Source organism: Cricetulus griseus, chromosome 8 (assembly GCF_003668045.3).
Source record: "Cricetulus griseus strain 17A/GY chromosome 8, alternate assembly CriGri-PICRH-1.0, whole genome shotgun sequence".
Lineage (NCBI taxonomy): Eukaryota > Metazoa > Chordata > Mammalia > Rodentia > Cricetidae > Cricetulus > Cricetulus griseus.
This window is the reverse complement of record NC_048601.1, coordinates 15,758,634-15,830,722: the sequence shown is the minus strand read 5'-3', so window position 1 is coordinate 15,830,722 and position 72,089 is coordinate 15,758,634. Positions and strand designations below refer to the sequence as shown.

At 38.9% G+C, this 72,089-nt stretch overlaps 5 protein-coding genes and 2 pseudogenes across 5 annotated transcripts; 2 read left to right on the top strand and 5 right to left on the bottom strand.

Annotated features, from left to right (window-relative positions):
- Positions 1-2,867: 2,867 nt before the first annotated feature.
- On the bottom strand, positions 2,868-3,770 carry LOC100771519 (taste receptor type 2 member 104-like). The gene has a single exon (XM_027430008.1). The coding sequence runs from the start codon at positions 3,768-3,770 to the stop codon at positions 2,868-2,870; it is 903 nt and encodes a 300-aa protein (XP_027285809.1).
- Positions 3,771-15,255: 11,485 nt separating this feature from the next.
- Positions 15,256-16,215, bottom strand: LOC100774123 (taste receptor type 2 member 105-like). The gene has a single exon (XM_027429970.1). It carries the CDS (start codon positions 16,213-16,215, stop codon positions 15,256-15,258), a length of 960 nt encoding a protein of 319 aa, XP_027285771.1.
- Positions 16,216-19,107: 2,892 nt separating this feature from the next.
- On the bottom strand, positions 19,108-20,028 carry LOC103162199 (taste receptor type 2 member 114-like). Its single transcript, XM_027429971.1, has one exon. It carries the CDS (start codon positions 20,026-20,028, stop codon positions 19,108-19,110), a length of 921 nt encoding a protein of 306 aa, XP_027285772.1.
- A 6,043-nt stretch (positions 20,029-26,071) lies between these two features.
- LOC100771227 (taste receptor type 2 member 114-like) lies at positions 26,072-26,992 on the bottom strand. The gene has a single exon (XM_027430010.1). The coding sequence runs from the start codon at positions 26,990-26,992 to the stop codon at positions 26,072-26,074; it is 921 nt and encodes a 306-aa protein (XP_027285811.1).
- An 859-nt stretch (positions 26,993-27,851) lies between these two features.
- Positions 27,852-29,054, top strand: LOC100773828 (annotated as a pseudogene).
- Positions 29,055-41,166: 12,112 nt separating this feature from the next.
- On the bottom strand, positions 41,167-42,093 carry LOC100773537 (taste receptor type 2 member 104-like). Its single transcript, XM_027429972.1, is given in 1 exon segment — positions 41,167-42,093. A coding segment is annotated over 1 exon segment (927 nt).
- Positions 42,094-45,986: 3,893 nt separating this feature from the next.
- On the top strand, positions 45,987-46,581 carry LOC100770941 (annotated as a pseudogene).
- Positions 46,582-72,089: the final 25,508 nt, after the last annotated feature.

Here is a 72,089-nt window from a genome sequence, read left to right as displayed (position 1 = left end):
TGGGTATATGCCTAGGAGTGGAATTGCTGGATCTTGTGGTAGACTCATTCCCATTTTCTTGAGGAGTCGCCATACTGATTTCCAAAGTGGCTGTACAAGTTGGCACTCCCACCAGCAGTGGAAGAGTGTTCCCCTTTCTCCACATCCTCTCTAGCATAAACTGTCATTGGTGTTTTTGATTTTATCCATTCTGACAGGAGTAAGATGGTATCTTAGAGTTGTTTTGATTTGCATTTCCCTGATGGCTAAGGATGTTGAACACTTTCTTATGGGTCTTTCAGCCATTTAAATTCCTCTATTGAGAATTGTCTATTTAGTCCTGTACCCCATTTTTTAATTGGATTGTTTGTGTTTTCGAGAATAGTTTCTTGAGTTCTTAGTATATTTTGGAGATCAGCCCTCTGTCAGATGTGGGGTTGGTGAATATCTTTTCCCAGTCTGTGGGCTGCAGTTTTGTCTTGCTGACTATGTCCTTTGCCTTACAGAAGCGTCTCAGTTTCAAGAGGTTCCATTTTTTAATTGTTGATCTCAGTGTCTGTGTTACTGGTGTTATGTTCAGGAAGCAGTCTCCTGTACCGATTAATTCAAGGGTATTTTCCACTTTATCTTCTAATTGGTTCAGTGTGGCTTGGTTTATGTTGAGGTCTTTGTTACATTTTTACTTAAGTTTTGTTCAGGGTAGGACAATGGAACAGAATAGAGGGCCTAGAAATAAGCAGATGAAGGTATGTCTGCCCCATTTTTAACAAAGGCTACAGTATATACACTGGAAAAAAGAAAAGGCTTGGGTCAATCTGTAGTCTTCTACATGTTTGCATCCAGTTATGCCAGCACCATTTGTTGAAGATGTTCTCTTTGTTCTAGCATATATATTTGGATTGTTTGTCAAAAACCAGGTGTTTGTAGGTGTGTGGGTTAATTTCAGGGTTTTCAACTCTATTCCATTGGTCTACCTGTCTATTTTTGGGCCAATACCAAGCTGTTTTCAGGACTATAGCTCTATAATAGAGCGTAAAGTTAGGGATGGTGATGCCTCCAGAAGTTCTTCTATTGTACAGGGTTGTTTTGGCTATCCTGGGTCTTTTGTTTTTCCATATAAAGTTGAGAATTGTTCTTTCAAGGTCAGTCAAGAAATGTGTTGGGATTTTGATGGGGATTGCATTGAATCTGTAGATTGCTTTTGGCAAGATGTTATTTTTAATATGTTGATCCTGCCTATCCAAGAGCATGGGAGATCTTTCCATTTTCGGGTATCTTCTTTAATTTCTTTCTTTAGAGACTCAAAATTCTTAGGGTACAGGTCTTTCACTTTTTTGATTAGTGTTATACCAAGGTATTTTATGTTTTTGTGGCAATTGTAAAGGTTGATATTTCTCTGATTTCTTTCTCCACCAATGTGTCATCCGTATATAGTAGGGCTACAGATTTTTTTGAGTTAATCTTGTATCCTGCCACTTTGCTGAAGGTGGGGTGCTACCAGATTCAGGGAGCAGGGAGCTCCTCCCTGCCTGGGTGTGTCTACCCCAAGCTGGCAGGTGCAGGCGGGGGTTGGGGGATGGTTGAGGTGAGTGATGTTTTGGATGGGAGTTGGGTAAGGGCAGAGACTCACTCACCTAGTTCCTGGGTCGGTCATCGGAAAGGCCATAAGTATGATTTCTAATGATCTGATTTGATGAATTTTGTTGAAACTGGTTGGTGAAATCAGATTCTTTTTGGAACTTTTATTATTTTTTCATATAATATATTTGGTCATATTCTTCCTCTCCTCCAACTCCTCCCCAATCCTTCCCACCTCTCTACCCACCCAACCATGTTATTTCTTTTTCTCTCAAAGACCAGATTTTATTAACATTTGTTTTTCTTGTTTTCCATTTACATATATAGATACACATTGCAAAGAAGATATTTAAAATATAAGACTATTACTTCAGAAATATCATGTAACAACTGAATTAATCTTCTAAGTATAGAAATATATAGGTTTCTGATCATAAGCATAAAATTAATGTATAAATTCCTAGATTATTTGGTTGGACATAAATTCTCTTTAAAAACAACAATATATATATATATATATATATATATCTGTTAGTATAAGTTTATATTCATGAGTGTGTGTGTGTGTGAGAGAGAGAAAGAGATAGATAGATAGATAGATAGATAGATAGATAGATAGATGAAACCCTAAGGCAGAATGCCATACTGCATAGATTCTATTCCTGGTTCATTCTCTTGTTCTCTGGTTGGAAGCAGATGGTGGCCTTTGGATCTGCTCTAGCAGAACCGTTTCCTCAGATCTCTTCACTTCACAAGGTGGCTTCATCTGAAATGACTGTTTTCCACACACATGAAGACCAGTTTCACCAGTGTTTTGGTCTCTTCTTCCTCAGGCAGCCTTGTTTCTTCAGCTATTTTCCAAAGACCTGTGTCCACTCTCATGGCCAATGCTACTGAACCAACCATCTACTGTAACTAGAACTTCCATTCTTAAATTGGGACAGTAAAAGTAACCATGTAAGAACTAACACTGCATACACACCAAAGCACTTCTTTGGCTCCTCAGTGCCATGTTCTAAGTGTCAAGGTTCATCATACATTTCTGCCTATTCCCTGCCCCTGTCACCCACCCCTTCCACCTTGGTTCTTCCAGAGAATGGGTGTTAATGCTTCAGGAAGTCAGATGAATCACACTGGGAAGTCTTGTCTTAGATATTTTTTCTCACTACAAAACTCACAACAGTTGTCAAAGGTTTCAAAGATTCAAAAAATTCAATGAAAAGGCAGTGTGAGAGCATAGTTAAGATGGAAAAGGGCTTCATGGATGCCCTTGCAGAATTGTGCCAGGCCATCCATTTCTCTGTTAAGTCTTAGCACTTTAACCCTTTCAGTACCCTCATTGAGGTTTGCTTCATCTGACTGCTTGTTAGAATTAGGATAAATGAATGACAGCAGGGATACATGGATGACACTGTAAAACCAAGAATAAATACAAGTTTCTTGTCTTTGAGAAACAAGTATAATGTTTCTAAGAAAATACCTGCAAAATGTAAGATAAAGAGGATGACAAATGAAATCAAAACTTTCATAGCTTTCACATGAGCTTCTGTGTTGAGGTCTCTGAATCCTGAGACATGTGATTGCATATGCTTGTTGTGTCTCCAAAGGGACACGATTAGCAGGAAACATGCAGTTAGTGCCACCACAAAGAGGCAAATGACTCCCATATTGGATAAAACATAGTTTATAAGTAAGTCACTTTTCTCCAGGTGGAGCAGCCAGGGTGTGTTGTTAAAATGATGCATTTTAACATCTTTAACCACCTTTGTAGTTTGTGGGAAAGAAGCTAGCCATGTTATAATCAAGCACCCTAATAGAAAGACAAAAACGTTATCAGCTCTCCTCTTCAACCAGAGAAAAATGTAGTGAGAAAAATTTGCTATCTTCAGGAAATAGAAGACACTGAGGCTGGTGGCAAACCAGACATTCAGGTGGTTAATAATCACCCATATGTAACTGATGCCTTCACTTAGATCAATAGATATAAGCATATCCTGACAGAAAACCTTTGCATATGCATCGAATGTTATTATCCATATGGTAAAGATCCTGGAAATCGCCAAGCCCATGAGAATGAAGCCAATCTTAGAGAGCTTCTTGTTTTTGATCCAGTCTGCACAGTTTACAAGTGCGATGAATGCGTTCCCTAAGACTCCCAGCACAGCCTCAGTAGTGGCAACAAAAAGGAGGATGCCTTCTGCTGCACTCAGCATCTCTGCCAATTTTCAAGACTTCTCCTGTACCCGGTATGGGTCAGCTGCTGTAGAATTGTTGCAAGTAGGGTCTACTTGATTGTAGAAGTGATTTTTATCCTCTCTCATTAAATAAAGACTCCAGAGTTATTCATGAATGTGTGATGAAAAAATGAGAACTATTATTATTGTGTTCACTCCTGTGCTTCTGTAAGATTTAACTAGTCTACAGAATGTGTGCAGACTAATTATCTTCTTGCAATTTGTTAATATGCAAATTGAAGCTTCTGTTTCATGGATTTTACTTGTCCTACTGAGACTATTTTGCATTTAGTAAGCTGAATTATAAAATGAGGGTGTCATTTATATTTGTATGTAAAAATAACACACAAAACACAACATTGTATCACATCTTTTAAGTATGAAAATGAGACAGGAGATAGCCCTCTGTCTGATATAAAGGAGGGTCTACTGTAAATTAGGAGATGTACCTTCAAAGGTGAACAAGAAAGGGTATTTAAATAGCCTACTAAATGAGCAGCACAGTTTGACCAAGAGATTGAACAAAAGTGACCACATCCTCTACTGGAAGAGCAATGCATGATCACCTCTCCAGTTTGACTGAGGAGGTTTGTAAAGGAAGTGTGGCGTGCACACGGATTTGACTCTCAAAGAATATATTCAAAGAATGATCAACCCTGTTACGATAAATCTTTCCACCATAAGCTGCCTGAGCCCCATGGCCACGTGTGTGCTTTACGCCAGCTGCCTGCCCGAGTTAGGCCCAAATGAATACACAGAAACTTGTATTAGGTTTAATGCTGCTTGGCCAATGACTAGGACTTCTCATCTGTTGGCTCAGTCTTAACTATCATAAATCTATATATTTTATAAGACTTATTTTATCGGACACCTTATTGGCGCCCCTCCTTGTCGGTAGATCATATTGTTTTGCTGGAGGAGGCGAACAGGAAAGAGGGACGCTTCCTGTTTCTCCTTCGCTTAAATATGAGTCTCCTTGCTATGTCACTTCCTGCTTGGATCACACTTCTCTACTACATTTCCCAGAATCCTCTTTGACTCCTAGTCCCGTCTACTTGCTGTCTCATTGCCAAACAGTATTTTATTTAACAATCAATAAGATAAACATACATAGAAGTACTTCCCCCATTATCTCCTCTTTTCTGTCTAAAAGGATAACTTATCTTTTATAATAACTGAGGAAAACTATAACCGTAACTATCTATCTTCAACTCTATCAAAGACCATAGAAGGATAATATATAAACTCTAGAATTGACAGAGACTTCTTGCTAGCTGGACAGTCATCCAAAGTTCCTCTTTAACGTTGGGGCATCCATCTTTAGCCTATAGGCCATGGTGTCTAGCATACTTCTCCATTTTAACAGGAACCCTTCAGTACTGTCTTGTTTTGTAAGTTCAGCAGTCACTTTCTTGTGGGTCCTGTATGTCCAGTTAATACAGCAACAAACAGTCCAGGCAAGAGCAGTTTCTTGCCCAAATGGCTAATCTTGCCATGTTGAAAGCAAACTCCATAACGAGTTTCTTCGATGCCCTTCCTCCTTTCTGACATAATTGGTGTGCCAGGAGCAGTTGTGTCTCATTGCCAAGAAAAGCCCTATGACATTTAAATGGCATATTTCTGTAGGTCTTTGAAAGGTTTGAAGAATACCTAACCATCTCAAATACATCTCTGTAAATATAGAAAACCTAACTAACCTAATTATAAGTTCTGACTATTATAGGTAAAGATCTGTATAAACACGATACCTACACAAGAGGAGAGATATACATATCACAAAATTGACCTTAAAGTTGTATCAATAAATGAAAATCTTTACCAATTTAAAGTATTCATTTCTATATCCTATTCTTCCTTTCTTTCTTTAAAAAGAGATTTACTGTGTTCATTATCATTTATAACTAATCCCATTTAAATGAAAACAAACATTTATAAACAATATTTGGGAATATGGGCATCGTTCTTTCTAAACTGCTTTCTGCTGATTGGGGACGATGTTCATTTACCATAGGGATCATGATAAAACATAGAAATCTGACCAAGTCCTTGTTTTTGTAGTCTGTAAGGCTGTATCATCTCAGCTTTAGGGGGTCTTGCTTGATCAAACCATATTAGTCTGGAAGGAATACATAGCTTTTTATTTTTTGTGGAAATACAAGTAAAACCTTTATTTCTAAGTAGCCTGTCTTTAAACTTAAATTTTGAAGTCAAAGCATTTTTAAAATGTAGAAGTTAGATTAATTTAGCAGCATTTATAATCAAATGTATTTTAGCAGTGGTAAATCTTTCCTTGACAATCAAACAATTTAAAGACAGCAGTATGGCATTTAATATCCAGATTCTCTGTGTATTTTTTTTTAATCTCTTGTGGTTTTTTTATTACTTTATTTTTACTTTCTTTTGTTTCTTTTTTTCGAGACAGGGTTTCTCTGGAAATCTGCCTGCCTCTGCTTCCTTTAGTAAATCCTACTGGCATTGGCCACCATAACCGGCTACTCTATTTTCTCCTGTTACCTTTTCTCTCACAAGCCCATATATATTTTTAAATGTAGTGTAAATCTTTAGAAGTTTTTTTTTTTTTTTTATCTGGTTCTGTCTTTATCATCTTGGGAGTGTCGAGTCTAAATCCCAGAAGCGCCGGGACGGCTCGAGTAATGGAAGTTGCTCGCATGCCGCTTAGTGGCCCGACAGGGCAAGCTGTGGCGGAATGTTTACCTCTTTTTTTGGGAACCTTGGGGCATGGAGTCATCCCATTTCTGACACCATTCTGTTATGATAAATCTTTTAGCCAAATGCTGCCTGAGCCCCACCGCCATGTGTGCGCTTTACGCCAGCAGCCTGTCCGAGTTAGGCCCAAATGAATACATAGAAACTTGTATTAGGTTCAAAGCTGTTTGGCCAATGACTAGGACTTCTCATCTGTTAGCTCAGTCTTAATTATCATAAATCTATATATGTTATATGACTTATCTTAACGGACGCCTTATTGGCGTCCCTCCTTGCTGTGGATCACATCATGCTACTGGAGCAGGAGCGGAGGGAAAAGAGGGACACTTCCTGCTTCCTCGCTTAGATATGAGTCTCCTTGCCATGTCATTTCCTGTCTGGATCATCATTTCTCTACTACATTTCCCAGAATCCTCTTTGACTCCTAGTCCTTGCTTGCCATTGGCCAAACAGTATTTAATTCAACAATCAATAAGATAAACATATACAGAAGTACTTCCTCCATCACAACCCAATAAAGATGACTTTACCCAGTTCCTTAGTGCCTTGCTTATGCCTTGTAGGAGGCCACTGGGTAGGACAGCAAGGTAGTATCTTTCTTTTGGGGCAACCTCTCCCACTCAAGAATAACGCTAATAAATATGACTTGTTCTGTTCAATCTTTGACCATATTTTCTTATTCTTGGTGTGAGACAAAGAATCCAGAAGTCAATGATTCGGGGATGGTTTGATGACCATGATCATTCAGCTACCTTAGATCTCTGGGTTAAGCTCACCAGGGTCAAGGAAAGCTCCACCACACACACACACATACACACACACACACACACACAAAAAAAAAAAAAAAAAAAAAAAAACAAACAAAAAATCATATAATTTGGAGGTATCAAAGAGATTTCAAGGGGACTGGAATGGACCAGGAAAGAAGTTAGCTGCCCTCTGTCACTATCTTTCTGCTATACTCCTCCCCTCTGGGCATTTCAGTAACAAACATTTAAAACTTCACATTTTTATATTCTTTATCAATGTAAATATTAAAAGTACTCTACCCATCCACTAAAGACACATGTTGTAAATATTGTCCTAGATACTACTCTCTTTGAAGCTTAAATCACCTTAGGCAACAGGAATTTTCCCTCCTCAATGCAGTTCTATCAATCTGCTTTACAGTTTCCTCAGTGTTGAATCACATTTCCTCACGGAAGACTCAAGTCTCCAGTCTTTGACTCCAAATACTCACTAGATAATATTTGAGATGGTCTTCCAGACTTTCAAAGCCCAGATAGATGAATGTACAGTCCATGTGTCGCAATTTAGGGGCAGTTAGAAAATCCAGTTCCAGTGTCTATATATTCAAACTGCACTAGATGGGATGACTTTTGATCCAGAGACACTTGAAGGAAAGAGAGACACCTACAACTTGATGACAACCAAAGACAGTGTTAATGGCCCTGAAGGAACTCCCCAAGGAAGGGAACTTCCTCCCAAAATGTCACTGGGCAGATAGATGATGATGACCTAGGAGTCTATGCTGACGTTATCTCTTTCCCTTCCCATTTTTTGAAACAAACATGGGAAATGTAGTTTAGCCCAAATATAAGTTAAAAAGAGAAAGCAGTGAGGGTGAGGATGGCACTTCCTTCAGTATGAATACTGTTCTATTATTTAGCTCTAAAGTGGAAAAGATAACTGATATTGCATGACTATTTACAATTTGCCCTTTCTCTTTAACTGAGCATTTACTTCAGTTATTAATGGTCAGTTTAGTCCCTATGTCTATAGCGCTTAAGATGCTCGTTTTGTAAGAAAAATCGAGCCTCTTACTGTTCAGATTTGGGATTGATAATTGGTTAGTGCTACAGGAGATTTTGAATTCCCTCAAGGATACACACACCTCTCTCACTCAAAGATGCACCCAGGGATCTGTTTTCCCTCCCTTGAGCATATTTATTTCACTTTTACTCTCTGCCTAGACATACAATGGAAAGAAGACAACTTTATTTTTTTAACCTGAGGTTTTAGAGGGGAATATGAGTTAGGGAGTGGTGGCAAAATGCAAATTAACTAAAATTAACCTTGCCACTTTTGTGTACTAGGGATCTAAAGTGTAGATAATGTTGAGTGAATCACCACCTTCTCTCATAATCTGGTTTTTCACAGTGAAGGACAAAATGTATGTATTACTGCCTATTCTCGAGGAAACACAGCTGGACATGGTCCTTAGAGTGCAGCTGTTCAGTTGAAAATTCCTCTCCCCTGCAGCTGGTGCATTTGTGTTAGCACTGAAAATTAGGAAGGATGATTTAGGTAGGGGTCTCTTTTATTTTGATGAGCCTGCAGACTCATCAAACCAGTATATTTCCTCGAAATGAAGTTTTAAAAACTGGAACAGAGCTTTAAAAAGAATCAATCGATCTTCTCTTCTAGAGATAGGCCACAGTATGAACTACAGGATGAGGACTTTTATCTTTAACAGAAAACAGATATTCATGCAGGATGGGCAGAAGCTGTGGTGGTCAATTGTTAAATGTCAACTTGCCATAATACAGAATTACCTTAGAAGAGAGCTTTGATGAAGCATTGTCTAGGTCTGTGGGCATGTCTATGGGAAAATGAATTTAACTGTTAGTTATATAGGAAGACCTAGCCATTGTAGTTGCCATCATTGTAGTTGCCAAGGTCCACCAAGGGGTGGACCTTGAACTGTGTGAGCTAAGAAAGCTAGCTTGGTAAAGGGAAGCAGACATCATGGATTCATTTACTTCCTTTTTGCTCTTGACTATGGATGTGCTGTGAATAGCTGTGATTCACTTCCTGCCTCTGTATTTCACTCTATCATGTACTATATAATTGGAATTGTAAGCCCTTTCTTCCTCTATGTTGCTTTTGGACAGGATAGGAAATGAAATTAGAATAGAGGTATTTTCATACAGAACAGAAAAGTTATAAGAGGTGGCAAGAATCTAACTTCATGAAATCATACCCCAATTGGGACTTTCTTCTCACTTATAGAGTGATAATGACTCTACATTCAAGGCACCTGTTAATTTGAAGATCTCAAATTGCTTGGGTATTGTCTTAGTTTCTTTTCTGGTGCTGTGATGAATTACTTTGCCAAAAGCAGCTTAAGGGAGAAAGAATTTATTTTAGCTCATGGTTCTAGTCCTTCATAGTGGGTGAAAGAAAGGGCTCAGGAGTCCCAAACAGCTTGTAACATTATTACCTCAGTCAGAAAAACAGCCTTGAATGCATGCATGGTTCCTAATGCTCAGTCCCTTGCCTGATGCCTAGGGAATGGTGCCACTCATAGTGGGCAGGTCTTCCAGCTTCAGTTAATATGATGAAGATAATCCCTCTGGAATCTGAGATTGGGTTTTACAGACTGAATTACACAGGACTACACTTGCCCAGGGTCAGTTTAGAGTAAGGAACTGCTGTGGTGGCATTCCTGGATCAAATAAACTTGTGTAGTTATGGCATGGACCTTTCATATATGGGCTATAGCCTTCAGGTGCCTTTCCTGTCATCGTGCTAAACAGGTGCTTTCTCTTTGATGAAACCAATCATGTGAATGTTTTCAGTTCCTTCTCCACACTTGCTTCATCTGCAATTTTAAATTCATACTAATTTCTTTAGCAAACTCTGTAGGGGAAGCTGTACTTAGGGGCTGGCTACAGGTGTGCCTGACCACGCCCTCGCAAGCTTGTAAGGGCGTGGTCAGGGGACGTAGGGTGACTGCGTTTTCGCTTTTGGGCTTGCGTACAGACTGCTGCCACGTTGGCTGGCTAGGTCGCTCTGTAAGTAAGGCTTTTCCCTATTAAATACCCTTATATTTCTACCTGACTCCATATTGGTAATTTCCCACTATAAAAGTCCATCATTTAAAAAATATATTCCAGCCCTTCTTTACTGTAAATCTAAGAGTAGTAAACAATAATGATGTCACAGTCTGGGTATTTTGCTATTTTAAAATTTCCTCTTTCAAATTAGAATGTCAGCCATTATTTCCAAATTCTGCCTCACTGATGTTTTCTGGACATGGCTACAAAACAGCCAGATCTTTGGCCTGTATGTTACATGAGCGGCCTATAGCCCTGTTCCAAGGAATTCTTGTTCCTTTCTGTATTCTTAACAACAGTCTTTCTGTCTTCCTATTGTCTTTCTTAATGCAACCATCATCAGAATGTTGTATTAAGCTGGCCATAGCTTCTGTAGCTCAGAGCACTGCTTTCCCACATTCATCCCACAAACCAGTCCCAAAGTTTTACAAAAGATATGGTCAGGTTTGCCATAGCAACAGCCCCTCCTTCTGGTACCAGTTTTTTTTTTCATTCATTATTTGTCTAGCTGTTACTAAAAACCATGTGATATCAATGAGAAGCAGATTATGGGAAAGAACATTTATTGGGCTTATGGTTAGCAGGTGAAGAGAAATCTTGGCGGTGGCTGAATGAAGCAGTTGCTTGCAATATATCCGCAGTCAGGAAGGAGAGAGAAATGGATACTGCGGTCCCATTCACTCCCACTCACTTTCTCCTTTTTTATGCATTCTAGGATGCTGCCACTCACACTCCCTGGAAGCAACCTCACAGACACACCTGGAGCTTTGTCATTTAGATGATTCTACATCCTGTCATCTTGGGAGACTACCACAGATATATACTTTCATGCAGTTACCTTTGTCAAGTTGTCTTCATCATTTTCAAAGGGTTTTTAGTAAGAGAAACACAAAGAAACAAAATGCAAAGAACCAACACCATACACAACTAGAAACAACATGTTATCCATAAGTATATCCAATGAGTCCAATTGTGATGGTATCTAAAATATGTAATTTGTAATTAGTAATCACTTTTTTGTTGCGTGTGAGTGTATGTGCATGCATAATGGGGTGGTGTGTGTATGTAGAGATCAAGGGAAAACTTGAAGAAGTTGGTTCTTTTTTTCTACCATGTGGCCCCTTAGGATTGAAATCATGTTGCCAGGTTTGGTGGCAAGTGTCCATATCCTCTAAGTTATCCCTGCTGCTTCAAATATATTTCAAAATAAGTGAAACAGCCCTTATTTGAGAAATTTTTGTAGTTATTTTTATTTCCTTTTCCATCCAGCATAGATACTATCCTACTGCTCTTCTAAAAAGACATTTTAAAAATGAATCCTCAATTATATTCCTCGATATTAATAATCATATACATTTAAATATATTTGTTTCTGTAAGGCTGTAGGTTAACTTTTTATAGTTATAATTATCATAAAGATTTTAATGATAACTTAGAACAGAAATAAAATTTTATGCAGTTTAATTGAAATGTGAAATAACCTTGAGCAGTCATTAAGACATAAAATCCTTGTACAAATTTTACAAAAGAATATTGGTTTAACTGGAAAAAGCTAATATTTACAGAGCTCAGAAAGTGAACACTATTGAATTTCATTGTAAAATAATTTGCTTTAAAGAATTCATAGAAATGATGTTACTATGATAAAGGCAAGTTTATAAGTAACTCAGAATGTCCATATACATAATAACCTAGAAAGAGTAAATATTTCCACAGAATTGTGAACTTATTCAGTGCCCTGGAGTTATACCCTTAAAATGGTTAAAATAAGAAGTTTTGTTGTATATATTTCATAACAGAAACTTTTTATGACTCTTTAAAAAGATCCTCAAAACCTTGGGCCATAAAGTATGCAAAATGCAGCAAGGAAGCTTTAGAAATAGCTAAGAGGTTTGAAATTCAATTTTAAAGAAGGTCAAGAAAGGAAGAACTCAGAGCCTCCCTTTATAAGCAAAGTTGGGAGAATACACTGTGAACATGAACTTGAAGACCTACCACACATAAAGTTCTAATGAAACCAGGTTCAAAGTGTAATCATACAGTAAGTAAGAGCCAAGGTAACAGAATCAAAGGCCAATGCAGAAAGCAAACTGAGTAGTCAGATGACTTACTGGTGAAAACACTGGGAATGTTTTTATTCTACTCATTAAGAAAAACCCATACATGTTTCCCCATATATCACAGATTTGATTTACTTATATTACTGCATAGAAATTTCAGGAATTTACAAAGGATTAAAATGGACAGCCGAGATCATCTATACTCATATAGAGATAAGGGACTTATTTATCCTGCTTTTCCATGAATGAAATGAGAAAAACATTCTAGGTATCAATTTTCTGTTTCCAATATCTAGCACTGATCATCTATGTATCCAACCTTACCTATCATGTGTCTATCTTAAGGTATACACAGAAACATTAAACATAGAGAGTTGAGTATTGCAAATGTTTGTAATCAACTTTTTTATTATTTATTTATTTATTTATTTATTTATTTATTTATTTATTTTTTGGTTTTTCGAGACAAGGTTTCTCTGTGTAGCTTTGGAGCCTATCTTGGTACTCGCTCTGGAGACCAGGCTGGCCTCGAACTCACAGAGATTCGCCTGCCTCTGCCTCCCTAGTGCTGGGATTAAAGGCGTGCGCCATCAACACTTGGCAGTAATTAACTTTTTTAAAAATTATGTTTCTAATCTTTGTCTAATGGAAGCTGTCTTATTTTATAGTAATGATGAAGCTATTGATATAAATGGAAAATCCACCAGTAAATCTCTTCTAATACTGTTAAAATAGAAGTACGAGAATTCATAGAGGAAAATATTAATAAATTTGAATTTAAACAAATTAAAAATATCACAAATCATTTTTGTAGACAGATAATTAAGAGAAAAATGTGGCAACATATAACATCATAGTGCTAATGCAAGCAGTTACCACAAGAGGATCATACGACCCGAAAGCTAAAAAGAAAACAAGCAGCCCCTAAAATGTATGTGTTGTTGACTAAGAAACTTATCAAAAATGTCAGTATCATTAGCAATACGTATGCACTTTAGAACAAAGTGTTTCTGGAACCAGAACAGGATTTAAAAAAAGAAAAACAGCTTCTAGTTATTTGTTTTTAGATTTGAATACAATAAATATTTATTCACTATTATAATATTGACTTCTCTTTGAAGGAAGAATTTATGAATTCTGAGATGAATTTACCAAGTTCCTTATTATTAGGATTTTTCTTAAGTCATCTAAAGTCTTCCCTGTGTGCCTGGGTCACACTGCATTGTGATCTTTCATTGTTCTCTGCTGTTTCCCAGCACAACTGTTCTCCCATCTTGAAACACCTTCACTATTTTCCACCTCACCCCAGCTTATTCAGTTTCAGTGTAAGCCATTGTCTCCCCAGTGACACGTCTTCTCCCTAATATCATTGTAGGTCATCTCATCTCCCAGAAGTTTTTGTTCCAAAATATAAATACAAATGTTTGTCACTAAGTAGTACTTGCTTCCTACTAGACTATAGGCATTAGATGATATGCATTCAGTATCTGTCAAAGTTGGTCTTCAAAAATAGTTACTGAAGTTTGAGTATTGGTTACTGAGAAATCAACCTTTCAAATACACCCATGGGCTTCTGAACGTGAGTATGAATATGTGCATATTTGTTTCAAGCTTTAACAGAGCATTGCTTATTTCACACAGGTCCTGGACTTGGTCCACTCTTCCCTTTGGTCAGACACTGCTCCTCTGAATGTGTTCCCAAGCAGAATCTCTCCTCCGCTCTGCGTGATCTGTGACTGCTTCATTTCAAATGCCTGGGGTTGAACAGTATCAAGATTCCTTTCATCATTGCTCTCATCCCTTCTTCCACCAGTGGGCTCTGAAATTCTAGGTATTTGTTACAGAGCCACATCCACTCTTGCAAATATTTTTGCCTCATCAAATATCCACTGGTAACAAGCACTTTGGGATGGAATAGATGAAACAACAGTAACTGTAAAACTGAACACAAAGGAAACCTTTCTCTGTTCTTCAGTTCCAGGCAGTAAATGTCAAGAGTGACCACAACTGTTCCTTTGTCTGTGAGTCCTCCTGGGGAAAGGGTATCAGTGCTCTAGGGAAGTCAGATTAATAAGAATGAAATCTTGTCTCAGACATTTATTCTAACTGTATAAGTTTATCTGAAGAAGTCTGCAGGTTGATGATTTTCATCTGCCAAGTGCATGGGAATAATTGGCAGAGTAGGAAGTTGGCTGAGAAATCAAATTTTCATATAGTATTAAAATCCCACCACAGAGTGAAGTTCCAAGATATATAGTCAGAAAAGTTGCAGAAGATTTCAATAAAGCTAAATACAAGAGTGAAAAACGTGTATGAAGGATCTGGCAAGATAGTTCAGTGGGTAAAAGTAATTGCTGTGTGACCTGAGTTCAATCCATGGAACCCTTATTAAAAGACTGGATGCAGTGGCATGCATCTGTAATCCCCGAACTGCTACCGTGAGAAAGGAGGTATAAAAGGGTGAACTGGCTGAAAGCTCTTAGCTCAGCTAGCCAGAAGCATCAAAGTGACACCAACAAAAGAGAGACTCGACCTCAAGGTAAAAAGAGATAGCCAACTCCGTGGCTTGTCCATGTTAGAAATACTACCAACACATTTATCCTATCTTACATCTCCTATAACACACACACACACACACACACACACACACACACACACACACACACACACACACACACAGAGAGAGAGAGAGAGAGAGAGAGAGAGAGAGAGAGAGAGAGAGAGAGAGAGACAGACAGACAGACAGACAGACAGACAGACAGGACAATAGATAAAAATGAAAAAGAAACCAAAACATCTCCCCAAACACAATGTAAGAACGTTCAAATGAAAAAAGATCTATAATTTCCTCCCTATCATTCCAGACGGCCACATGCTTCTGAGATCTTTTCCTTTCTCACAGCATTTTAACCCCCTCAGTACCCTCACAGAGGCTCGCTGCAGCTGACTGCTTGTTAGAATTAGAATAAATGAGTGACAGCACGGATAGATGGATGACACTGTGAAACCAAAAATAAAGAGCAATTTGTTTTCTGGGGTAAACAAGCAGAGGATTTCTATTAAAATACCTGAGAAATGAAGAATGAAAAGGATAAGAAAAGAAATCAAAACTTTCATGGCTTTCACATGCGCTTCTGTGTTGAGGTCTCGGAATCCCGAGACATTAGATCGCATCCTCCTGCTGTGTCTCCAAAGAGAAATGATTAAAAAGAAACATGCAGTCAGGGTCACCATGAAGAGAGAAATGATTCCAATGTTGACTGAGACATAGTTAATAATGGATTCCCTTTTCTCCAGGTAGATCTGCCTAGTTCTGTTTATATGCTTCCTTTTATTGTCCTTCATTATCTTCACAACGAGTGAGTAGGAGACTAGCAGTGAGGTTAGCAAATACCCCACTAGAACAAAAAACACTCTCTCAGTCCTCTTCTTCAACCAGAGAAATACGTGGTGTGAAAAGTTTGCTATTTTCAGGCAATAGAAGATGCTGAGGCTGGCGGCAAACCAGACATTCAGGTGGTTCACAGTCACCCATATGTAACTGATGCTTTCAGTGAGACGGCCAGACCAATGCATAGTAGGAAAGAATATCTTTGTACATGCATCTAAAGTTATTACCCATATGACAAAAATCCGGGAAGTGGCCAAGCCAGTGAGAAGGAAGCCAATCTTAGAGAGCTTCTTGCTCTTGACCCAGTCCATGCAGTTTGCAAGGGTAATGACTGAGTTTCCTAAAAGTCCCAGCATAACCTCAGCAGTTGCAATAGAAAGGAGGACACCTTCTGCTGCACTCAGCATGTCTGCAGACCCACACAGTTGCTACTGTTGCATCTGTTATAGATTATCTGTTGCTGATAATCTATATTGACTGATTGGTAGAAGACTTTTTTCTTTCTTTCTTAAGTAAAGGCTTCAAAATATACTAAGAATATGCTGTGGTAGAATCTGTGTGCTGACCAAATATCTTATTGTATTTTGCTTATAGGCAAATGACAGTTTCCATTTCATGTATTTTGCATTTTCCTCAGACTACTTTACATGTAATAAGTTTGGTCGTTGAGTAGGAGTGGCAAACATATAGCAGACACTAAACAACGGGAACAACACTGAATTTCATGCTTTAAATATGAAGTCACCATCATGAGTTGTGCAAGATAGAACATGCTTATAGTACCAGCTCTTTGAGAACTGTGAGTTTGGGACCAGCTAGCTAACCCACAGCTTTTGTATGAAGAAAAGAAAATTCCACAACTCTAAAACCAATAGGATTCAAAAAAAGTAAAACCAGAAAAGGAGAAAATTAATCATAATTTCATTGTTTATAGACATAATCTGAAAGCACAAATAAAAACTAATTAGATATATAAATATAGCCACTTTACTCTGAAATATTGATTTAATGTTTAATTAAAATGCAAGCTCCTTTGTTGGTATGGCAGGTTTCAGAGTAACAAAAAGTTGTATTTGTACTTAATAGTTGTATTTATTGATAGGTTTCATATTCTTACTCAACTACATCATGATTTTAGCATTTTAAACTCCAACTATGGTTCTCTTCTTTTTCTTTTCCATTTCCTGGACAATTTTCCATCTATTTTCATGTCAAGTGCCTGTGTGCCTGTGTGTTTGTGTGCGTGCATGTGTGTGTGTGTGTGTGTGTGTGTGTGTGTGTGTGTGTGTGTGTGTGTGTTTATATTCACTTATGCATTATATCTATGTAAAATCTAAGTTGTTTTGTTTGATAACATTTAGTATTTGAACTTATCATACGTTATAGATATCTTGGTAGATAATGAAAATTTCCCTTCATTCTGCAAGCTACCTATTTTCATTGCTGAATTACACAGAGATAAAATCCTCAAACTTGGTCTTTCTGAGTCTGATCTAGTTTTTCCCAGTTGCATCCATTTTTCTACAGATGACACACTTCACTAATATTTATGGCAGAATTGATTTCCATCTCCTTTATCTATTCTGTTCTACATGGACAGCATGACAGTTTCTTTAACATGAAAAATGTGAATAGTGTTACAGTAACACAAAGTCCAAGTGTCTTTGTGGTATGTTGACCTAGAATCCCTTGGATGTGTAGTCAGTATTACTGTAGGTAGGTCATATGGTAGTTCTATTTATGCTTTTGAAGACCATTCATACTGATTCCTGTAACAGTCAGACTTAGTTACATCCCCACCAGCAAAGTAGAAGAACCCCTTTCCCCATTGCCACTGTCAGCATTTGCCATAATTTGTTTTCTTGATGACAGCCATTCTGACTGGGGTGAGATGAGATTTCAGTTTCATTTTGTGTTTCCTGCATAGCCAAAGTTATTGAATAGTTTTGAAGTATTTACTGGCATTTGTAGTTTTTTTTTAAGAGCTGGGTTTTCATCTCATTAGTCTGTTTAATTATTAAGTTATTTAGTTTGGTGGTTTTTAGTATTTTGAACTCATTGTGTATTATAGTTATTAATCCTGCATTGGATATACGGCTAGACAATAAAGATATATTCCCATTTTGTAGGCTGTCTCATCACTTAACTAGCTGTTTCCTTTGCTGATTTACACAGTTGCTGACTTAATCACACACACACACACACACACACACACGCACACACACACACACACACACACACACACACATCTTTTCCATCCATGTCTGTAAAAGTTTCATTCTCAGTGTCCTATGACCTAAGATTGTCCTGTTTTCCTACATAAGATCGTATTATAAAGGTCTAGTGGATAAGCAAGACCTATGGTAACAGGCTGTTTTGTTTTCAATGTCTAAAGGACCCCCTCCCTGACAGACAACTTGAAGGACAATATCTTGTATTGAAAAATTTTTTGTTGGTGTCACTGTCTTTGAAGAATCATTTCATGGGTGCTCTGATCTATTTTCTATTACTATTTTTCTAACTATTTATCAGAGCTAAATCCACTATAATGACCATGCTACTATGTGAAATACCCAATATAATAAGAACTTTGTGGTTTAATGGGTAAAAATAAAGGTAACTTGCTGGGTGGTGGAGGTGCACACCTTTAATTCTGTTACTCAGGAGGCAGAGGCAGAGGCAAATCTGAGTTAGAGGCCAGCTTGGTCTATAGAGCAAGTTCCAGTACAGTCAGCGTGACACAGAGAAACACTGACTCAAAAAACGAAACCAAACGAAAATAAAATAGAAAAAGAAACCCTCAAACCAACCAACCAATCAACCAACTAAATAAAGGTAACTTTGTAAGAAGAAAAAATGTACACAAAAGTTTCATGTTCCAGGTGTCAAGATTGATTGTAGCTGTCTGTCTTAGTTTCCTTTTCTTTGGGTCTTATGGGAAAAGGTGTGAGTGGTCCAGGAAAGCCCAGGGAATCATAATGAAGTCATGTTTTGGATGTTAGGCACACCGTGGAGTCTTTCTTTACATGGGATGGTCTATGGTTAATGTCTTTCCTCTGGTAAATGTACAGGAAGAAGTTAAGGAGTCAGAAAACTGACTGAACAAATGAACCTGCAAATAGGATTAAAATCCCACCGGGGTGTGATTCCTTGAGAGGCAGTCACAAGAATTCAGAAGATTCCAGATGTTTGATAATAGCTGAAATCAATAAAAGAACACAGTACAAACGAAAAGTCTCTTCAGGGATTTTTTTTCCCCCACTGGACTATTGCAGATCGTTTATTTCTCTTCCAGAGTGTCACATAGCTCTGAGAGCTTTTCCTTTCTTTAATTGTTGTAATATCCTTACAGAGCCTTGCTTCAGCCGGCTGTTTGCTAGGATTAGGATGAATGAGTGACAGCAGGGATATATGAATGTAGTTGTCAAACCAAACATGAATAGCAGGTTGCTTTCTGGGATGAACAGACATATTACACTGATGGTAATACCCATGTAATGTAATATAAAAAGGATGATAAAAGATATTAACACTTTTATTGCTTTTACATGAACTTCTGTGTTGAGGTCTCTGAATCCTGATTCACTCAATTGCATCCTCTTGCTGTGTCTCCAAAGGGAAATGATTAACAGAAAACATACAATTAATGTTACCATAAAGAATAAAAATATTCCTGCATTGGTGAAAGCATAGTGAAGGATTAACTCACTTTTCTTTATGTGCATCTGCCAGGATGTGTTTATATACTGCAACTTATTATCTTTAACCATCTTCACAACTACAGGGAAAGAAAATAACCATGATACAAGCAAGCACCCTATCAGGAAGAGAAAAACCATATTAATTTTTCTTTTTAAACAGAGAAATACATAGTGGGAAAAATTTACTATCTTCACGAAATACAAGATACTGAGACTGGTTGCAAACCAGACACTCAACTGACTGATAATTACCCATAGATAACTGATGTATTCAATGATGTTTATAGGAGCCAGCAACTTTGGAGAGAATATCTTAATGTACGCCTCCGAGATTAACATCCACATGAGGCAAATCCTGGATATCGCCAAGCCAGTAAGAATGAATCCAATCTTGGAGAGCCTCTTGTTCCTGGCACAGTCTGTGCAGTTCACAAGTGCAATGAATCCATTCCCTAAAAGTCCCAGCACGGCCTCACTAGTTGCAACGGAAAGAAGGATGCCTTCCACTGCACTCAACATCTCTGCTGATGTTTAAGCTGGCTCCTGCTGCAGCTGTTTTAGATTACCCAGTGTAGAGTATCCCATCTATTGGCTGCCTGACAAAGGAGTGCCTTTATCTACCTCCCCTAAAGGCTTCAACACACCTCAAAAGTTCTTTGTGGTGGAATCTGAAATGTCTTCACTGACTTCCCTCCAGTTGTTCCCACAAGTCTGAGCTTTGTCTACAGGATGCGGCAGACTGAATGTCTCCCTCGCAATTTGTTAATAGGTAAATGAACGTTTCTGCTTTGTGGATTTTACCTGTCCCTGCCAGACTATTTTGCATTTGAAGAAGTATTGGGTTTTGAGGTTCATGGTCTGACAGAGGGAAAGGAGGAGGATCACAGGAGGCTGGGAGGTTGATGAGACAATGAGCAGCGGCAGACTGAACCAACATACTTCCTTCACTCTTGGTGAAGGCTTCAGGTCAGGCATGCCAGCAGGAACCCAAGCATGTTCTGATACTGAAGTGCCTGCCACACACAGGTGGGCAGCAAGCAGGCTGCACAGTGGTGGGCACGCAGGATCGAATCACACCTACTGGCAGGAAGGTGGAACAGGAATGAATACAAGGTTATCTAACTTCGGAATCATTCAAAAGTGGCACTCAGCCCAAAGTAGGTATAAAATAGATTGCTGTACTTTTTTGGCTTTCCCTTCACATTTGATGTCAGCTATTTTGTGCTGATTTACACTAAACACCCATATCAATGCTACATTATATAAATATAAACTGGCCTTAGATGTTCTATTTCATAGAGATATGTACAGAAAGGATACAAAATCTAACATTGGTTTTCATCTCTTAATTGTGGAAATCAGTATCACTAGATGGTCATAGGCACGTACTTAAGTCCATATGCTCTACTACTCTGGGACAGGAGTGTCACTTGTCTTCAGGGGTTTGAGGCCAGCTTGGGTAACACAGTGACAGCTCTCTTCTGGGGAAAAATACCTCATAATTCAAAATAAACAAAAAGAAAAGGAATACAAAAGGAGAGAAAAATCATCATAATTTGTAGTACGGATAATAAACACCCATGGACAGTTATTGGGGTTAAAGCTGAAGATCAGAAAAGCAAAGCAGCCAAGCTACCAGAGAGCTCTCTTACCTCTGTCAGGGCTGGGGCAATCCTGACCTCAACATGGCTGGAGACTAATTGTCAGAACACAAGACCCTGTTCCCATTTTATATACCTCTCTAGTGCTGGGATTAATGCTCTGTTTCTCTTCAGACTGATTCACTCTCATGTAGCCCTGGGTGGCCTTGAAGTCACAGAGATCCATCTGCCTCTGTCTCCTGAGTTCTGGGTTTAAAGGTGTGTGCCACCACTGCCTAACTTCTATGGCTGTGACTAGCTTTGTATTCTGATTTCCAGTGACTTTATTAGATAATAAACAATATATCACCACAATAATTTTCATTTACAAGCACAATTTAAATGCATAAATAAAATAGCATATTGATTTATCATGTATATGCAAGCAAAATGCTAATGATACAATGATAAATATAATTCATATTCTATATTATAAGAGCACATTTGTGCTTTATTCTGTAGAAAGGAATCTACATAACACACTATGCCTGTGGTTCCTTTGTTCTGAGATGAAGTTCAGTTTAGGCATCATCAGAAGACTGGCTGAGGAAGAATGGTGAGACTTCATAGCACATCCAGGCTATGGAGAGGAGAGGATAAGAAGAAAAACACTGAGGGCCAAAAGAAAACCTGCTCTTACACCAAAGGAGTAAAAGAGACAGTTTATTTTGGGACTGTAACAAAAATTTAGGTTCTCCTAAATACCATGTTCCTGTGATGAAGCAAATTCATGACTTATTATAGTAACGTAGCAAAGAAAGTCACAGAGCAACATACTTGTCAAGTGTATTGATGGAAACACCAAGTAGGCACGTTACAGATAAATGGGGAATGTTGATATATATATATTTCATATGGAGAAGGTGAAGAAACAATATAAACTTGCTAGGGTGTGGTCAGGCACATCTGTAACCAGCCCTGAGCAGGCGTGGTTAGGGTGTCCCCTACAGTGTCTGTCTATATAGAAAGCACTTTCATTAATTTTTGTTAGATTAAAGTCTTTGAGAATTTCATACTGTATTTGCATCATTTTCTCCCTTCAGCTACTCCCCTGAAACTTCTAAATTTACCTAGTATGAATCAGTTTGTGCATTTGCTGAGCACTTAATAAAACCTTAATATTTAATCATTCCTTTGATAAACTTAATAAAATAGTGCTTCTTTCTATTTATATAGAAACCATACCACAAATGATACTATTCATTGTTAACACATTTTATGATTCCATCATGAAAAGAAAATATGACATAAAGTTGCTGACAATTATATACAAACATATACTCATATACACATGTATATATACATATATATGCATATATATCACATCACAATCTTAATTAGCATCTCTCATTTATCAGTTGCATATATACATGGAATCCAGGATAAGAAACTCATAACAAAGCCTAATAAATGCATTTAATGTGCAATATTTAAAAGCACTTAGATGAACAAAAATTATTTTTATATCCTCTCATTTTTTATTATATTTGACCTTTTTTTTGGTTTTTCAAGACAGGGTTTCTCTGTGTAGCTTTGGAGCCTATCCTGGCACTCGCTCTGGAGACCAGGCTGGCCTCGAACTCACAGAGATCCGGCTGCCTCTGCCTCCTGAGTGCTGGGATTAAAGGCATGCACCACCAACACCTGGCTTCTTTCTGACTTTTTGATGTAGACACTTACACAGTTTCCTCTTAGGATTCTTTCATTGTAACCCACAGATTTCTTTTTTATGTTGCATTTTCATTTTTATTCAATTCTAGAAAATTTTAAAATTTCATTGTTATTTCTTCTGTGATACTTTAATCATTTAATAATGGGCTGTTTAATGTCCACAACTGTATAAACTTTTGTCCTTGCTATTACTGTTGATATCTAGCTTGATTCTGTTTTGGTCAGATAAAATACCAGGAGTTATTTTAATTTTCCTATATTGTTTAGGACTTACTTTTCCCACAATGCATGGTATATTTTAATGAAAGTGCTGTGAGATGTTGAGAAAAAAGTGTTCTTCCTACTGTTGAAACAGAATGTCCATTTTTTTTGGATGACTTGTGCACTAGATGACAGGACCATACTGAAGCTACTTACTAGGAAGGTCTTGGGGTTTGTAACAGTTGTTTTGTAAAATTGAGTGTGCCTGAATTTGTTGCACAAATACTTAGGATTGGAATATCTTCTTAATGAACTGTTCCATCGATCAGTTTTGATTTTATCTCTTTTGATTAGTTTTTATTTGAAGTCTTATAAGGGCTAAGAAACCTGCTCCAGCCCCTACCCAGTGTCCCAAAGGTGAAATGCTTCTAGGAGTTGAGGAGGGGATAAAAGATTTCTATAGTAACTTCACACAGAATCTGAGGGTCACACCTTTTATTTCCTGTGCCACTCCAATAATCATGTCTTACTTCTAAATTTTCTATGCTTCTTCTAGCTTCTTCTACTCTGAAAACTCTTCTACTTCAGGAGCCTTGAAGTGATAAAGAAATTTCTCTCACTGGTCAAAAGCACATTCCTACAGGAAGTGATAAGGAACTGAGTCATTTACCATGGCAACACAAGGGTCCAAGGCCATAGGAACAAAACCATGACCAGACAGAGAGGGCACAGTGCCCAGTGACAACTTTGAGACACAGCTCCATTATTGTTAGTAGACTGGCAAGTGAATAATAGGCATGCTTTAAGTTTAATGTGAGGTTAGCTTGGGACGGCACTTTCCTATCTGCTGGCAGAGAGAAGCCAGGACACTCCTGTTCTCTATCTCTCTGAGTGGTATGGCTCAACAATTTTTTAGACATGCCATAATTCTTGTCCTTGGGCATCTGTGAATGTCTCAAATGAGGTCTCTTTGCCTATACACTAACACAGACCAACTGTCTGCCAAGGAAGATAACGGCACTGGGGAGGGGGTGCAGACTTCTAAATTTATACAAAGACCTTATTGAGAAAGCAAAGGTATTGCCTGTGATTACTTTCTTGCTTGAACCAAGAATTGCTGGAGCGAGTCATCCAATATATCAATGCATAGGGGAAAATGTACCCAGTAATCGATTAATTCACTGCTGGGGTTTTTGGGACGAATCCCACCATAGAAAAGGGAGCACTATGGATTCACAAGGAATTTATAGTAAGGACAGTGACTATTCATAAAGCAAATACTCCCACCACTCTGTTGTGGGCCTCCTTCATCAGAAAACGGTCTTGGTGGGTTAGCTTCATGATTTTGTCAGCTGAGCTCCCACTGCATAATTCTGTGGTCCAAAGCAAAGTCTATTCTATCAGATGGTGGTAGTAGGTCCTGCTTGTCTCTTGGTTTCATTCCCTTAGAATACTTTTTCCCATCTTTTTGCGCAAAAGTTATATTTATTTTTGCTGTTGAGGTGTGTTTCTGGGAGGCAGCAACATGAGAAATCCTGTTTTTAAATCTAGCCTGCTAATCTGTGTCTTTTGATTGGAGAGTTGATACCATTACAATTTAAAGTTATTGCTGAAAGATACATAGTGATTTCTTTCATTTTGTTAATTTTATGGTGTTTGTTTGCTTAGATCTCATTGTTTAACCACTGAATGACCTATCAGTGTTGTTTTCTCCATGTCATTCCTTGGATGTAATTATTTTCCTCTTCTGTTCTAAGTTATTTCTGCAAGTATCCTTTGAAATGCCACTTGGTGGCTATGAGATTCCTTTATCCTGACTTTTTCTTTGTATTTTGCATTTTTGTCTGTACTTTCCAGACATACTATTAAAAAAACCACAAAAGTATTGATTTGGAAAATTCACATATAAGAGTTAAGCCTTTATATATAGAACTATCTAGGCATCAGATGATAAATACAATAATGATGAATTTCTGTAAGTTTTCAAAATAAAACACTCACCTACCACATGGAACATAAAATATTCAGCTTCAGAATGAACAGGTCAAATGTATTTGTGAATGTACATTTCCATAAATGGATATGTGTGTTTATGAGTGTGTGTGTGTGTGTGTGTGTGTGTGTGTGTGTGTGTGTGTGTGTGTGTGTTTTGAACCTCTGCATGATTATGAGCATATGAATGTGTGTATGTGTGTGGGAGAATGTCTTTGTGTCAGTGTTTATGTGTGTGAAACCCCAAGGCATTGCATACGTCCTACAGATTCTACCCCTTGTTCATTCTTTTGCCTGTTGGTCAGACACTGTGTTGGGGCTTTTGGCAGTGCTCTTCAGCAGAATCTGTCCTCAGTAAATCTACAACTACTTCATTTCAAGTCTCTGTATTCATAGACTATGAAGACACCTTTCATCGGTGATTGGATTCTTCCTTCCACAGATAGGATAGAGTCTTTCTTCCACCAGTTTCTTTAGTTAGTTTTCAAAGAGCTAGCAACCACTGCTACTGCGTCGATCATCCAGTACCAAGTACTTCCAGATTTAGTGGGTAAAAAATAATAGTAAGTTTGTAAGAAATAAACTTGCACACAAAAGACACATCTTTTCCTGCTCCTCAATTCCATGTTCTAAATGTCAAGGGCAATCAATCACAGCTGTCTGCCTTGATCTCCTTCAAGTTGGGTCTTGCTACAGAAGGGTGACAGTTATCCAGGGAAGCCAAGTAAATCACAACAAAGCTTTGTTTCACTAGTTAGGTTCACCTCATTTTTTTTTTTTTTTACCTGGACTAGTCTATGATCGATACTTTTGCTCTGGTGTGTGTGGAAAGTAGTTGCAGACTCTGGAGACTAAATGAGCAATGACTTTGCACACAGAGCTAAAATGTTTCAGAGAGTGGAGTCTTTGTGAGGCAGTCAGAACATTTCAGAAGATTCCAATAATGTTTAATAATAGTGTTAAAATCAGAACAAAAACACAGTGCAGATAAAAATGGTCTTTAAGGATTTCTTTACTGGATTGTTCTAGACCATTCACTCTTTTTTTCCATCAGACTATCATGTGGCTCTGAGATCTGTTCCTTTCTCACCACACCTTAATCTTTGTAATAAACCCACCGAGTATTGTTTAAGTTGGCTATTTGTTAGAATTAGGATTAAAGAGTGACAGCAGGGACACATGCATGCAATTGTCAAACCAAACAGAAATAGCAGTTTGTTTTCTGGAATAAACAAACAGAATATATATATGGCAATACCTATAAAATATAGCATATAAAGGATGATAAAAGAAATTAAAACTTTCATGGCTTTCACATGAGCTTCTGTGTTGAGGTCTCTGAATCCCAAGACATGTGATTTCATCCGTCTTCTGTGTCTCCAAAGCGAAATAATTAACAGGAAGCATGCAGTTAGTGCCACCATAAAGCAGAAAATGACTCCTACATTCACAAAAACATATTCAACAATGAACTCACTTTTCTTAATGGGGAACTGTTGAGATGTGTTTCTTTTGTTTTCTTGAATCAACTTCCCAACTAGTGGAAAAGAAAGTAACCATGTCACAAGCAAGCATCCTGTCAGGAAGATAAAGACCACCTTAATTCTCTTCTTCAACCAGAGAAACATGTGGTGGGAAAAATTTGCTATCTTCAGAAAATAGAAGACGCTGAGGCTGGTGGCAAACCAGACACTCAAGTTATTGGCTATGATCCATAGATAATTCATGTATTCAGTTATATTGAAAACAGAAATCAATTGTCCCGAGAATAACTTTGTATATGCATCTGTAATTAATAGCCATGCAAGAAAGATCCTAGAAATTACCAAGCCAGAGATAATGAGGCCAATCTTTGACAATTTCTTATTCTTGATGAAGTCATTGCAGTTCACAAATCCAATAACTGTGTCCCCTAAAATTCCCAGCACTGCCTCACTAGTTGAAATAAAAAGGAGGATGCCTTCTGCTGTACTCAGCATCTCTTGCCAGTTCCCTAGACTGTGTCTACTGCAGCTATTGCAGATGGCCTGTTGCAGAATGTCTCATAGATTTGTTGGTTAATGGAAGTTTTACGTTGATTTTATATTTCACCATAAATAAAGATTTCAAATTGTCTCAAGAATGTATTGTGGTAGACTCACAATTGTCTCTCCAGAGTTCCTTTGGATTGATTCTATAAAGCCTAGTCCATCTACATGAATGTGTGTGTTCTAAAGTGCCTCCTTGAAATTTGTTAATAAGCAAATGAAATATTCTGTTTCAAGAGTTTTGCTTCCCCTACTGAGCCTATTTTACATTAAAATTGTGGAGTAGGAGGAGTGTCAGATATACTGAGAGGATTCAAAACAACAAAAATCAAGTTTGCATTTCTTTCTGCGTATGAGCTGGGTATGGTGGCACAGTCCTGTAGTTCCAAGATCCTTTGACACTGAGGCAGGGGCATCACTTGACCCCAAGGGTTTGAGGCTAAGTTGCGTAACTCTAGATCTCTTTTGAACAAAAGATACCTCATCATCACAAAGTCAACAAAGGAAAACAAAAAGAAAAAGAATCACATTTTGTTTATAAACAGTTTAAAGATATTTATAAAAATAGTATATAAATTGTCATTACTATAAACACTGAAAAAACTGATTTAATTTTTGTTGTGTGTTGTGTCTTCACTTTAAAGAACATATTCTTGGAGAATTTCATACATGTTTACAATGAAATATGAAATCCACCCTCATTTCTCCCCCTAACTCCCATAGGCTCCCACTCAATGTACCCCCCTCTAACTTCATGTCTTGTTCTTTTATTTAATGACCCATTAAGTCCAATTAGTGCCCCCAAACACTCATGGGTGTGGGGCTATCCACTAGAGTATGTGTAAACTACCAGTGGCCCTCGTCCTAAAGAAGAGTGATGTTACCTCCCTCACCACAGACTTGAATTTTCACATAATTGCCATGCCAGCTGCCTTTAAGTGTACCTGGACTCCCTGACAACTGGAGCACACTGGATGCAATAACTTGTCTCCTTCCAGAAACTCAGGCTCACCAGCAACCACCTGGATCCATTTGGGCATATTATATTGTATGCCGTGCACAAATAGCAACCCAATTACACACAGTGAAAACAGATAAAAACAATGGATTTGTTTCAAAGAGTACTGTGTTCTGCACTCACATCTTTCTGGAGATTGCATTTGTTGCCGTGACTTTACACTAGCATTACAACAAGTTCACACCTGAAAATTGAGAACAACCCCTTTACCAAAGGCTTTCAGGTCAGGGAGGACATGGAATTTTCACAGGCTGTTTCGGACACAAAGCAAAGAGTGTCTTGTGGTTCCCAGGAGCACAGTGGCCTCCAACCAGAGTCCCTTCCTCAATGAGACTAGAGCTCTCTCCATCTTGTCCAATTAGGATCTCAGTACCAATGTGAAAATGGTTCCTCCAGCTTCTCCTGAGATTTTCTCTCCCTGTCTAATCTATACCCATTGGCCAAGGAGCTAAGCCAAATTTACCACTGCACCAAGAGGAAAGATGAAGTATGTTCCAGCACTGATCAACCCTATAAGAAGTGGTGCATAGAGTCCTCCAATGAGGAGGATATCTCCTACCATTCAAACTACCACCCCCAACTTGGACTGACTGCCTCTTACAGAACAGAGTCTGCCCAGGGGCAGACCTGCATTTTTGCCAGATCCTCAAAACTCATCCAGCCCATGCCCAGCCTTGAGGATGAGGTCATCAGCTATAACACATGACTAGCATGTCCTCCTCCAGCAGCTACACAGTTACCCCAGCACATTACATAGACAACTTACCCTATCAGCACTTCTCTGCCCATTTCACTTCAGGGTGCCTGGCTCCTCAGTTGGCTGGCATGGCCAATCCTGTGCTTCCATAGGTCACCAAGGGGGTGTTCCACTACCATACCCCAGTGGCCCATCAGTTTGTGGTCAGGTAATGCGGGCCTCAGATTGCCCTTCATTCTCTAGGTGGCTACAAACATGCCTATAAATTCTCAATTGGAAATCTTGCTTGGACAACCTGAAAGAGCTGTGGGTGACACAGGGAAAAGAACTGTGATACAATGTGGGGGGAGGGGGCCAAGTTCCCCACTTATAACTTGTAATGGAAAAAAAGCTAAAATAAATATAATTCATGATTAAAAAGAAAACAACAAGGAACTCAACCCCAGGCTTGCTCAATTTTGTAGTCAGAGTTTTCTCATTCCACCGGGTCCTGCAGCCTTTTAGCCCTAAACAAACACACAGAGACTTATATTAATTTGAAACTGTTTGGCCAATGGTCAGGCTTCTTAATGGCTGACTCTCTTAATTATTAACTCATAACTATTAATCTATGTATTTCAAATGGCCTTATCTTACCAGAGAACACCTAGAGCACCCTATCTTTTCAATTGCTACATGGTGTCTCCCACAACCTCTCTCTGCATCCTCTCCCCAGAATTATCCTCGTCTGGTGGCCCCACCTGTACTTCCTGCCTGGCTACTGGACAATCAGTGTTTTATTCATTAACCAATAAGAGAAACATATACACAGAAGGACTTCCCCCATCAGAATTCAACCTCAGGCTTGCTCAAAACTCCTCTGTGACCTCTGGGGTAATTGTAAGGCTGGATGCATCCATGTGCTGTGCTTCACAGTTTGGTTCTGTTCAAGAGGTAAGGATATCAGGGAAGAACAGAGAATGCACAGGTATTCAGACTCTCTCCCTGGCTCCACCTACCTCCAGAAACTGACCTGAGATTTGTGTTTCATAATGACAGAACACCATAATTATCATTAAGGATCCCTTCAATTAAGAATGCAAACAAATTAATACTACAATTTCTAGAAGGATATTGGAAGGTTTTCCTTTTTGGCTCTAATTAAATCAAACCCTTGATAATTTGTTTTAATCCTAGTGACACTGCTCTGTATCACTCCCTACTCTTCCTTTTCTTCTTCTTCCTCCTGCAATGCTGGGGATTGAACATTGTACATGCCAGGCCAGTGCTCTGCCTGAGTTACATCCTTAGCTCTAATTAGTAACTTACTTAGACATATATTTTTATTCTTTCTGTGCCAGAGATCAGTGCTAGGTATTGGGAAGCTTGCCCCCAAACTATAGTAACAACATTATTTTCTGGGGCAGGGTTGGTAAAAAAGCTTTAAAGGTTAAATAATAGCTCCATTTGATATCAGTGGAGGAAGAATGGTCAATTTTACACAACTGACTCCCAAGTATGGAACCATGGCCAAGAGGATGAAATTGCAGTTACTGGAAGAAATAATTGTCCAAAGATGATCTGTTTTTCTCAAGGAACCCTTTTTGTCAATGCCTGGGGTGTTACAGAGGCAAGTATGCTCTTCTGTAACAACAGACCTGGAATGCCCGAGCTGGCTTTATTTTAGGCCTCATCTTTTGAAGTCCCACTGATAACTCCTGTTTTATTTATTTTATTTTTAATTTAGACAACAAAGTAAATGTTCTATTTGCTGTGACAATCACTGCATTTGCATTCATTTTCTGAGAAGACTCCAAAGAAGCCTACCAATAGTCGTCTGGATATTGTATCATTGTAGAAAACAATGGAAGTCTGAGATGCTCCCAGGAAAGAAGAAAGAGCAAGGAAGAAGTGGTCCTGGATGGGGATTTGTATGTCAGGCATTTATAAGATCTGCCTTTACCGTGTGTGGACTTAATAAATAAATGAATGTTCATTGTAATTGTGTTTTTCGAGTAATTTTTGAGGTAAAGGATTGCTTAAATGGAGTGCTTATATTTATATAATTTTATCTCTCTCATCCAGCATATGTCATGGCCATAGGAGAATATGGAGCCTATTAATTTTCTAAGTGTTGTTATCACAAATGAGCAAGAACTTAATGTCTAGAAGCAAAATGTTTTTTGTTATCATTCATGTGGGTTTGTAGGCTGGAATTGGTTTTCCTAGGTTAAATTTTTATGTTAGGGTTGAGTTCCTATCTGGGGCCTAAGGGAACAATTCTTTTTCTTGTGTACATTTCTGTGTGCTCTTCCATTTCAAGGCCAGCAGTGGCCAGGTGAGTTTCACATGTCCTACACAGGGATATGACACCTGTCCTGCAACATCTGGACAATCCAAGATGAGCATATGAATGTGTAAGCAGTTCTCCACTATTCTCCAGGGATCTACCAGGGTGAGGACTCCAATGTGTACATGGGCATTTTTCTTAGAGTCAAACAGTCCATTTTCTGGCACAAATCCATCTTTGGGCCTCAGAAAGGCAGCTTCCTCTAGCATAGAAGACAAAGAACAATAATGGCCTGGGAGAGGGTAACAGGAATTTACCCCCTGGCCCTTGGAAGATAGTGGAGCCAATGTGTGGTGTACTGATTTTAGAAAGATCCTTATCATAGACTTCCTCCTAGCATAGTCTGGCTTTTATTATCCTACTGTTCCTAGTTAGTTTTTCTTAACTTCTTTCCTTGAGCATTCTTTAATGTTTCATCATGGTTCCCTCAGTACCCTCCCCAACATTTTTTCTCTAGTTATCTATGGAGAGTCACCCCCAGGGACAGGGTAAAGAAATGTATAAAAGCCAAGAACTTTTTGTAGGCTAATTCCTTCCTCCTGATCACTAACCAAACCTCATCGAAGCATGATGGTCTACAAGGTCCTAGCAATCTCTGCCTTCTTTGTTCTCACAATGGCTTTCTTCAGTTTAGGCATAGCTACAAGTACCTTGAAATCTTTTGTAGATGGGAGTTGATGTTTGTGAGTGTGTGTTATTTATTTATTTATTTATTTATTTATTTGAATTACAAACAAGACTGAATTACATGACAATCCCAGTTCCCTTCTCCCTCCCTTCCTCCCCTACCACCCCCCACTAAAACCATACCTATCGCATATCCTTTCTTCTAATCTACACCTGACTCAACCTTTCTGCTCCCTCATGACCTCTGTAGTGAGTGTGTGTTTTTGTTGGGATAGGTAGAAGAGGAACTGATTTGTTGTGAAAGTTTTAAGTAGAAATTGGACAATGCTATCAATGTGGTCTTAGGTGAGGGTAGCAGCTTGTAGCTGCTGAGTGACTGAGGTATGATTTGGTTGTGGGTTTGAATTGACCATATCAAAGTAACATTCTTGGCCAGATGGGATCAGGGCAGAATGGCTGAGGTTTATTTGTTTTGTTTTGTTTTTGTTTTTGTTTTTTCTGATGGTCCCATCCTCACTAGGTGTCAAGCCAGTGGTGTGATTCTGTAGAATTATGGTAAAGAGATGGGGTACTTCAACACAATGAGCTTTAGTCATGTCTGAGAATATTGGCAACCAGCTCTACCACTAACTGCGAATCTGTGTAGGGCTGGGATGGAAACTTGTATCACATTTAGGAGTGAAAGACATAATGTCCTTGGGAGTCATAGAGAAAAAGGATCTAACAACTACAAAGCTTTCTGTCCTATTTTTTTCTGAAATCAGGCAGTTTCCCAGGAGATCTGCTCATCCAATTGTCTGAAAGTGACCTCTCCCTGTCACCTGCCTCAGCTAGGTGACTCTCACTCTGTGGATGGCTCATCTACTTGTGTGAAAATGACCTGTCAGGTGACTCTCACTGTCTGGATTGCTTGCTGGGCCTCCTCACTGCATATCCACTTGAGATAAAGCAAGATGAGGAGCAGAGAGAGACAGCAATGCTGCTGATTTAGCAGGGTGCCAGTCAACACATCGAGACAACCAGTCTGTCCTTGTGAAACCTGGTCTATGCTCAGTAGACCACAGTTTCGAGGGTTCTGAAGATAAGCAGCTCTATGACATTAGGCCTGAGGGTGTTAGGAAATGCTGAAAATGGGTTCTGGACACAGGCTGTTATAAAAAAGGTAGTTGGAATGGAACATGTTAGGGTTCTATTCTTGTTTACACAGAAGACCAATGGTTTCTTTTTTTATTTTAATTAGAAAGAAAATTATTTTACATGTCAATCCCTGGTCCTTTTCCCTCCCTTCCTCCCCTGCCCTCCCCCTACTAACACCCTACCTATCCCATACCCTTTCTGCTCCCAAGGGAGGGTTAGGCCTTCCATAGGGGGTCTTAAAAGTATCTCATTCTGATTGATGACTACTCTCTATGCTATCCTAGAGTCCTCATCCGTGGCTGATGGAAGCAGAGACAGACATCCACAGAAATACACTGAGCTGAAATCTGGAACCTAGTTGAAGAGAGGAATGAAGAACGAAGGGGTCTGTACCAGGTTGGAGAAACCCACAGAAACAGTTGGCCTGAAAAAGGGAAAGCATATCGACCCCAGACGCTCTTTGGAGGCCAATACGGGACTGATCCAGCCCCCTGATCATGGATGCCAATGGGGAGGCCCCTGCACTCCTGGGAGCCTCCAGAGGTGGACTGGTGTTTTGCCCTGGTGTGTGTGGGGGACTTTGAGAGCCCATCCCACTTGAGGGGATGCGCTCTGTCTCTGGACACATGGGGAGGGGCCTAGGCCCAGCACAGGAAGATTTGGTGGACTTGGTGGAGCCCCGGTTGGGGGCCCTACCCTGCCTGGGGAGTGGTGGGTGGATGGGGTGGGGGTAGGTTGGAGGTGGGGGAGAAGGAATGGGGGTGAGGGGAGGGAGAGGGAGAGGGGAATTACATGTGAAACAAGCCTGTTCCCTAACTTGAATTAATAATAATAATAATAATAATAATAATAATAATAATAAGAAGAAGAAGAAGAAGAAGAAGAAGAAGAAAAGCTCTCAAAGTCCATTCCTATGTTAGGGATAAGTACTGATCCCTTACAAGAGGCCCCATAGATTTCCAAGATCTCCTCACTGACACCCACATTCAGGGGGTCTGGATCAGTCCCATGATGGTTTCCCAGGTATCAGTCTGGGGACCAAAGTTCTCCCTTGTTCAGGTCAGCTGTTTCTGTGGGTTTCACCAGCCTGGTGTGGACCCCTTTGCTCATCAGTCCTCCTTCTCTACATTCTAGTCCTTGGAAATTTTGTTTGTGACTTTCAGAATTAAGGAAGCATGGCAAAGTTTGGTCTTGAAGTTTTCTCCTGCTCCAGTCTGACCAGCACAAAGAAAGTGGCACAGTTTAAATGCTCTTTCCTCATCTGTCTCCTTAAAGAAGGTAGGAATGGGCTCTGATCACATTGCTCTGAGAAGCAGTCAGCCCAAGGACTTTAACTGCTGAACAGGACTGTCATGAGATCACACAACAGCAGCCACTTTATACTTTGCCTTGAACAGAGACATGCTCACTGGAAAAACCTTGAGCTTTTTTTTTTTTTAAATGAAACTGACAGAAAGAAATCAAAGAATATTCTAGTAGTTGGCAGAAATCTTAGAACAAAAATTATATTGCAATCTGAAAGGAAGAACTATCACAGATAATGTTCAAATAAACTGGGTTCAAATTAAAATCACAAAACTCAGGAGGACCAATTCAACAAAGTGAAAGAAAATAAAAGTACTCCAGCACAAGTGTCTAAGTACAAACAGGAAGTGCAAAGGCATCAGCATTTCAGTTAGCACTCACAAGTCTCATTAAGTGAGCTCACCACACATACCTCTCAGACACATGAATTTTTATTAAATTATGCTTTATGGCTATAAGAATTTAGGAATTTACAGATCATTTAAGAAAGTAAACTCAATTCACCTATACTTATATTATCCAAAGAGAAAGGTCATATACTTACAGTTTATAGATAAATATAATCAAAATACTGTATCTGTATCTATCTGTATTTTATCTGTATCTATCACCTGCATACCATAACCTGTGTTTTACACTCTATGACTTTTTTCCGTCTTTATGTGACATTTTTTATTACTCTATTTCTTTACTTTCATTTTTTTAGTTTTTTTAAATTTTTTTATTAGTTCAAATTAGGAACAAGCTTGCTTCACATGTCAATGCCTTCTCCCTCTCCCTCCCCTCTCCCCCTCCCCCATCCACCTTCCACTCCCCATGCAGGTTAGGGCCCTTGATGGGGGCTCCCCAAAGTCTACAACATCATCCTTGGCTGGGTCTAGGCCCTCTCCCATGTGTCCAGGCTGAGAGAGCATCCCTTCATGTGGGATGGGCTCTCAAAGTCCCTTCTTACACCAGGGAAATATACTAATCCACTACCTGGGACCCCTAGAGTGCAGAGTCCTCCTTATTGACATCCATGTTCAGGGGTCTGGATCAGTCCTGTACTGGCCTCCCAGACAGCAGTCTGGGGTCCATGTGCTCCCCCTTGTACAGCCAGCTGATTCTGTGGGTTTCTCCACTCTGGTACTGACCCTTTCGATCTTCATTCCTCCCTCTCTGCAACTAAGTTCTAGTGTTCAGTTCAGTGTATATGTGTGGGTGTCTGCCTGTGCTTCCATCAGCCACTGGATAAGGGCTCTAGGATGGCATAAAAAGTAGTAATCAGTCTTATTATAGAGGAAGGACATTTAGGTTACCCTCTCCACCATTGCCTAGATTGTCAGATGGTGTCATCCTTGTAGGTCTCTGGAAATCTCTCTAGTGCCAGATCTCTCCTAGGACCTATATTGGCTCCCTTTAATATGCTATCTCTCATCCTACTCTCCTCTATTCTTTCCCCAACTCAATATTTCTGCTCTTCCATTTCCTCCTCTTCTCCTCCTCTCATTCTGGCCACTCCCTCTCCTCTACCCTCATGCTCCCAATTAGCTCAGGAGTTCCTGCCCCTTCCCATTCCGGGGTTCCTTTTTTCCCCTTAGAGTCCTTTTTGTTTCCTAGTTTCTTTGGTGAAGAGGATTGTAGGCTGGTAATCCTTTGTTCTATGTCTAAAATTCATATATGAGTGAGTACATACCACGTTTGTCTTTTTGTGATTGGGTTACCTCACTCAGGATGGTTTCTTCTAGTTCCATCCATTTGCCTGAGAATTTCAAGATTCCATTGCTTTTTTCTGCTGAGTAGGACTCTATTGTATAAATGTACCACACTTTCCCTAACCATTCTTCAGTTGAGAGGCATCTAGGTTGCTTCCAGGTTCTGGCTATTACAAACGTTGCTGCAATAAACATGGTTGAACATATGTCCTTGATGTATGGACGTGCATTATTTGGGTATATTCCCAAGAGAGGAATTGCTGGATCTTGAGGTAGACTGATTCCCATGTTTCTGAGCAACCACCATACTTGTTTCATAAGTGGTCTTACAAGTTTGCACTCCTACCAGCAATGGAGGATTGTTCCTTTTTCTCCACATCCTCTCCAGCATAGATTGTCATTGGTGTTATTGATTTTAGCCATTCTGGCCAGTGTAAGATGGTATCTCAGAGTTGTTTTGAGTTGCATTTCTCTGATGGTCAAGGATTTTGAGCACTTTCATAAGTATCTTTCAGCCATTTCAGATTCCTCTGTTGAGAATTCTCTATTTAGTTCTGCACTCCACTTATTTATTTTTATTTTTTGGTTTTTCGAGACAGGGTTTCTCTGTGTAGCTTTGGAGCCTATCCTGGCACTCGCTCTGGAGACCAGGCTGGCCTCGAACTCAGAGAGATCCATCTGTCTCTGCCTCCTGAGTGCTGGGATTAAATGTGTGCACCACCAATGCCTGGCTTCTGCACCCCACTTTTTAATTTCATTGTTTGGTGTTTTAGTGGCTAGCTTCTTGAATTTATTGTATATTTTGGAAATTAGTCCTTTGTCAGATGTGGGGTTGGTGAAGATCTTTTCCCATTCCGTGGGCTGTCGTTTTGTCTTACTGACTGTGTCCTTTGCCTTACAGAAGCTTCTCAGTTTCAGGAGGTTCCATTTATTAATTGCAGATCTCAATGTCTGTGCTACTGGTGTAATGTTCAGGAAGCGGTCTCCTGTGCTAATTTGTTCAACGGCATCTCCCACTTTCTCTTCTAGAAGATTCAGTGTTGGATTTATGTTGAGATCTTTGATCCATTTGCACTGAAGTTTTGTGCATGGTGACAGCTATGGATCTATCTGCAATCTTCTGCATATCTGAATCCAGTTGTGCCAGCATCAATAGTTGAAGATGCTATCTTTCTTCCATTGTATAGATTTAGCATCTTTGCAAAAATGAGGTGTTTCTCTATGGCTTTGGAGGCTGTCCTGGAACTAGCTCTTGTAGACCAGGCTGGTCTCGAACTCACAGAGATCCACCTGCCTCTGCCTCCTGAGTGCTGGGATTAAAGGCGTGCGCCACCAATGCCTGGCTAGTAATGTTTCTTTTACAAATGTAGGTGCCTTCATATTTGGGGCAAAGATGTTCAGGATTGAGACTTCATCTTGATGGACTTTTCCTGTGATGTGTATGAAATGCCCTTCTTCTCTTTTGATTGGTGTTTTGATTATTATGTGTTGAGGGGAGTTTTTTTATGGTCCAGTCTATTTGGTGTCCTGTAAGCTTCTTGTACTTTCATAGGCATATCCTTCTGTAGGTTGGGGAAGTTTTCTTCTATGATTTTGTTGAATATGTTTTCTGGACCTTTGAGCTGTATTTCTTTGCCTTCTTCTTATACCTATTGTTCTTAGATTTGGCCTTTTCACGTTGTCCCATATTTCCTGGACATTTTATGTTAGGGATTTTTTTGGATTTGAGATTTTCTTTGGTTGATGTCTGTGTATCCTCTATTGAGTCTTCAAAAACTGAGATTCTCTCTTCCATCTCTTGAGTTCTATTGGTTAAACTCACATCTTTAGTTCCGGATCATTTATCCAGCTATTCTATTTCCAGCATCTCCTCATTCTGTGTTTTCTTTATTGTGTCTATTTCAGCTTTCATGCTTTGAACTGTTTTGAGTGCTTCCTTTACTTGTTTGGTTTTTTTTCTTGGCTTTCTTTATAATGTTTAAGAGATTTGTTTACTTCTTAAATTTTTTGGTATGTCTTTTCCTCTATTTCATGTAATTTTTTGCTTGTTTTTTTCTTCTATTTCTTTAAGGGATTTTCTTGTTTCCTCTTTAAAGGTCTCTATCATCTTCCTAAGATAATTTTGAGGTCCATGTCTTCTTCATCCTCTGTGTTGGGCTTTTCAGATCTTGCTGGTGGAGTCCCTAGATTCTGGTGGCGTCATATTGGTTTTTCTGTTGTTGAGTGTGTTCTTACTCTGTCTTCTTCCCATCCCTTCTTCCAGTGAGTGCAGGTGGGGTCTCTCCCTCTCTGTGGTAGCAGGCAGAAGGCTCAGCCTCTTGTGGCAGCCTGATGGCAGAGGGCGGTGGGTGGACAAGGGTGAGGTGTGTCCTTCAGGGTGGACCTTCCCGGTCTGGGCAGGTTCACTCTTGTCTGGGTTGGCTCAGGTAGAACGAGCAAGGGTTGATGGGGGAGGTTGGGGGGTTCAGAGCAGCGCCTAAACTCACCTGAGGCTTGGGCACCTGCCGTAGGACAGAGGGGGAATGTGTCCACTCTATGACTCACCATCCATCATCTATCTGTATTCATCTTAACATTGATATGGAAACATATTAATAATGGTTAATAAAGTATTTCAAGTGTTTATAATCCTTTTCCTATTTCTACCTTTCTATTGCTTAATTTTAGGTTCAATAATCTATATTATTTTGTAGTAATAATTAACTATTGGTACAAAAGGGATTAGGCACCAATGCAACCAAATTAGTACAGTATTGTGACTTACATAAACTATTTATTATCTGCAATAGAAAGGTAGAAATAGGAAAAGGATTATAAAGCAGATAATAATAGTTTATGTAAGTCACAATACTATTTCTGAAATATCACAAACTAAAGGAAAAAATATCACACCATACACACAACATAAGGTTAATGTATAAAAAGCTTACCAACTGTTAAGAAAACTGTGAATCTGTAAGACCAAAAAAAGTAAATGATCCTACTATTTTTTTTCTTTTTTTGAGACAGCGTTTCTCTGTGACTTTGGAGGCTGTCCAGGAACTAGCTCTTGTATACTAGGCTGGTTTCAAACTCACAGAGATCCACCTACCTCTGCCTCCTGAGTGCTGGGATTAAAGGTGTGCACCACCAATGCCCAGCTCAAAGTAAATGATCCTAAAATGCATATGTTCATACTTCACAGTACTAGTTTTTTATTTATTTTTGAGACAGTAGGAAACCGCTCAATTACGCAATATGATCAAGATAAGTATATTATTATATACCCATAAGATTGCCTATTATAGATACCTCAAAACTCATAATTATATATAATTTTTTGACAATATGAGAAATTAAACAATTCTAATGTAACTGGGATACACACCATACATAGTTCCTCAAAATATAAGCTATATAGCTTCTAATGAACCAGTTTGATAAATTTGTTTGATACTGGTTAGTGACATTACAAGGAGCTGTTTTTCTTTGAATTTGTTTTGTTTGGTTCTTTCTTATCATCTCTTATCTTTCAGTACATTCCAAACATATTAATTGAAATACAAATGTTGATTTAGAAACCTCCCAGAGAAAATGAACCATGTCTTTATATACAGAAATATCCAGCCTTCAGAAAACTGACACACTCTGTAGTTTGTCAAAGACAATATCCTAACCTGATATAATAGGTTGTATATAATAATTAAATTTGAAAATGAAGAGTTCAAAATGCCATTGAGTGTAAGTTTCTGTGCACATATGTGCATATGTATTTTTGTGTGTATATGTACACACAAACCTCACACATGTTCTACCCTTGGCATATTTTTCCGTGCTTTGGTTAGACATGATGTTAGTGTTTTTTTGTGTGTGAATGTGATGTCCTTTGAATATGGTTTTTAAAATGTTGGTTTATCCTCAACACTAACTGGTAAAGGATGGACTCATTTTTAAAAGACTGGACCAGAAGAGTGTGAAGACTCCTTTCCTCAGCAGAGAGATGGACTTTGCTTCTCTAGTTATTTTTCAGAGTTGCATTCACTATTAGAACCGTTGCTACTACATCAAAACCCACCAGTAACAAGAACTTTGGCATATAATAGGTGAAAACAACAGGAAGTTTGTGAGAAGTAAAACTTCACACAGCAGAAACCTGTTTTCTTTTTTCTTTTCTTTTCTTTTTGTTTGTTTGAGACAGGGTTTCTTCTGTGTGGCTTTGGAGCCCATGCTGGCACTCGCTCTGGAGACCAGGCTGGCCTTGAACTCACAGAGATCTGCCTGCCTCTGCCTCCCGAGTGCTGGGATTAAAGGCATGTGCCACCAATGCCCGGCAAGAAGCCTGTTTTCTGTTCTTCAGCTCCAAATTGTAAATGTCAGGGGTCACCATAGCTGTTTATCTTGATGTCTTTCCTTTGTGTCTTCCTGGGGAAATTGTATCAGTCCTCCAGTCTTGTTTTGAATGTTTATTTTCACAGTGAAAGTTGTATTAGTCAGGGTTCTCTAGTCACAGAGCTTATGGAATGAAGATCTCTCTCTCTCTCTCTAAATATATGTCTATTTATCTCTATAACTATATGTCTATATAACTATATCTATATCCATATATGCCTCTCCCTACATATATCTATATATGTCTCTCACTATATATATGTATATCAACATTTATGGGAGTTTATTGGAATGACATATAGGCTGGAGTCAGACTAGCTGTCAATGGAAAGTCCAAGAATCTAGTAGTTGCTCAGTCCCATAGGCTGGGTGTCTCAGCTGGTCTTCTGTATATGTTGGAATTCAGAAGAATTAGGCTCCAAAGACAGTGAATAGATGTATGTGCTGATATGGCAAGGGTAAGCAGGCAAAGACCAAACCCTTCTTTCCTCCATTGTCCTTATATATGCTCCAACTGAAAGTGTAGCCTAGATTAAAGGTGTGGTTTCCCTCCTCCAGATCAGGGTTGAAGGCATATGTCATTTTACCACAAGATTCAGATCAAAGCCAGTGTCTTGCAGCCTCGAGAACTGGATTACAAGTGTACCCTCCATTGACCTAGTCAACTTGACAAATCATCACAAAAGTCTTTACACAGAAGAGTCTGAAGGCTAGTGTTTCTTCCCTGGCAAATGCGAGTGAAGAAGCTAAAGCATCAAGAGACTGACTGAGCAGTTGAACTTTGAGGTGGGATAAAAATCCTGCTCCAGAGAAAGAGCCCTGCGATATGGTTAAAGCAGCTGCAGAAGATTATAGCATTTGATATTTCAACTACAAACTCTGCGTGCAAGAAAGGCCTTCAAGGATTTTCTCACCAGATTATACCAGGGCATTCATTCCCATGCCACAGTGTTACGTGCCTCTGAGCTCTCCTTTGTCACAGCACTTTAATTGCTGCAGAAACTTCAAGGAACCTTTCTTCAGCTGGTTGTTTGCTAGAATTAGAATAAATGAATGACAGCATGGATACATGAGTACAATTATCACACCGAGAACTAATAGCTGTTTTCCTTCTTGCAACGAAAAGCACAGCATTTCTATGACCAAACCTACAAAATACAAGATAAAGAGGACGGTAAAAGAAATTAAAACTTTCATGGCTTTCATATGAGCTTCTGTATTGAGGTCTCGGAATCCTGAGACATTCGATTGCATCTGCTTGTTGTGTCTCCAAAGAGAAATGATTATCAGGAGACATGTAATAACAGCTATCATAAAGAAGAAAAGAATGCCAAATTGAAAAATGCCATGGCTAATAAATAAATCCTTTACCTCCAGGTGAACCTGCCAGGAGACATTTCTGTATTGCATTTTAATATCATTAATCATCTTCACAATCTGTGCAATAGCAATACACAATGAGACAAAAAGGCATCCTACCAGAATGATAAAAACTCTATCAGCTCTCCTCTTCAGCCAGGTAAATACATAGTGAGAAAAATTTGCTATCTTCAGGAAATAGAAGATGCTGAGGCTGGTAGCAAACCAGACACTCAAGTGATTCATAGTTACCCATAGGTAACTGACATATTCATACAGGTTGCCATAGGTAAGTGTAGGTATAGAGAATAACTTTACATATGTATCAAAAGTTATTATTCACATAAGGCAAATCCTGGAAGTTGCCAAGCCAGTGAGAATGAAGCCAATCTTAGAGATCTTCTTGCTCCTGGCATAGTCCATGCAGTTCACAAGTGCAATGAATGCGTTCCCTAAAACACCCAGCACAGCCTCACTAGTGGCAATAAAAAGGAGGATGCCTTCTGCTGCACTCAGCATCTCTGCAGATCCCTAAGAATGCTCCAGCTGCTTGATGGAGGAGTGATTTTTCTCTCTTTATTCATTGAAGACATAGAAATGCCCAGGACAGGTGTGTGGCTATATCAGAAATGTCTCCATAGATTTCCTTGTTGTTGCTTCTGTGGGAATTAGTGAGTCATTGCAAAGTCAGCAGACTTACTGCCTGCTTGAGATTTGCTAGTAACCAAATCAAAGTTTCTGTTTCATGGAGTTTATTTGATCCTCTAAGACTATTTTGCATAGAAAAACTCAGCTATGAAGTAGAAATTTCAGGCATATGCTTCAAGATACTATGTATAAAAGAAACCATTTTTTATATATTTCCAAATACCAACCATCAGTATTAGCTTGGAATGGTGGCACACAGCTATCTATAGTGTCAGCTAAGACACCAGAGGCTGACGTGAATGAAGGACCAGTTCAGAAAAAAGAGCAAAACAAATAAACAAATAATAACTATAGTTAGAATGAAAAAAGAAAGAAAAAAGAATTTGATTTTCTTAAAAACATAGTTTAAATATATAGATACATAAGTTTAAATATATAAGAAATACAATACATAGAAATAATAAATGTGTGTTTCTATTTAGTCTGTAAAACAATAATTTTAAGTAAAACTGTGAGCTAAACTATAGATTTGGTGGTTTTGACAAATATCTCTGAGCAGCCACTGTGTCTTAATACTGTCAATCACGTCATTGCTTTCATGACTGGATTCATGGTGGTCACTTTTGATATTAAGGGTCTTAGAAATCATTCCTTCAGTTAGCATATTTTATTTTGATAACATCCATAATCTTCATTCCTTTAGTAAGCATTACCCAAGTGCTCAAATACAGCAAACTCTCTTCTTGCCACTGAGGGAATATTGGTAGATGGAATATCTATACCTTATTTTTAAATTGGAATACTTAATTTTTTCTCTACTTTTTCTTTAAATTAGAAACAAGATTATTTTACATGTCAATCCCAGTTCCCTCTTGCTCCCCTCCTCCCCTGCCCCACACTAACACCCTACCTATCCCATACCATTCTGCTCCCCAGGGAGAGTGAGGCCTTTTATGGGGGGGGGTCTTCAGAGTCTGTCATATCCTTTGGGGTAGGGCCTAGGCCCTCCTCCAGGTGTCTAGGTTGAGGGAGTATCCCTCTATGTGAAATGGGCTCCCAAAGTCCATTCTTATGCTAGGGATAAGTACTGATCTACTACACGAGGCCCCACAGATTTCTGAGGCCTCCTCACTGACACTCACATTTATGGAGTCTGGATCAGTTCCATGCTGGTTTCTCAGTGATCAGTCTGGGGGCCAAGAGCTCCACCTTGTTCAGGTCTGTTTCTGTGGGTTTCACCAGTCTGGTCTGAACCTCTTTGCTCATTACTCCTTCTTCTCTGCAACTGGATTCCAGTTTAGTTCAGTGTTTAGCTGTGTGTATCTGCTTCTACTTCTATCAGCTGCTGGATGAAGGCTATAGGATGGCATATAAGTTAGTCATCAATCTCATTATCAGGAGAGGGCATTTAAGGTAGCCTCTCTGCTGATGCTTAGATGGCTAATTGGTGTCATTCTTGTAGATCTCTGGACATTTCCCTAGTGCCTGATTTCTCTTTAAACCTATGTTGGCTCCCTCTCTGATGGTATCTCTTATTTTGCTCTCCTATATTCTTCCCCCTATACAACCTTCCTGCTCCCTTATGTCCTCCTCTCCCCTCCTCTTCTCCCCTTCTCATTCTCCTAACTCCCTCTCCTCTCCTCCATGCTCCCAATTTGTTCAGGAGATCTTGTCTCTTTCCTCTTTTCCAGGGTACCATGTATGTCCCTCTTAGAGTCCACCTTGTTGCCTAGCTTCTCTAGTGGTATGGATTGTAGGCTGGTAATCCTTTGCTCTATGTGTAAAATCCATATATGAGTGAGTGGATACCATGTTTGTCTTATTGTGACTGGGTTACCTCACTCAGAATGGTTTCCTCTAGTTCCATCCATTTGCTTGCGAATTTCAAGATTCCTTTGTTTTTGTTTTTTCCCCCACTCCACCACTGAGTAGTACTACATTGTGTAATGTACCACATTTTCTCTAACAAATATATATATATGTTCCAAATACCAACCATCAATATTAGCTTGGAATGGTGACACATAGCTACCTAGAGTGCCAGCTAAGACTCTAGAGGCTGACCTGAACCAAGGACCAGTTCAGAAAAAAGAGCTCTTCAGTTGAGGGCCATCTAGGTTGCTTCCAGTTTCTGGCTATTACAAATAGTGCTGCTATGAACATAGTTGAACATATGTCCTTGTTGTATGAATGCCATTCTTTTGGGTATATGCCTAAGAGTGGAATTGCTGGATCTTGTGGTAGACTGATTCCCATTTTCCTGAGGAATCGCCATACTGATTTCCAAAGTGGCTGTACAAGTTTTCACTCCCATCAGCAGTGGAGGAGTGTTCCCCTTTCTCCACATCCTCTCCAGCATAAGTTATCATTGGTGTTTTGGATTTTAGTCATTCTGACAGGAGTAAGATGGTATCTCAGAGTTGTTTAATTTTTTAATTTCATTTTACATTCCAACCTAAGTTCTCCCTCCCCAACCCTCATCCCATTCAGCCCATCCCCATCCACTCTTCCCAAAAGGTAAGGGCTCCCATGGGGAATTGACAAAGTCTGGCACATTAAATTGGGCTAAGACCAAGCCCTTCCCTCCTGTGCTAAGGCAGAGCATGGCATCCCTTCATAAGTTAATGGACTCCAACAAGCTAGCTCATGCATCAGAGATAGATCCTGGTCCTACTGCCAGGGACCACCCATAGCCCAAGCTTCACAACTGTCACCTACATACTGAAGGCCTAATTTGACTCCATAGCTGTCATTCCAGAGTTCATGAGTTTCCATGATCTTGGCTCAGCAACCTCTGTAGATTTCTCCATCATGACCTTGACCACCCTTGCTCATGTATTTCCTTCTCCATCTCTTCACTTGGATTCCTGGAGCTCAGCATGATGCTTGGTTGTGGATCTCTGCATTTGGTTCTGTCAATTACTGGATGTAGACTCTATGATGATAGTTGGGGTATTCACCAATCTGATTACAGGGGAAGGCCAGTTCAGGCACCCTCTCCACTCCCTCCCCTATGACTATCCCATTCACCCATGTTCTCATCCCCTTTACTGACCCCTTCACCCCAGTCATTAAAAGTCTCCCCCCCCCAAAAAAACCCCAGGACCAGATGGTTTCAGTGCAGAATTTCAAAGAAGGGATATTACCAATTCTCCTCAAGTTGTTCACATAATAGAAACAGAAGGAACATTACCAAACTCTTTTTATGAAGCTACAGTTACCCTGATACCCAACCCACACAAAGATGCAACAAAGGAGAACTACAGACCAATCTCCCTCATGAACTTTGAAACAAAAATACTCAATAAAATACTGGCAAACCAAATTCAAGAAAAAATTGGAAAAAAATCCATATGACCAAGCAGGCTTCATCACAGAGATACAGGATTGGTTCAATATATGGATATATGTCAATGTAATCTACCATATAAACAAACTGAAAGATAAAAACCTCATTAGGTGCTGCAAAGTCCTTTGACAAAATCCAACACTCCTTCATGATAAAGGTCTTGGAGAGATCAGGGAAACAAGGGACATCTAAACATATCTAAACACAATAAAAACAATTTACAGGAAGCTTGCTACAAGCTGCAAGTTTACGCAGTAATTATTTAATTTTACAATGTCAGCCTATCAGGGTCAAGTGTGGATGATTAAACCAAAGTGTAAGATGTGTTGTAATTGACTCTGCACTGCAGCCCCTGACATAAATGAGCACTTGCCCTTCAGCTTGGATGTTCTTCACTGTCACCACAGCTGTCAGAATGGCCAACTGGGGACCTGCATACGGCCTGATCTGAGAGACTCAACAGAAGATTGAGAAGCAATATGATGGGGACCTGGAGCAGATCCTGATCCAGTGGATTACCACTCAGTGCCGCAAGGCTGTGACTGGCCCCAGCTTGGGTGTGAGAACTTCCAGAACTGACTCAAGGATGGCATGGTGCTGTGTGAGCTCATCAATTCACTATACCCTGAGGGGCAGGTCCCAGTTAAGAAGATCCAGGTCTCCACAATGGCCTTCAAGCAGATGGAGCAGATCTCTCAGTTCCTGCAGGCCGCTGAGCGTTATGGCATTAACACCACTGACTTCTTCCAAACTGTGGATCTCGGGGAAGGAAAGAACATGGCTTGTGTGCAGCGGACACTAATGAACCTGGGTGGGCTGGCAGTAGCCAGGGATGATGGGCTTCTCTCTGGGGATCCCAACTGGTTTCCTAAGAAGTCCAAGGAAAACCCCTGGAACTTCTCCGATGATCAGTTGCAAGAAGGCAAAAATGTGATTGGGCTACAGATGGGCACCAACAGTGGAGCATCTCAGGCAGGCATGGCTATGGGATGCCAGGCCAGATCCTCTGATCAGACATCCCCCGACCCTGCCCCTACCCTCCATGAATGATATATACATATATATAATTTCATATGAAATTATATATGAAATATTATATATTTCAATACAAGTTGACAAGCCAATACAAACTTAAATGGAGAGAAACTCAAAGTGTTCTTGAAGTCTCACCTAAAGCAATGAGAAAAGAGAATAAAGGGATACAAATAGGAAAAGAAGAATTCTTGGTATCCCTATTTCAGATGGTACAATTCTTCATAAAACAGATTCTAAATAAAACCCACCATAAAAGACACATGTTAGAGCTGATCAACAAATTGGTAGGATGAAAAATAACAAACAAAAAGAACAACAACCAAATTGTAGAAGAGCTGAGCGAAACAACCCCATTCATAACAGCTCTAAACACACACACACACACACACACACACACACACACACACACACACACACACACCACCCAAAGCCACACACAGAAAATTAGAAATAAACATAACCAAGGAAATAAAGGACATCTACAATGAAAACTTGAAGACACTGAAAACATAAATAAAATAGACACTAGGAGAAGGAAAGATGTCCCATGCTCATGATAAGGAGAATTAATATGATGAAAATGGTCACTACACCAACTTTATTCATAGCCACAGGGAAAAAACATAAATCAATTATGTGAAGGCCAAAAGAGTACAAGGAAAGCAAATGTACCCTAAGCAAAATGAATACCACGGAAGGTGTCACACCTTTACTAAGGTGAGAGGGCACATCCACAGCACAGACACCGGGAATCAGGCAAAAGGAAAAACAGGGGACTCATTTAGTTATCATAGGCTGGACCTCATGCACCCTCCCAGCACTCAGGCATTCCAATCTGTTGACATTATGTGGTCACCCCTCATTGGCTAGGCATGATCGGGACCTCTGACAGCACCAGGCAGACTCTAGGATGGCTCATCTCTCAGCCTGGCAGGCCTTTACTTCCTACATATCTACCCCTTTTTATTTATTACATGGGCATTCAGCGGGAGCCAGAGTTTTTTTGCTCAGGCCGTGTTAACCCCACCCTAGAATGGCTCCTTGCCTCTGGTGAGACAGTCTTAGCCAACAGTTACTTAAGAGCTCTGTTGGTCCACTCCACAATGCTTGTCCCTGTGGATTACAGGGGATGCCAGTGGTATGGGACCCCAGAAAGTCACTGAACTGTTGAGAGGCATAGGCAGCGCCATTTTCAGTCTTAAGTGCCCAAGGTACCCCTATAACTACCATGGCTGACTTAAGGGCCTTGATGGCATTGACAGCTTTCTCCCAAGAAAGGGTGGGGGCATAATTAAAGAAGGAACAGGTTATTTATTAATACACGAACATATTTGAGGCTGCCAAAGGGAACATAGTGCGTAACATCCATCTGCCAGACGGCAGTAGGTAACAAGCCCTGGGGATTAATTCCTGCACATTGAAATAGTCCTAAGTGAGCAAGAGGGGCACAAGTGGCACATACCCAGGACAACTGGTAATTTTGGAGGAAGTCTACGAAACTTCTGTGGACACAGATGGAAGTGCCAGTGAAGAGCTCTGGCTTGCTCTAGAGATCACATTGGCTGTTAATATGATGGTGTCCGTGACATAATTTCCTTGAGTCAATATTCTGTGTAATTTTAAGTGAGATGTAATTCGTGATAGGTACCAGGGCTGGGTCCTCTGATTTAAGCCATCTTTATGAACAGCATAATGCTAGTCATGGGGTCAGTGGGTCTTTGACTCAAGAAAAAGCCAGCACATGAACTGCCTGAACAGTGTACTGGCTGTCAGAAAAAAATGGGCTCAATCTGGCACTCCACTAGAACCTTGAGGAGGGCCAATGTTTTGCTCATGTAATCGAACAAAACCAGGTTTAGGGATAACATATGTAATATCTTTGGAGCCAGGATGCTAGATAAGAACACTGTAATCTGAGAAGGCTAGGGTGTCGTGAGGGATGGGAGTGCAGGAGGGGTCTGCATGGTGCTGTATCTTTATTGTAAGTGTAGAGAGCACTGCTAAGATCTTGTCTTTTGGCAAGTGATTGTCAATAGTCCCTGTGAATACTGCAACCATTTCCTGGAACGAGATAGGGTTCACCCAGAGGAACTGGGTATTCTTTAAAGAAAAGGGGAGGAAACAAATCCTTAGTATCTAAAACTAAAACATAATAAGATGGAGGAATAGCACTAGAGTGGGGGAGGCCTGGTTGTGTGGACCCCATTTTTTCCATTTGATCATTAACTGCATGAAGATCTTGAAGGAGGTAGTAGCATCCCATTTTCCTGGGATTAATAAATATGGGGGCATTATGTATACTTGTGGTGGGTTCTATGTGCCCTATATTTAGCTGTTCTGCAACTAATTTCTTTAAGATGACAGCTTGGGTTCATTTGTAAGCCACGCTTCCACCCAGATGTCCTGATTCAAGAGATATGTCAATGGAATAGGCTAGAAAGCTTGACTGTGATGGGTTACTGAGGGACAGTGGCCCTTAGAATTGGGGGTGCAACTTGTGCATAGGATTGGGATTTGTCAAACCAGCCTTTTCATTGACCTGAAAGTCATCAAAGAAAACTCTATCTTCAGTAGTTAGGACAGAACCCATGTCCTCCAGGGTATCTCTGGCCCAGAGGCTTCTCAGTATCATAGAAATGGTAGGGCTCCCTGTTGCCATCAAACTCTTTCTGCAAATGCTTTAAAGAATTTTCAGCTCATGGAATATTATTCTTGTTATCAAAATCACTTACTACCCACAGGATCAAGCTATTACAAAACACCATCAAATACTTAATTGGGGAAATTTAATAATGAAAATGAAGGTATATACGTCCACCTTAATCTCCATATATTTAGCTATGGTAACTACATTAATTTTTTAAAACTTTAATGGAAGATGCTTTTCTCTGGCATTTCCCACCAAAGCAAACACAACCTAAAGTACATGGAGTACTGGTGGCTGGCTCCTTCCCCTGATTTTGCTGTTAGCATCAAGCCATGAAGCACTCTCTTGAAAGAGCCATGCCTCTGTTAGCCACCAACAAACAGAGACCATCTGAGATAACACAGCTACCAGAAGCCATGTCTGACTCCATTTTTGTGTCCATTTTTTAAAGCTTTTAGGCTTTATGTGGATGTAAGTGCCCCACATTGGGCACCACGTGTAGACAGAGTTTTTTGTTCCGACTGTCCAGTTCCAGATAAACTCTCAGATGCTTATATTAGTTGCAAAATGCTCAGCCAATAGGTCAGGCATTTTACTAACTAGCTCTTCCTTTTAAGTTAGCCCACTTTTACTAATCTATATATTGCCACATGGCTCATGGCTTTATCTCTCCTCTAGCATCTTGCTTCTCCTGTGGCTGTCTTGTCTTTCCTGACTCCACTATTCTTAATCCCAGTCCTCAGTTTGATTGCCTCGCCTAACTTTATCTTGCCTTGTTATAGGCCAAACCACTTTTTTTATTAACCAATGAGAGTAATACATATTCACAGCGTATAGAAGGATTATCACACAACAGTGTTACACTGAGTTTACCTCCATCTATACTGTATCTGTCTCATAATAATAGAATAGGTCTCTGATTGTATATAATATCACAAAATAACACAATAACTTTTACATTTCATGTATACTTGTCTTCTAAATACTTCCTAGTGTTACTTCCACTAATTGAAATCTTTTCAGAACTGTTTTGAAAAATAAAGTATGTATGTATTATTTTTCTGATTGTGTTTGCACTCTTGAGAACTTTTTAGTTGTATATTTATTTTAGCATTCATTGACCCAGTTTTATTAGTTTTTTTGGTTGCATTGTATTGGATAAAATGTATGCCTTGAAGTATGTCTTTATTTTCTCAAGGGTTTAATTTATAACATTCAACTGATCTTATAAAAATGCAGTTAAAAGTTATGTTTAAAATAAAGTGTCTTGTGATCTAGCTATGTATGAACTGATGTGGGGTGAAGTTTCAGGAAAGAGCACAAAGAGACAGAGGATTGTCACCTGAGAGCAGAGAGCAGCCATGAGAATTACAGACCTGCAGGTGTTTTGAGCTTGGACTTGGCATGCTCAGAGCTGTGTAGAAGCTGTGTAATTATTTGAAAATTAACTGTTCTAACTTACTTTGTTGTATAATTACAGATTTGGACTAAAACACTCTTTCATAGTGACTTATTTTTTTATTTAAAAAATAGCAATCTTATTTTACAAACCAATCCCAGTTCTCTCTCCCTCCTTTGCTCCCATCCCCCCCACCATATCTCCATCCACCCTCCCATCCACTCCTCAGGGAGGGTAAGGCCTCCAATGTTGGATCATCAAAGTCTGTCACATCATTTGGGGTAGGACCCAGCTTCCCACTGCTGTATCTAAGCTGAGAACCCTCCATAGGGAATGAGCTCCAAAAAGCCATTTCATGCACCAGAAATAAATACTGGTTTCACTGCTAGTGACCCCCATAGACTTCCCACGACCCCAGCTGTCACCCACATTAGGGAGCCTGGTTTGTTCTTATGCAGGTTCCCTAGCTGTCAGTCTGGAGTCAGTGAGTTCCCACCAGTTCAGGCCAACTGTTTCTGTGGTTTTCCCCCAGCCTGGTCTTGACCCCTTTGCTCATCACTCCTCCCTCTCTACAACAGAATTCTAGGAGTTAGGCTCAGTGCTTAGCTGGGAATCTCTGCTTCTGCTTCTATCAGCTACTGGATGAAGGCTCTATGATGGCATTTAAGATAGTCATCAATCTCATTATAGGGGGATGGCAGTTAAGGTATCCTCTCCACTATAGATTCTTAGTTGGGTCATCCTTGTGGATTCATAGAGATGTATTAAACAAGTGGGTAAACATGTGTTTGTGTATAGAAGACTTGAGCATCACCTTCAGACAACTCCATCTGGCCTATGTTACACACATGAAGAATTCACATGTAGTTTTAGTACACATGAAAGTTTCAGCAATAAAACTTCCTTCTAATGAGCTTAATGATAAAGAGACAGATAGAGACAGAGACAATGAGAGACACAGAGAGAGACAGAGACAATGAGAGAAAGAGATAGAGACAAAGACAGAGAAATGTGGAAGAAGGCTTGGTGGAAAAATCTTAAACACAATATTAATCTTCTCATGTTTATTTTTTCAAATATGCTTTAATCTTTGTTGTAATTTTTTTCAAAAATTCACCCATGTATTGTATTTCATTAAAAGCACAGTTTATGAAGAATTTGCACTATTCTGCAATTATGTTTAAGCCACCAGACATGGTTTCTCCTATATATTTAATACTTGAGTCTTCTTTGGTGGTTTTGTTCATTTGTGGTTTTTTGTTTTCTGTGTGTATATTTATTCAATGTTTCATAATTTAAAATATAGTCTATGTTAAGGAATTTCCTAGGCTCTTTATGCTTCTACTCACCTTTTCCAAATGGGGAAAGATTTTTACAATGTTTTCCAACAGAGTTCAGTTACTATCTAGTCATGCTTCTTTTATTGTGTGAGGTATTTTGCTAAATCGTTTTGTTAATGTATATAGCTTTTTTTTTTTTTTTTTTTTTTTTTGGTCTGATTCTACTTCAGTAGACAGTGGCCCAATGAAGACAGCTAGCAGATCCATGACATATTTCTGGCTGTTCTTGATCCACAAATGGCATCATATTCACAAAGGTATTAGCAAAACAACAGGAATGGATTGTTTTGGTCAGTGGTTTAGTAAAAGCCTTCTCTCTCTAGCAAGACACAAAATGCAAAAAAGACGTAGGTGCACTGACAATGGTTTTGTTATTCCCTAGGGAAGATTGAAACTCTAAGAGTCATAGATGGAAAACACTCTATCTAGAATGTGATGTGATTCTTTTTCATATAGTCTATATGAGTTTCAGGCAGTGCTTTATCGAAGCTTCTCAAGTAATGTATACCCTGCCCCCTCAATTTTGGTGATATGAAAAGTTTTGTAGGGTAAGTTCATGGTATGTATAATGAATCACGGTCTCTACTGAATATGACCTTTATTTGTGTAAACTTCATTACACACACACACACACACTATATATACTTCATTCAGTATATATTATATATACATATAGTATGTATATTATAAATATAACTTGGAAACCATCTCCTTTTAAATCATTTTGCAATAATGATCAAATTTTAATTTTATGGCAATGTTCTCATATGGGAATAAGGGAGATATGTAAATGCTACATCTTTAACAATAATCTCAGTATTTAATGATCATTAATGTGAATATCTTGTTTTTTGTTTTCTGTTGCATTTTAGTATCTTTTCCATCATCCTTATATTTCCTTTACCATTTTTGAAAGACAAATCACTCCTATCCACTCTTATCCAAACTAAGATGTAAATGTCAACTATTTAGACCCAGAGAATTTCCATTTAACAAGGAACCAAAATGTTATGGAAAGTAGTTAAGGCTTTTATGGTAACTAAATCTCAGGCAGCTGGAAGCTACTTTGGAAAGGAATATTTTTATGTAGCTAAAAAAACCAGAGTCTATACAAAAACCAAATGCATCACTAGAAGTTTTATTTATTTATTTAACACCTGTTGTCAACTTATTTTCTGTGAATTTCTTCTGGCATTTACATGTACTTTGTGTGGTAAAAACATATTGCTACGTAATATGTTTTTCTTTTCCTCATGGAAAAATGTATATTTATCATCTCATGTCAATAAAATTTAGCATATTATGATTGCTTAATGAATTGAATGCATAGCTTTTGATAGTTTAATAATTTATGTTTAGGGTGCTTTCAATTGTGTATGGCAGGAGTTTCTTAGCCTCTGTATTATGGGAGCATGTAACTAGAGAATTGTTTATTGTATGGAGCTGTGGCTGCAAATTCTTTGTAGCCATGTTATCTGAGAGGCCATGCTGATGTCTTTGGTCTATGCCATCACAAAGGGCTATGGTGTTGTCTCTGGCCTATGTGTCAACAGAGAGTTATGTTAATGTTCATGGTCTATACTACCACCAGAGACACGCTACCAGAGACCAGTGCGCTGTGGATGCTCATGGTCTGTACTACAGCCAAAAACTGTAAGGATTCATGCTGCTTGGCACTGTAAAGGGCATGGAAGCTATGTTTATGTTGGTATAAAGGACCGCTGACTCACAGTTGAGAAAGAGGGTAATTGACAGCTTCTGTGATAACCCCTACTCACGGCATAACCTCACTCCCCAAAATAGTAATAGCGTAGACAGAAAGCCATTGAAAAGAACTCTTAAAACTTTGATATGGATGAGGAATTGTAGCACTCCACAATTAACGGCTTTTCGAAGGAGTGGAGGTGGGAAGAACTCAGTTTTTTAAAAGCCTGGCTACTGGAAGTTTGACTATGCGCCAGTGAAAAGTGGGCACGAAATTGAACTTTTTTCCTTTATTTAATTCTTGTCTATCTCTCTTTTTTTTTTTGGCGGCAGGTGAGGGGGGATCACAAGCCTTGGGGAAAGACCTGGGAGAACTGGGAAGAATGATTGGGGTGCATGATGTGAAATTCCTAAAAAAATCAATAAAAATATTAAGTTGAAAAAAGTAGTCATTCAATGAAGATTTTAATCATCAAATATTTATTGTAATAAATAATACATTGGAATCAAGACTACGTATATTTTTAAATATACAAATATATGTTTAAGTTAGTTGACTACTACATCATTGACTACTACATTAGCAAAGAATGCATAATTAAATATTTATTGAAAGTAAGAATTTGGGAGGATATAAAATAAGATTACAAGAATTTTTTTTGGTTGTCAACTAGTCAATATATTTTTTTTTACTCTTTTTCTATATTAAGAAATTTCCACAAATCAAATGGTTGGTTCTTAATTGTCATCAAATATTCTATAATTCTCTATTAGTTTTAATTAATCTCACAAATGAGCATTTTTTTGGACTTTGATCCACAATGTTTTCATTAATATAGTGTATGATATATTTAGTGAATTCTGAAATCTGGTTTGGGGCTTTTGTTTATTTTCCTACCACTGCCTAGGGGCTATAGTGGGAAATTACCAATACAGAGCCAAGTAGAAATATAAGGGTATTTAATAGGGAAAAGCCTTACTTACAGAGCGACCTAGCCAGCTGGTGTGGCATCAGTCTGTACGCAAGCCGAAAAGGGGTGAAAACTGAAAGCGAAACTCAGCCAACTCAAACTCTTACTCTACATCACCCTGACCACTCCCTCGCAGGCGAGGTCAGGCAGACCTGTAGCCAGCCCCTAAGCAGGCATGGCTACAGGTTTCCCTACAAGGGGCTAAGCCTCCCGCACAGGGCTCAGAGGGAATCACATAGGAAGACTTTTCAACATTATCTGAGGTAGTTAGACAAAAAGACACACATTCTCTTGATGATTTCCTTCATAGCTTTTCTTTATTCTTCTTTTGCTTTCCCTTATTTCCGTGATGATTTTCTTTTCTCAGTTTTGATGTTTTCTTTCTAACTCTATGTTTATTTTAATGTTTTTCTTCTAACCCATTTTAACACTATCTTTATTCTTTTCCTTATAGCTTACATATCCTAGCAAAATCTTTCAGGCAACATAAAAATTTCAATGTGGTTACATCTGTTTATCAATTAATACAAGTAAATACAAGTAAAAAAAAGCAGCACGTTTTCCATATCCCTTATATGATCAAACATTTCCTGTATTACAAGTTAAAAGCAAATTATCCTAAGAACCCACATGCATTCATAATCAAGCAACTTGTTATAGATTAACCATGTAGGCAAGCAAGATATTCTTCTCAGTTAGATCTTTTACTGGAAGGCTGCATTTTGTAGCTAAGAAAAAGGGGAGCAATTACTTTATTACTTATCTTGAAAGGTAATCTTATAAGAAATCTTAACGGAATTACATACCTAAACTTTTATATATGAAAACGGATCAGTCAGTTCTACTTTGAATCTTTAGAATGCATACCTACTCATCAACAGATTTATATCAGAAGATTGAGGGCAAACATGGGTATAAGGAAATAATTATCATCTTTGGTCCAATCCTAGCAAGAAAGTCATATCAGCTAATGATAATTGGCCTGCTTTGTTCTCGTTCCCTGACCTTAACGAATTCCTCATTCAATTGTCTGACTTTCTAAAACTTTAGATTGTCTTCTTGGGTATGTCATCTCAAAGTTATTTGACAAAAATATCTTAATCTAACTTAAAGTTATTTTCAAAGCTCTGTTTCAGCTGTGATGGACTCTAAAGCCTGTGAACACATCTCCAAACATTGGTTAAAAGAATTTAAACTAGCTGGGCTACTGGGACTCAATTGTTTTTCTTAATCACTAACCTAAGCCACAGTCTACTGCTTCTCAATAGAAACTCATGTGTTGTAGCTGTGTGAAACTTCCTTGTTTTTTTTTTTTTATCATGAAAATTCTATTTAAACTACATGATTATTATCAATTAGACAGTACAGCTTAGGAAGAAATCATCTTCATAATAATCCAAAGGTAAAAATGACCAGTAGAATGGGATGTTTCCATGAAATAAACACTATACTACAGGCAGTAGGGATCTCCCCACACCAAATCACAAAATGCCAGATTTTAGAGAAAGATGGCAACAGCAAATATGTGAAGGTACAACAGAAGCAGAAGGCATTTTGGAGTCTGTGGTCTTGGGGCCTTGCCTATTTGTGATTCACCCATTAGGGAGTAGCCTCCTGGTAGGCTGACCCCTGTAGCCACCTACCATCTGCTGCTCCTCTGAAAGAGCCACCAGAACTTTCTATTCTACAAAATTACCTTCTTATAATTTCATTTTCATTATATCATCTTCTATCTTTCAATTTTTAAAATTTATGTTCTTGAATTTGATGGAGATGATTTAGAACATATTATAATATCATCTCTATTTTCTATAGTGAATCTCCTTTGAAACTACATTTTTCCTTTGCTATCTGTAGAATAGAGAATACTTTTAAATGCAAACAAACATTTTTAGACTTCTGCTGTTTTTCTTTTACTTTTTTCTCTCAATCCATAATGGTAACTTGTGAGTTCAGTTCCCAAGACCGCCTCAGGGTTCAGGTCAGAAGCCACAGTATAGCAAAAGGGATTTAGGATGTTTCTAATCTAAGGGGTTACAAAATAACTCACACACGTGCTGTTTGAGTCATGTTCTTTATTCTTCTGCCTATTTTTTTGCCCTCTAATTTTCTTCTAAGTTCTAATTCTTTCTAGATTTCCTCTGTTTCAATTTTCTCTATTTTTCTGTTAACCTAGCTTAAAACATTTTTTTTTTTTACGGGAGGCTTAAGGCAATAAAAAATTTTAGGAGTCACATTTCATTGCTTATAGCACATTCCTCAGGTAAGAATAAGGGCCAAACAGTTTACCATGGCAACACAAAGTTTCAAGAGTTTCTGGTGACCAGAGGCTGGGGGTATAGGGCCTGATGAGACAAGATGCACAACATAGTTCTTTTATTAGCTGGACCTGCCAATCAAGGAACAGGCATTTTTTTAGGCATGTGTTAATAACTTTGTTAGACACCTGCAACTCTGACCTTGTGCATAACTGTAAAGTTTTTAACTTAAGATCCCTTTACAGAAATATTTAACCTGGTTTGAACTGGTTTTGAAGTAAAAATGAACTAATTGTGTGTAGCTTGTCTTAGACTGAGGATAAATTGTTGCTTTCTGATATAGTCTGAGTAAAAGGAACAAAGCAGGCTTTTAAGGGTCTTATAGTCCTCATGGACAATAGATCTAGTTATGAAAAATATCCTAGATTTTTTTATATCTCAAAATTATACAGCTTAATGAGAAGTCATCTTCCTGACCATCTATGGAAGTATGTGCCCATAAGATTGAGATATAATCACGAGATTACATATATACATCACATGAGATAACACACTGTAATGCAGATATTTTGGAGACACCAAAGCTGCTTTTGCACATGAGAAATTTTAGACAAGAGCAATAGTTTCCAGCGTTGGTGGCTCCACAAAGGCCTTGCCTGGATAGGATTCTCCTCCTACACAGAGTCATTCCTCTGGTGGGTTGACACCTGAACACTAGTTATCACTTGCTATATATTTCCAGTGCCCTCAACAAACCCACAGTGTAAATTTTGAAATCAGGCCTGAAACCTCTCCCTGAAAGATTAAGTGGCTCAATCAACTTATTTAAAACCTGTCATGGATTTTGGTCATCCTTGTGTTCTCAAGCTAGAAGAGCTGTGAGCAATATTGACAGCTAGAAATACAGACAAGCAAATAATTTTGTCACTTGCAATTCTAAAGGGACCCTCTGTTTCTTTCTTATCTGTTTTCTTTTTTCTCATGATCCTCTCAGATATGTATGTCAAAGGAAAGAATAAATATAATACAGTTTCTCTCCAAATATATCCCCATGGGATAAATTTCCTCCACACCAATATATAATGCTTCTTTGATAATTAATCTATTTTGCTTTGGGAAATCTACTGCTCATTTAAAGAACTCGGATGCATGCACCATAATCTTCATACAGTTTGTTTGGTGCTTTAGTTTCATTTATATTGCTGGGACAACACCCTTAACAAAATACATTAAATAGATAAACACATGAACCCCCAAACAAAAAAAAACACAGGAAAGAAGCCTCATTTGAAGTTTTATTTGGCTTAAAATTCCAACTTACAGCTTGCTCTCTATCTTACATTGTTCAGGAAATGTAGCCTGGGTACTGGTGACACTCACAATGGCTTTGGTTTTCATATACCTGTTAACCATCAGGACAATCTCTCATCAACATGCCCACAGAGGATCCTGATCTATATACTTCCTTGCTGAGATTTTGTTATCAGGTGATTCTGGGTTATGTCAGGTTGACAGTTGAAATCACAACATTCATGAGTTTGTGGTAATCTTGGCTATAAAAATAAGACTCTTTCTCAAAAAACAATCTAACCAATGGGGGCTTGAAAGATGGCTCAGAGGTTAAGAGCCATCTTGCTGCTTACAAAGAGCCTCTTCTGGTCATCATGAGCATTGGGCCTATATATAGTGCACATACATATCTGTAGGCAAAGTACACACATATACAATCTTGATAAAAAAAACAAATAAGCAACAATAAGAACCAAAGAAATTGCCAATTCCCTTTCCTAAAAGAAATCACAAATAAGCATAAAATAATAATAAAACTACAAAAAGCTTAAATCCTTAATAAAAATCTCCATGAAGTAGATATATGAAATTATTCAACTAATTATTTTGCTGTTATTAATAATAGTTTGCAGCTCACAAGGAAAGTATAATTCATTCTTCTTTGCCTACACTTAATTTTTAAATCAAAAGTATGAATTTGAGTCCCAAAGCTTGCATGTTAACAGAGAAGTCACTAAGCTATCACGAGTCTTAGTATAATCACTATTGAAAACATTAACAAAAACAGATATTCAAGTAAATTTTGTGATAACTAAGTTGCATTAATTATGACAAATTTCTTAGGATGCTTCACAGTCTGCAGAATTTTTTGACTTATAGAAATGCTAGTGTTTATGGATGTATTTAAAAATCCTTGGCAGGGCTGGAGAGATGGCTCAGAGGTTAAGAGTACTGCCTGTTCTTCCAGAGGTCCTGAATTCAATTCCTAGCAACCACATGGTGACTCACAGCCATTTGTAATAAGATCTGGTGACCTCTTATGGTCTGCAGGTATACAAGCAGGCAGAACACTGTATACATAATAAATAAATAAACCTTTTTAAAAAAAAATCCTTGGCATAAGTTGGTGACAGTAATGGTGGAAGTTTCAGAGGATGAATTATCTCCTTAAAAGCCTCCAGGAAGCCTCTTCTTCATGGAGCACAAATCTTTGCCCTCACCTTTCTCCACACTTTTGAAGATTATATTCTCTTGAGGTACTGTTTAGTCTGCCTTGGCAGCTGTCGAGACCTCTGCTTCAGTTTTTTGCTTCTGAGAATCAAGTTCATAGGGTGGATGATAGGATAAAGCAGCATCACCAGCTCAGTGATGATCACACTTGTGAGGTTCCTCCTTGTGCAGTAGAACCAAATTATCAAGAGTGTCCAAATAGTGCACAGTTAAGAGGAAAATGAAGGAAGCTACAGCATTCTAGGCCCTCACATGAATTCTGTGTTGAGGTCTCCAAAATCTCGAGAATAGTGCTTCATCTACTTGGTGTGTCTCCACAGGAAATAGATTAACAAGGAATGAAATGAGCAATACCAGCAGAGGCATGGGTATTCTCAAGTTAGGGAAAATACAATGGCCAAAGTACTGGCTTTTGTACACATCTGTTTTCCCACTAGAGTTTCCTCCAATTTGTAGATAGTTACCGAAATAAAACAAACAGGGTCTCAAGAACTGAAAAATAGAGTCTAAGAACCTCACTAGAATGGCATGAAAAGCTTTGTTCTTTCTCTGATTCAGCCAGAGAAAGAAGGATGGGAAAATTGGAGTAGCTTAAAGAAACAGAAGACGCTGAGGAGTTGCTGACTTTCTGATTAATTCACCGACTACCTCCGTGATCAGATGCCTTGCTAGTATTTCTGGGTATACTATTTGATTGTTGTTTTCAAAGACTATGCATATCACACTGATTCTGGAGAAGGCTAAACATGGGAGGATAAATTAAAGAAAGGGGATAGTCTTGCTTTTGATCCAGTCAGCACCCATCACTAACCCAATGAACCCATTTCCCACAAATCTTGCTGTTGATATTGAAAGTTCAAGTCATTAAAACTTTTCCAAACGTACTTGCCATATTAGTGGAAGCAAAATCCAGCTGTTCTATTTTTTAATCTGTCACAGTGAATAAACAGGTTTCTAGAAGACTTTTGGAAAATCAAACAGATATTAATTGTTCAATGTATGGTTTCACACTGGAGTGCTTCACACCAAAGAGAAAATCCAGTTCTGACAAAAAAAAACATTGGAGGCTTCATAAAAGCCACTTCTAAGTAACAACACCTTTGCATCAGGTTGATAATTCATGGAGCTAAATTTATAACACTTACTGAAGGCAGGTGTGTTTGCTGATATGCAAATAAAGAGATTCTATGATCTGGTTTAGCAAGTATATTAATTGTTTTTTTCTTATAAGACTTCAGAGTAACAAGATACAACCAAAAGTTGATTCTGCCTCCTGAGGTGAAATATTGCCAGATCCTCCAGTTGGCTGAAGCTTTGGCTTTGTATAGTTGAGATACATTAAGCAGCATTTATGAGTCTCCTCTTACTGCCTTGGGCTCTGAGCTTTGCTATATAGGGGAAATCTCCACTACAAACCGGCTACCATCCCTGCTATGATTTTGTTTAAAAAAATCTCAGTAAAATTTCGTTAAAAAAAACAAGGAAATTTTGAAAATTATGTTTATATCTCCAAGGCTTTTCCTTTAGTCCATGTCCTGTCTTGGTCTAATATATATTCTAAGTTGAAAAATTTCGCTCCCTTAACCTGAACACATTGCAATAGGTGGAACAAGGATGTCTTAAGTGTGAGGCTCCAGTTGCTCCAGGATGAAGTAGTTGGTTAACTTATGTTCTAGAAGGTATGCCCCAAAGCTAGCTCCATTAATTGTAAATAAAATCTTTCATTCTGAGTTAGAGAGGGTACTGGTTACAATGTCTACTTTTTGTTGTTTTAAAGAAAAGGTTTCACATAGCTTTGGCTCGGCTTGAACTGGCTATGCACTGGAGGATGGCCTTGAACTCTTTGCCTTGTTGCCTCCTGTAAATGGAGTTCTTAATTGGTTTAAGCAATAAAAACCCAGAGTCAGATATAAAGGAAAATGCTGAGAGATCAGAGAGAAGGAGCAAGCCTTAGCCACACCTTACTTCCTTAGTGTCTCAGCAGACAAGAGATGGAGTTCCTGTGTCTCCCTGATTATATCCTGTTTCTGCCCAGCTAGCTCACTTCTTGTCTGTCTGTCTAGACCTCCAGAGCCCTATGGTTAGTAAACTAGTGGCAAGCTCCATTCTCTGACCTTCAGACAGGCTTTATTTGTACAAGCAAGATATCACCACAGCCTCCATTTGCTAACCTCACAAAATATTTTGAATAAGTATGAATTGGATTAAATGTCTGCCTGAGCAAACATTCTGGTTTATGCTTATAATCCCCAAACTCAGCTGGTTTAGGTGGAAGGAATCACAACTTTGATAGCAGGCTGCACCAAATAACAAGACTTGTGCAGGAATAAAAGATTTTCACTTGTAACACACACACACACAGAGAGAGAAAAAGAAAAATGGAAAATATTATTACATAATTAAATATGAAAACAGTCTAAAAATATAATCAAAAATGTCTGAACTATGAAACTGTAAATTAATCCTACATAATTACAAAACAATTCTACAAAACTATTACTTATAAACAATTAAAGACCAATAATTTATGGAAGGATGTTTATAGTATTTGTAGCACACAGACACGCTATTCATGACTCATGACTCATGAAGAGATTTGGTGAGTTCTCAATTTCTAAAATCTTTGTAGAAAATAGGACAAACTTTTTTTTTTACTACATTAACCAAAAGAAGTAAATTAAAGATAGAATTGTCTGCATGTCTAAATCTTGCCCATAATTTTCACTTGCATATATAGTACCAGAAATATTGGGAAAAATTAAGACCATGGAAAAGTACCACCAAAAAGACTACCAAAGAACTAATCTCCATGAAAGTTATTGATGGATACAGCTGTGTAATGCGAAGAATTAAATGTCCCAGAGACTGATATTGGGGTTCAAACTTCAAACTGAATATCTGAAAAGCCAAGCAGTTTGTTATCTCTACTCAGGCTGAATGGGCTGATCCTGTCTCCATGAGATCTCACCAAGCCTCAGACTGTAACCTCCCCCTTAGTGTGGCTGGAGATTTAGTACCTCTCTGAATACTTGCCCCTGACTTTTATACCCCTCTAATGCTGTGAGCTGTAATTATCTTTTAGACTCATTCAATCTTGTGTAGATCTGGGTGGCTTTGGACTCACAGAGATCCATCTACATTTTAATCCTGAGTTCTAGGATTAAAGGTGTGTGCCACCACCTCCTAGCTTCTGGCTGCTGGGATTAAAGGTGTGTTTCCATTCTGTCTGATCTCTATAGATTGAGGATGCCTTTCATTTCTGAAACCTGATGAAAGCTGTTATAAACTATAAATAACATATCACTACACATCTGGGCTGGGCTATACCTGAAGAGCTGTTGAAGTAAAAGAACTTGTAGAATACTCCGATCACCTGCTCAGATGGCCAGGGCTGGACTCATACTGTTGCATTCATTCCAAGCTTACTATTTCTTTTAGTCATGCACTGTCTGCCATTTTGGTTTTCTTTTCTTTGACAGATTGCAAGATAACACTCATCTCTCCAAATAATTTAGTTTATTTCTCTTCCTGTTTCTTTTTTTGTACCTACAATGTTTAAGATATTCTTTTTTAGCTTGTGTTTTACTAATTTGATTTTTCTGTACTATTGCACAAATAATAGTACTGATAATTCATCAAACTGCTAACACTTAGCTAATATTAACAATAAACCCTTTTTGCATTTACATGAAAAATTCTTTGAGAATTGATCTTAGTTTTATTTTGCTTGCTCATAATTTAAAGCTTTTTCTGGGATTGTATAATTCTGTTTATTTTATTTGCCATGATTTTTTCTTAATTTTCATTTGTACTTGCTTTTAGTAAATACATTTTTAAAAGAACTGAATCCATTTGTTTGCAAATGAATTTTGTTTCCTTTGAGGAATAGCTACTGGTTTCTGTACTAAGAGACAGCTAAAAACTGCAAGAAAACATGGAATTGCCCACATTTTCTGTATCTTTATTTTAAAATTTTAATGATAATGGATGATTGATTGAAAGACTAACATCACAACATTTAATTCTGTTAACTGCATTTTAAAAGACAGATAAGTTTCTTTGGCACCTTATGATTTATTGTTAATACTAAAAGGCACGTTTTATACAAGGAACTAGTTACTAAGACTTGAGATTTTAAATGGTGTTATTTTGTTCATATATGTATTTTAAATTTTGCATCAAAATTTCAACTTACCGTTCATCATATTTATTCTTATTGGAGAATTTATTTTCAAACCTAAAATATTTAAATTGCCCTTATGAATTAAATATATGTACTCATATACAAATATGTAATGTTTATGGTAATACCATGTATTTGTATAAATATATGAGCATACATGTACGATATATCAAATCACTTTCATGAAATGTATGTGAAATAAAATAATATCTATAATATGGGGCTAATATATAATGCATTATCTACTCAATCTACTATGATATATTATTTTAATTTACATCAGTTAAATTCTATTCTGATGGAGCTGAAAAATCATTTTCTGATTAGTTAAAATGCTTAAATAAGTTAAAAACTTATTTTTCAGGCAGATATTTTCAACGAACTCAAATATGTATCTCAAATTAGTTTCATTTAATCAAAGAAGCTGAGTTAAATGAAAGAGAAGCGTGTGAAATCCTATTTGTTATCTTTGCTCTTCAGAAACTCACTGTTCATTTCATCTGTGTTTATGGGAAAGTTGGTTATGGGGAGATTTAATAATATTGTCAACCCTGAGGTTACTAAGAATTATGGACCACCTGTGAACTTGTAAGTAAAGAAACCCAAAATAGTGGGATGTTATACTTGCCCTCACTTGGAACCTGGTCCTTGTGATCTCTGTCAGGTGAATTTGGACAAGATGCACACAGCATGGTAGAGATGCTGAGTTTATTGCAATATAAAGTGGGATACTCTCCAGGGCGAGTGTGGACAATGGCCAAAAGACCAATGCAGAGCATTACATTCTCAGGGAATGTAAGAAAACAATGGTCATTGAGCCAGCCTACATGTTGGCTTTACAGTATTTTGGAAATTGATGTGACATTCCTGATGAGCAATTTCTGTTCAGGTGATTGGAAAGAACCTTGGATTAAATCTAAAAGGGGTGACTTTGATATGTTCCAGAAAGCCTCCAAGAAGGCAGCAATCTGATGATCACAGAGCACATTAGAATGTACTACTACCATTCATCACCAGAGATGGGCCACATTCCCTTTCTTTTGAACAGTGGTTATGTAACAGCATATTACATATTTAAAAAGGACAGATAATAAACACAAATTATAAACATATCTATGCTTTACTCAGAGAAAAGGGCCTTGGAGGGACTTCAATAAAGCCCTGCCACTTCCACCTTTCTCCTTTAGGTCTACCCTATAACCATCCTTTTAGGATACATTTAAAATTTTAAAGATTAATGAATGTAATTCTTCTCTGTTCACATGATACATAAAATTCTAAGGCAAGGCACCTAGATGCTTCCCTCATTTTCCATCATGTTACTGGCTTTCCCTTATAAAATTAAAGTTAACAGGATCTCTGGCTGTGGGTCCTAGAGGTTGTATTCTACAAAAACACAGAGCAAGCCTCATCCTCCTGCATCTGTAGGTTAATGAACAAGTCAGAGACAAAGATTTCTACCAAGCACCGGAATGATCCTGTTCTAATCTACTCACCAACTTCTAACCTTCCCAACTCTGAAGCCCCTTTCATTGAAAAACGGAAGAAAATATTTGAGAAAGGCCAGTTTTTACCTCACTTTCCCCAGTCTGATTAAACATGAATAAACCAACTCCTGCTCTAATATCTGTCTCCTGTTATTTTCAGTTGATTTCTTTGATGAAGGCAATGGAGCCACCGGAGTTGGGAACAGTCAGGGCCCTGGATTCCAATTCTTGGTTTTCAAAGTGTTGATTATGTGGGCAAGTTACACAGTCAGTGACCTGTGATCCCACAACTATATAAGTACCTAAGAATGAAAGTTGATCCCTTTGATGAATCTTGTGCAAACTGACTAAAGATCTAATCTCTAGATACAGAGTTTACTTAATTCAGCAAGAACCCTGACTCATGCAGGCTACCCTCATACCTGGTGTTTTCCCATAACTTTGTTGTATCTCTTCCATGGCTGAGAATCAGAGTGATGCAACTCTTTTTAGCTTGACACTGGCTGTGGAGGATGAGGGTCATCATGAGCAGGAGTCAAGCCTACCTTCTAAGGTGTAGCCTTGGGTCCTGACAACATTCAGAGAGTGGGTATCCCTGGTGAATCTGGACTTAACCTTCTAGTCTCCAGGTTTGTCATAGGGAAAGTCATTTGATATCTGCTGCTAGACTACTGTTAAGAACCACAGGGTCTATCTGCAGTCTTCTACATGTCAGCATCCAGTTATGCCAGCATTTGTTGAAGATGTTTTCTTTTTTCCGTTATATAATTTTACCTTCTTCTTAAAAACCAGGTGTTCATAGGTGTGTGAATTAATATCAGGGTCTTCAATTTGATTCCATTGATCTATCTGTCTGTGAGTGTGTCAATACCAAACTGTTTTAATTACTATAGCTCTATAGTGGAGTTTTCAGTCAGGGATGGTGATGATTCTAGAAGTTCCTTTATTGTACAGGACTGTTTTGGCTATCCTGGGTTTTTTGTTTTTCCATATATACTTGAGTATTGTTCTTTCAAGGTCTGTGAAGAATTGTGCTGGGATTTTGATGGGGATTGCATTGAATCTGTAGATTACTTTTGCCATTTTTACTATGTTGATCCTACCTATCCAAGAGCATGGGAGATCTTTCCATTTTCTGGTATCTTCTTTAATTACCTTCTTTAAAGACTTAAAGTTTTTGAAATAAAGGTTTTCACTTGTTTGGTTAGAGTTACCCCAAGATATTTTATGTTGTTTGTGGCTATTGTGAAGGGTGAGGTTTCTCCGATTTCTTTCTCAGGCTGTTTTTCATCTATATATAGTAGGGGTGCTTTTTTTTTTTTGAGTTAATGTTGTATCCTGCCACTTTACTGAGTTGTTTATCAGATGAAGGAGTTCCCTGATAGAATTTTGCTGGTCATTTATGTAAACTATCATATCATCAGCAAATAGTGGAAGTTTGGCTTCTTTTCCAAATTGTAGGAAACAAGAAGGACCCTAAGAGAGACATTCATGGAACCCCCCCCCCCACACCCCAGAAGAGGAAAGGGACAAGATCTCCTGAGTAAATTGAGAGCATGGGGGGATGGGGGAGGGAGGTAGAAGACAGAGGAGGGGAGAATGGGAGGGGAGAAGAGAACGTGTGAGATCAGGAAGATCAAGTTGGGGGATGACCAGGTGAGAACAATCAAAGAGATACCTTAATAGAGGGAGACATTATGGGCTTAATGAGAAACCTGGCACTAGAGAAATCTCCAGGGATCCACAAAGATAACCCCAATTAAGAATATAAGCAATAGTGAAGAGAGTACCTTAAATGTCCTTCCCTCATAATGAGATTGATAACTACCTTAAATGCTATCATAGAGCCTTCATCTAGTAGCTGATGCAAGCAGAAGCAGACACCCACAGATAAGCACTGAGCCAAATTCCTGGAATCTAGTTGTAGAGAGGGAGGAGTAATGAGCAAAGGGGTCAAGAACATGTTGGGGAAACCTATAGAAACAGCTGACATGAGCAAGTGGGAGCTCATCGACTGCAGACTGACAGCTGGGAAACCTGCATAAGACCAAACCAAGGCCCTTCAATGTGGTGTCAGTTGGGCTGGGGGTTGGGAAGTTTATGGGGCCACTGACAGTGGAACCAGTATTTATCTCTAGTTCATGAACAGGCTTTTGGAGCCCATTCCCCATGGAGGAATATATATATATATATATATATATATATATATATATATATTGGGAGGTCCTTGTTCCTGCCTCAAATGAAGTGACAGACTTTGATGATCCCCTATGGGAGGCTTCACCCTCCCTGAGGAGTGGATGGGAGCGGGGATGGGGAGATGGTGGCGGGGGGAGCAGGAGAACAGGAGGGAGAGGGAACTGGGATTGGTATGTAAAATAAGATTATTTTTAATTTAAATAAAAATTAATTAAAAATAATCACAGGGCAAGTAAGGCTGTGGAATTACATAATACAATGCTAGATGTTGCTGTTATTCCTAAGAGAACTGTTCACTTTTCCTACATAGACCAGCCAGGGAGAATTTGTAGATGTTCTTTTTGAGTCAATATCCTCATTATGGTGTTGAAAGACCCCTGCCCCTTAGCCCTTTCTTTCTCAAGTTTGCCTTCTCCTCTGGTAGGCGGCTTCCCCGATCCCCATCCCCCAGCCGGCCTCCACTTCCCCCGCTGCCCCTTAGCCCGCCCGGCCCGAGAACGAGCACCAGGTGGGCCGGCACGAGGGCGAGCACCAGGTGGGCCGGCACGAGGGCGAGCACCAGGTGGGCCGGCACGAGAACAAACACCAAGTGAGCCGGCCTGGAGCCCTGCCCCTGAGCCCCCGCCCGATGAGAAACACTCCGTCCCAAGGTCTCCGCCCCCAAGGTCAGAGTCTGTTGTACCAGACACCAGACCTTGAGAATATGCTGATCTGGAATGGCTCTGTGTCTCATTTGAACCATCCAATAGAAATGATTCTGTATTTCACCTCATTTGAAAGACTCTGTGTTTAACCTCATTTGAATAACTCTGTACTTTGCCTCATTTGAATAACCCTGTATAGCACCTCATTTACATTGACCAATGGGAATAGCTCTGTACAATGCCTCATTAGAATTATCCAATAGAATCCCTGCTCCTAGCTTGCGCCTTTTTCCCTATATAAGGACCCCTTTCCCTTGGCTCGGCGCGCTTGGCCTCACAGAAGCTAAGTCGCCCGGGTACCCATATCTCCAATAAAGCCTCTTGCGGTTTTGCATCCAAGTTCGTGGTCTCGCTGATTCCTGGGTGCGGGTCTCCCTCTACGAAAGTACCTCTTCGGGGGTCTTTCAGTGTGGACTATAAGACTTTGTTATATTACACACAACTACTTTGGGGGCTCAGGAAAGTCTAGTTGGCAAGATGTAGTGTTGGTTGTCTTTTGGAAAGATGAAAAGGGAATTTCATCCAAGCCATTCAGTGCTGCTGACCATGGAGCTGGGAATGGTTGGTACACAAGTGTTTGGAGTTCAGATTTCACAACAGACTATATCAGACTTTTCTGCCTAGCATTTTGTTGCTTTTATCTTCCTCTTTCATAATCTTCCATCCTGGAACATTCTTTGAACTCCATGAGGGTAGTTTTCTTTTATGCAATATGTACAACATACACACAGTCTTCTACCCGCAGCAGTAGAAAGAGTGGACAGGTATTTAAAAGCCCAGCAAAGTTCTCCCTGGTATTCTGCCCTTTGCTTGCTAACAAGCTACGAGGTCCTCACAGCATCAGAGGCAGTGGCAGAATGTTCTGCAAGGTCCTGATCCTCTCTGCATTGTGTGCCATGGCAGTTTCTTTTCCCAATCCAACTTCAGGTATGTACACACTTTAATTACTTTGGGGAAGAAGGTTTAAGACGTGTGTGTGTGTGTGTGTGTGTGTGTGTGTGTGTGTGTGTGTGTGAGAGAGAGAGAGAGAGAGAGAGAGAGAGAGAGAGAGAGAGAGAGAGGGGAGGGGGGATATCATGGACTTTTTCAAAGTTGTCCTTTCCTGCCTCAGCAACTCTCATCTCTTCTGCATAGCCCTGGAAGACCTAACCTTTTTTATTGAGAGAAAATACTCATGCATATGAGGCTTACGATGATAAGAAATCATAAGACACGAGGGCTGGGTATTACGTGGAATGTTTTAGAACTGGGGTCTATAGCATATGCTGTTCAATAATGAAATTCATGGAGAATTTTTGGGTTTAATCTACCATTGCTTATGCATAGGAACATCCATTCTTGCTTTTTAGCCAATGTTAGTTTCATTTGAAGCTTTCAAAAACCTACAAGTGTTATCAGGTGGGTTGTGGAGTTTTCTTCGGTTCCATTTTGAATGATAGACAGGTTAAGATCAAGCACAATAAGATTGCTCTTTTGTTAACTGATTCCCCAGAGAAGCCTGGTGAGGAAGCTGAGCATACTCCTCAACAGTTACTAGCCACTTGATGTTCCTTGCTTTTCCATAAAGAGATGACAGAGACATATTCACTGGAGACTTGAACAGTCATGTTTTTCCTATCTGATTTCACTAGAATATATGAGTGATGGACCAACATCCACTCTTGACCTACAAGCTTCTACTCATGAGCTGCAAGTTTCTACTATTGACACACAAACACATACTCAAGAGCCACAAGTACACACTCTTGACCAACAAGTATCCATTCTCAACCTACAATCGTCTACTCATGAGATACAAGAATCTACTCTTGACCTAGAAGCATCTACTTATGACTTGTGGAAATCACCCAGAGACAGCCAACAAGTTTCTGACAGAGACCCACTAGAAACATACAACATCGAAAAGTTTACAGTTAATGAAGAGGTTTCTGGTGAGTTGATATTCATTGTTCCTGAAATGCCAATCAAGAACAAGAAGAATACATAGGCTTCTGGGAAATGATGAGGTGATTTATGGAGGCATTTATGGAGCAAAGCTTATTCTTCCTCAGTGCTGTATTCTATGTTCAACTTGTGTCAATACCTGTCTTATATTTTGTTTATTTTTCCATTGCCTGCTACTGAACTGGGGACAGCAAGTGCCAGCCTTCTGGGAGAAACCAGTGAGATCTCAGGTAAGGTTTCCCTTTTTCACAATGATGATCTTTGCTTCTGTGTAAGGATTGTCTTATGATAGCTAGTGTATGGGAAATATTTATGGCTTTGATCTCAATGTGTAATAAATTTTAGCAAAGCTAATTTCAATTTTGAAGAAAACAATATTCCTTCCCCAGAACATTTGCCCAAGAAGCCACCTGTCAATGGGTTCTAATGGTGCTCTATCTGGAAAATCTGTCACCTTGTGTCTTCCTCAAAGTTCTTTTTCTGTAAAGAGACATCATGCCCATGACAGCTCTAAGGAAAGCAGTTAATTGGGGCTTGCTTACAGGTTGGTGGAAAGCATGGCAGCACGCAGGCAGACATGGTGCTAAAAGAAGTTTGAAGTTCTATACCCCAAACTAAAGGCAGCAGGAATAGAGATACTTATTCTGGCATGCTGTGTCCCATCTTCAATTTTTATATAAGCAACAAACAAAAGTCTTTGTTGTAGTGTGGATCTTATTAGTACAATGCAGCAATACTTCCCTGGTCTACTTTTGCCAGTAAAAGCAATGCTCCTGTGCTTTCTTTCCTCACACATATCAACAAACTTTCCCAGTGTGAATACATGAGGCAGAAGTATCTTCATGCCTGAGGCAATCTGGTCATGTCTGTGCATGTGCCGGATCCCTGTTTCTGACCTATGAGAACTTAGTTATCTCCTTACACGTTTACCTGAACATGGAAGAAGTGTTATATAGGTAAGAAAATTGTCAATTAACTGAGAAATGTGTGTTTTTAAGAGGAGAATACTGTCCCTAGCTATTTTATTTCTGATATGAAGATTATAAAGTTGAATATTTCTTCACATGCTAATTTTGTCTTGTCCAAAGAGCCCATGATTGAAAGAACAGATATAGGTGAATATGATTGTATCTTTTCTGAATATTTGGCCTTTGAGGGAATTTTGTCCTAGAAATACTTTCAAGATAGGCACAGGCTGGGGTTCCCTGGCTTATTTTTTAAACTTCTCGTCCAGCTGACATGCCAATTAACCAAAACCATTCTTTTGGACAGAGAACACTTTTCCAGCTTAAGTGCTTGACTGAATATCTAGTGTGTGTGGGAAGAAACTGTCATAGAATCCTCCACATTGAGCTTCTTTGTAGTCATTTTCCCTTCTAAGAGGTTAGTCTGTGCACAGTGTTTTGAAAGTTAGGAGGGAACGCTGTTGCCACAGGTGCATTGGAAGCCTCTAGTCACTTTCTCCACAGCACCCTAGACATTTAGAGATAAAGGAAACTCATCTCTTTATTGAAATTCCTAATCGACCACAAGCATCATTCAAGGATGAGCTGGCTCAATGTGTACTTGTACTTTTGTTCACTGCCATCACTTATAACTTCTCAGATATTTAGTGCCATTTCAGATACAGGCTTCAATATACTGGCAGAGAATTAGAGCAAATCTTTAACGATGCTGACCTTAGACACTATATCTTTGAACAGTGTTATATTTGCAGCTCCTTCTCTCTCCACAGCTCAACTGAGTGCATATCCAGTAACAAATTGACATAGGGTACTGGAAGCCTCTACCATGAGTTGTTTCAACATTTTTTCTTCCTTTCTTTCTAGGAATCATTTCCTAGCCCGGTACTTGAAGCTTACCTGAGAGATAGAGGAAAATAAGATTACAGATTTTCGAAATTATCAGCCATAGAACTCCATCGAAACCTCCAGAGTTGCATCAGGAGTCTCTCTCTTGGGTTTTTTGAAACTCTATACTACTTGAAATAAAGTAATATCAAAACTGGCTGTTTTAGCTGTTGATGATAAGCTACCAGGAGAGGGAAGGAAGGTGTCATTTCCAGATGGAATGTATCCCATGTTCATGGCAATGGTGCTTAGTGAGAGAAGATGGGGTTCATCTTTT

Coding starts and splice junctions, on each gene's coding strand:
- LOC100771519 (XM_027430008.1), bottom strand. CDS start 3,770: ATGCTGAGTGCAGCAGAAGGCATCCTCCTTTTTGTTGCCACTACTGAG.
- LOC100774123 (XM_027429970.1), bottom strand. CDS start 16,215: ATGCTGAGTGCAGCAGAAGGTGTCCTCCTTTCTATTGCAACTGCTGAG.
- LOC103162199 (XM_027429971.1), bottom strand. CDS start 20,028: ATGTTGAGTGCAGTGGAAGGCATCCTTCTTTCCGTTGCAACTAGTGAG.
- LOC100771227 (XM_027430010.1), bottom strand. CDS start 26,992: ATGCTGAGTACAGCAGAAGGCATCCTCCTTTTTATTTCAACTAGTGAG.